We start from the raw sequence: 72089 nt of genomic DNA on the forward strand, positions 1-72089 counted from the left end.
TTTATATCAGCACAATGAAAGGTATCAATAATAAAATAAATATTCTATGTAAAGCTGCTGCTTTCAAACTCTATTATTGTCATCCAGAGCTTTCTTAAGGAAAAACAATGACTTCCTCCTTGCTAAAGGAAATCGCAGCATTCAGAGGAACAATCCGAGAAAACACTATATCTCAAAGAATAAGAGGTCTCATCGCGAGCCGGCTTATCATGATCATAGATATTATAACTTGCTGACTTTTCCAATACTGTCTACCAAAACAGGGCAACGACTCAAGATTGTTGCAATCAAAAGACAAGGGGTCTCATCACGAGCCAGCTTGTTCAACAAAAGTGTAAATCAAGTGAATGACTGTGTCATAATTTGGCCACCAAACCAAGACATTGTTCTTTAGAGAATAAAAAGGAAAAAGTGTCAAAAAAGGGTTTTCCTCTGAAAAGTTGTAAATAACCTCAAGCAGGATAAAGGATCATTGCTGGGTAACAGGTAATGCTGTCGAGGCTATGGACGCTTGCGGGCAGCAGAGGTTCTACCTATGACAAATGAGCATATTTTAAAAGCCAGCACGCAGAGAAGACCTTATTTTATCTTTAAAAGACCAAGTAATGTCTGGTGTGAATACAAGAACTAAGCCTGAGAAAACAAACAATTGGAATATGAAAAGGTTGAGACGAAGTATCATTGATAGGATAAGGCGTAATATACTCTATCTGTCCATAACAAAATTTAGACATATGAAAATTTTCTCTGCTTCAGAAGTTAAAATCCAATAGAAAAACAGAGATAACTGGTTCTTCACAGTGAATCGCCATTTTTGTGGTCACCAACAACCCCCCTCTTTGATTGGTATTAGCAATAACACCAAGCAAATGGGGACCCTTAACAAAAAATCCATAAAAAGCATTTGATCAAAAATTTTGTATTTTAACTCCCTAAAGCTGTATGGCATCGCGAGAAGAGAGTGAGAGGTTTTCCTATGCTTATAATAAGCTGCAAAGAAGTGACACAGAATTCATCGCATCGCTTATATTGTGAAGCGCTCTTAAATGAAAAACTTAAGGAATCGCCGACGACCGATATGCGACGTCGCATATCGCAACATTGCATAAGCAGCACACAATGATTAGATGATTAAGTGCGATCTGCGATATTGCGATCTGCGATGAATGCGATCATCAATTCCTGCGATGACACATCTTGATGACACAATCCTCGATACTGCGATGCGAGTCACAGAAATCACTCATCGCAAAATTTCCTCGACACAGTGTTCAAGGAAAGTTGTCTGTAGACCAAAATTGGGTGCGCACCTTAAAAGAAATTAATGATTGTACGCCGAAGTATCCAAGAAGGATTGTGTTGTGTTTTTCGAAGAGTCAGTTCATTATGAGTGTCATGATTATGCATTCATCAAAGCTTAAAGCTTTCATGTCAATCTTTTCGTCATTACTCTTTTCCTTTGCGTAAACTGTAAGACAGCAACTAACATAAAGCAATGTGTAGGAAACATCTAAGGAAAAGGGGAAAGCATCAATACTCGGAGAACAGAGAAGAGATGCCTTCGCAAACTGATGCCGCATGCAGCAGGACCGCGGATTCCAGAGTATCACTCAACAGATACTGATGGCAATAGACTATCCAAGGCTCAGAGTCAAAGGCGCACAAAAGCAGCGTGTTTACAAAATATCCTGAAGCTTAGACTGGGTAAAGCAAAAAAAAAACGCTAAAGAGGGAAAACGCACCAGAAAAGCCTGGAACAAAGAATGGAAGCAGTTTTCAATACAGAAAATTGTTCAGAGAGAAAAGTCCCTAACTTATTCAGTCATTCGCAAGGCCGGAAACCGAAATAGCAACAACACAATCAGTTTGAGAGAAATTTGGGTTATTACCAAGTATACACACAGTGAATACACCAAGCCAGAGGAAGATTTTCGAAAATATCTTCTAGTTTGTCAGAAAGCGGTGCCAGCTCTTGTTATTTCTATTTTCGTAGCTCAAATGAAAGGAGAAGACAACCAGCCGACTCTTCCCAGGCGAATGTTGCATTGCTTACAACACTCAGGAGAAAATACAGAAACGGTTAGAAATTAGATTCAATTTTTAGAAATAAATTTGCTTTAGTAGAAGGGTGGTCATTTGAAACCGTGTCCTAAATTTATGTAATTAAGATTAATTAGTTAGCAGTATTTAAACCCTTCTCAGGCATTTGGAAAAGGGTCTGGAAATTTGTCAAAAAACTTGTCCTCAGAACATGCACTTTTGCACCCTCGAAGGGGGTTTTTGATGAATGGATGGATCGAGATTTATCAATGTTTGCATTTAATGTCTGCTACTGATGTTGCACTTTTGTACTCTTAGTAGATGTTAGAACAAGTAGAGATAAATCGTTATTTCTTGAAGCTTATGAGTGGAACCAGTCATAAATGGTACTTTTATCTCTTGACCAATTTCTGCTTATATTCTTAAAGTGATATGCAGTTTTCAGTTGTTTATATGTTAATGCATGAATGTGTGGGTTACCATTTGGCACTTCTGTACGGTGGAGTCATTTATTTGTGTTTGATATATGAATAACTTATTATGCGATATGTTGTTCACAACTGTTTTGCTTAACTTTTTTATGCAGAGTGGTTTATCTTAATTAATTTCTATGCTAATGATAGCTGAATGATCTTTATTACCAGTTATTGTTCGAAATCTCTTTATATCGCATAATAAAAGAAATACACCCTGAGTTAGCGTAGATTAGATGTGTTGTTTCTCATTAGATTACAATAGCATAGAGTTAGTTTAGAAGTTTGAATTAAATTAGCTTTAAAATACTCCTAGATCAGCATTATCCAACTCTACACACACACACACCCCTTAGATTGGGAAACTGGTCCCATTATCCCCAGTCGGACCCGTATACCAAACGGATAAGGAGCTGCCAACCAAGGTCCGGACCGGGTGGGTATCCCCCTTGTTGTCGACCTGATTTTCGGGGCTTCAACACCCCTACATGATGATTACTATAAAGCTACAAGGGTTCGTGTCTCTGGCAAGTTGATTCCTAGAAATTTAATTTGATTGGTGTCTCTTCTAGGTTTGTTCTTACAAAGAATAATTAATTAAAAGACGTTTGTGGTTTTCACCCTAACGAGTTTCCGCATATATCTTGTCTCTTATGTTTCCTCTTTATAGTTTTATGTTTAATTATTTTTTAATGTTTATAAATAAATAAAAAATGTATATATTCAGTCACCTCTCTAAATATAAGTGTGAATGTAACAATTGGTATTAGAGAAGGTACACATAGAAGCAACTTAGGAACTGAAAGGTGGATATTGAAGGGACAAAATGGTTAATTAGGATGGATCTTTCTCAAAGGGATCCCAACTCTTTAATGGAACAAATTATGGATTCTATAAGATAAGAATGAGGATCTATCTGATGTCTCTTGGTGTTGACATTTAGCTATCTATTGTGAATGAGTACAAAGTTTGAGCAACACCTCATCTTGATGAATGCTATTTTATATGGCCCATCAAAATAAAAAATTGTTAAAGTAATGCAATACAATTCCACTAATTATATTTGGAGCGAGATTCAAAGCACCTACAAAGCGATTAAAATGTAATGATGGTAAAGCTTCAAACTCATCGGATCAATTTGAGAGTTTAAAGATGAAGAAAAAAATTTACAAGCTTCCTCCTTTGTGTAGATGAGTTTGTAACCACTATTAGAGGACCTGATGGAAAGATGGATGAAAAAATAATAGTTCAAAATGTGTTATGGACACTACACTTGGGATTTAAAGCAAAGGTTTTAGATATTGAAGAAGTGAAAGATCCCAAATATTTGAACATGGATGAGGTACATGGAATTCTTACTACATATGAAATGACAAGAGGAAGACTTCAAAGCGTCAGAGAAAGGAAAAAGACAATGTATTTCACCTCCATAGAATATTCTAGAGTATTCTTAGTACTAGTCCCAAATCAAAGGTCAAGATTTATCTCATTTTTGTCATTTTTCCTTTTTAATTAAATTGACTTATGAAAAAATGCTATATGAAGAAGTGTCACATGAAATAAGTTATGTTTTTTTAGCATTTGACATTGATAAGTGATGTATTATAAGTGGGGTGAATCTTCATGATTAAGAATTTTGAATTTTGTTATATATTTTTTCAAATACATATATATTTAGCTCATATATAAATTAATTCAATAATAATAATAATAATAATAAATAAAATTATAATTAACTAACGTTTATGATTTTTAAAATTTTTAACAAAATAAAATGTTACAAGTTTTAATCTATATATATATATATCACCTATTTATTTAAATATCTTTAAATAATAATCTTCAAAAATACACTTTACCGTAAATACAAGGCTATACCGCCTATTTATTTAAACATTTTTAAAAAATAAAATTTAAAACCACACTTTACCATATATTAATAAATATCAAACTTTACCACCCATTGCTTTATGGAGTTGTCTATAATGCGACTTTTTGGAGATTCCGGTGACGGAATCCGGTGGAAGAAATTGAGGTTAAATCTTGATTTGTTGCAGTTAAAATGGTTTTTTAAGTGCATATTTGGATTCAGCACCCTGGAAAACCCTGGGACGCTTTCATTGTGCAGAAACTAGCTATCAAACTTGCGATTCCAATAAATTCCTGCCCGATTTCGACCAGAAAAACCCGCCGGAAAGACTTTCAAAAAGTCGCCTTATAGACAACTGCTTTATTTAAATATTTTTAAATTATAATCTTCAAAACCACACTTTATCATATTAATAAATACCAAGCTTTACCACCCATTTATTTAAGTATTTTTAAATAATAATCTTCAAAATCACATACACAAATTTTTATAGCCCTTACTTCTATTTCTATGAAATTTATTTTACAGAAATTTTATTAATTTACACGAATATTAATTATACATATTAGAAACGTACCTATTTTATTAATTTACACAAATACTAAAAAAACATTACGCTACTCCGATTTTAACGCCTCTATTGTGGGGCTGGCAGCGAATAGCTGCCCAGTATGAGATGTTGGACTTTCTCGTACTCGCTTTTTCAAGTCACAATGCATTGTAGTCGTTCCAGAAAGCGCAGACCCTTATATCTACTCCTTTGGTATTTAAATCATTTGGAGTGTGGGAAAGTTAAAATTTTAGGGACGCCATTTTCTATATATTCGATTAAAATATCATCCCTAAAGGAGGCAATGGGTTGGCTAGAATTTGACACACCTGTTTAGTACTGTCATGTAAGGTTGCGATTGTAAAGCTTTTTTCAGTTACTAGAAATCAGAATCAGTATAGTTTAGTAAGGTTACGATACCGTCGGTTACTGGGAATGGTAAACATATAATTTTTTGTTTGCAGAAATGATTTTTTTTTTCCGGTAGGGATTTGACTTTCTAAGTTTAGAAAAATTATTCTAGGTATTTGACTACTAAGTCCAGAAAAATATATTCTAGGGATTTGTCTATTAAATCCAGAAAAAGATATTCTAGGGATTTGTCTATTAAATCTAGAAAAAGATACTCTAGGGATTTAATAAGATTTGTTTATTAAATCTAGAAAAAAATACATACTCTACATTTTTTGTTTTGACCATAAGATCTCTTACCAAAAAACACATATTGTTAGCCACTAAACCCAGTTAAACAATATATTAAATCTACTCGAACTATATTAACAGTCATGATTATTCCTACTAAATTGGTTAAGACTCATATTAACAGCTGGTTAAATTGATGGGACTGTATTTTCAAATCCTGGTGACGACCTACTCTACAAGCTTTACAGAATCAAATAAATTGATTCTGTCAGGCTGTTGCCATTGTGTATTTTGTCTGAACAGGCTTTGCGGTAATTGAATTATTGCCCCCGAAGAGTGAGATGCACTAGTAGGGGTGGCCACGAATGGTGGGCGGCCCAAATTTATCAAACACAAACCCTAGATTCTTCCGTCGCTCCATTATCTTGTTCTTGTTCTGACTAGATGAAAGTAGCTCAATGATCAACACACGGAACAATAAATCATTGACGCCAATTTACCTGGAGCTAGAAAATCCTGCAATAGTGGACATGCATTCACAGGTACGGGAATATTGTAAGGGACATGTTTAGTGATGACATTTGCTAGCCATTTTTTCGTCTGAATCTGCTAATTTCTTTCCAATTTTTTTTTTTAAATAGTGGGAAATAGATTTAGCACATTTTCAGACTAAGCCTAAGCCTATTGCAGGGCCAGCAAGAGCTAGCCGAGGCTGAAATATGCAACCTGGACTTCAAAGCTGTCGTTAAGAAAGTGTCTTGTTGGATTTCACGTCGCGATGAACGAAAACTGGGCAGTAACAATGGTCAAGATAACTTTATTTGGTACGGTAATGGTGATGCCTGCTTTTGTTTCCATGAAGCAAATCGCCACGGATTCCGTGCGGCAGGTACTCATTCACCAGAACATCAATGTTGTGAACCAAATGGCAGCGATCTTACTACGTGGCAATAGCCGATACGGCACAGTGTCTGGATTTCTGCAGGGAACCCATGATCATTTAGAGTGCCAATACCAATGAGTTTATTTACTGCAACTTTTTGCCCATTGGGCAGGACGTCCTCTCTACACAATTCCCGTTGCCACTTTGCGAATGATCGCCTCTTCTTTTTCTGTACTCCAAGACGTTGTGGCCTGAGAGTTAAGGTTTCTCGGAGGCCCTCATCTTCAGTGACCCGACATCATGTAGTTTCTCAAGGGCTGTAGCCTTAACGACGGGCGCAACCCTGCGATAAAGCAAGCATTCAACGAAAGAGAAACCTGGTCTTTGATGTGGACTTGTATGGGCGACCTAATTGAGCAAGGTCCCGGTCCCAGGTGTGGTCCACAAGTCTGGATTCGCTGCCAAAGAGCTTGCATTGGAAACGAAAACAGACCCACATCTGGAACATGGCCTAACAGTATATCGTTGGAAAAATCCACGGAAGACAAGCCCTGCATGTTCGCTGATTTTCTGGGGTTCACCGGGAATGAAAATAGAGATTTATTAGAAATATCGTAAAGCGAGCAAAGGGATAAAATATCATACAAGTATTTGTGGTAAGGTAAGAAGACCAGATGTATTGGGATTAATGTGGCCTCGATATAAATTAAATGAAAGAGTTACTAAAGGTTGATGGACATTATTAATGAGAAACGTAATTAAATTATATTATCAAGAATTATAAAAAATAATTAAATTACAATTTTTTTTAAATAATTGGTATTAATATTAATTATAAAAAATTTAATTTTGGTTTTAGGGGGTAATTCAATTGGTGATCTAAGTAATGTTAGTCCACAAAAAACTAAGAGATCCAAGGTTCAATTTCTTCCAGTTATGATGTGGTTTGCTAGCCACATGTGAGGTGAGCTGCTCATTGCTTTGGGATAAAAAAAACTAATATGTAACAAACATTTTAATTATGAATATTCACTCTCATTTTATCTTAAATATTCTTAATTTTATTGAAGAGAGTTTGGGAAAATCACATCGAAATTCATTTGTCCACGTGCTTCTAACCAGCAAGTGTGGTTCATCATCAGGACAAGATGAATAACCAGATCGTGGCTACATGTTAAACACAGAGAGAAGAACAAACAACAGCTAGAAAAAACAACTATTATTGACCAAGAAATTGGTTACAATAAAAACGGCAACAACTATAATTGACTTTTACCAAGAGATAGGGAGAGGAAATTTAATAGTTAATAAATTAATTAGTTGTTAGGTCTATTTAATTAAAACTACAATTTAATATACCCTATATTATATAAACTATAGGAATTATTATAAATGATTATTAATTAGATAGCTTAGTTAGTAATATAGTTGACTAATAAGTTTAATATTAAACTATATATTTTATTAAATATGGAGAATTTTCTTCCAACTAAAAGATAAATAAAAATAAATGAAATTATGTTAATTATATTAGATGTAGCTATTTATAATAAATATAGATAATTCGATTATGAAATTTATATGTTTTTTAATCTAATAGGATAAATAGGAATTAAAGCTAACGTATATTAATTAGTCAATTAATTATTTTATACATTTATAATTTATTTTAGTTAAGTTTATGTATAAAATATTATTTAAAAGAAGAAGAAAAATAATAATATAGTAATAAAAATGAAGAAATAAATCTTAATATAAGACTAAATAAAAAAATAAAGGTTTGAAAGATTTCCTTAAAGATAGGAGAAGTCCCAAGATTAAGAAAGACCCTAAAGATCAAATCTTAGGTGTTCATCTCCCTTTCATGCAAGGGACCACTAACAAGATTGCTAGGATCTTTAAGAGGCATAATGTTCCCCTATCCTTTAGATCCCTTAACACCAATTGTAGCTCCCTTAGATCTGCAAAAGACTCGGTTGACCCCAAGGACATGAAAAATGTTTATGTTATTCCATGTTCATGTGGGAACCCCTATCTTGCAGAAACTAGGTGTTCTATTAACCAAAGGATTCATGAGCACTCAACTGACATCAAACATGGAAGGACCCAGTATTCAGCCCTGCTAAGCATGCAGAGAAGACTAAGCACCATATTTGTCCTAAGGAGGCCTCGGTAATTGCCAAAATTGCACATTTTCATCCCTGAATGTTTAGGGAGGCCATAGAAATTGAAAGAAGGCCGAGTAATCTCAAGAATGATGATAGATAGAAGATCAATAACTATTGGATCCCTGCACTTTCCGCGTAGCTCACCCCCTACTTCTCTCTGGTTTTGATTTCTTCGTTGGATTTTTCCCTCATCTTTTAGTTTATTGTTTCCCTTTTTTCTTCTTTTGTTTTAGATATATAATCATTATTTATATAAAATATTTATTTTTATTTATTTAGTTATTTTATTCAATAATTTGATAATATTATTAATATTTTATTCCACATTTGGTTATCCTATATTAACAGTATTTTCAAATTAATTATCTCATATTTTAATGAAAATAAGATGCTTTTGTTATTAGGTTATTAGTCTTATATTAAAATTTATTTATTTTTATTTTTTTAAATAATATTTTATACATAAATTTAACTAAAATAAATTATAAATGTATAAAATAATTAATTAACTGATTAATATTCGTTAGCTTTAATTCCTATTTATCCCATTATTAGATTAAAAAAAATATAAATTTCATAATCGAACTATCTATTTATTATAAATAACTACATATAATAGAATTAACATAATTTCATTTATTTTTATTTATCTTTTAGTTAGAAGAAAATTCTCCATATTTAGTTAAATATTAAACTTATTAGTCACTATTTAACTAACTAAGTTATATAATTAATAATCATTTATAATAATTCCTATAGTTTATATAATATAGAGTATATTAATTTGTAGTTTTAATTAAATAGACCTAACAACTAACTAATTTATTAAGTGATTTATTAATTAATTTATTAACCATTAAATTTCTTGTCCCTATCTCTTGGTCAAAGTGAATTATAGCTATTGTCTGGTCCATTGTAACCAATTCCTTGGTCAATAGTAGTTGTTTTCTCTAGCCGTTATTTGTTCTACTCTCCTTGTTTAACATGTAGCCATGATTCGGTTATTCATCTTGTCCTGACAATGAACCACACTTGTTGGTTCGAAATGCATTGACAAATGAATTTCGATGTGATTTTCCACAAAAACTCTCTTCAATAAACTTGATATGGATCGCAGAAGCCTAAATTCATATTCTTAATTTATAAACAAGCATTGTTACAATAGCATGGGTTTATCAATACCGCATGCTCAAAAACCATCCCTAGTTTTTTATAACACTTGTTCATATGACATTTTTTTTACATTAATCAATTTAATTAGAAGGATAGAAAAGGGAGCCTTGAGGGGAGCAACTTGTTCACTATCGAACGTATTTCTAAGGCATTCATGCTATTGTGCAAGTCACAGGTTCAAGCATTGTCTTACCCATGTGTTGTGCTTGGGAGTGGTGTGATTGCAACTGGAGGTTATAATAGTAGTCGTGAGGGATCGACCCTCTATCATGCGAGTATGAGAGCTGACACGTTACTAATTCCACCAGTCAAAACAAAAAGGACAGAAAAGGGAATGACTATTTTTTAGATCAATCTCAACTTTTGATTTGTGACTACTATTAAGAATATTCGAAACTATTCTATGGATGTTAAATCTCAATCACCATAACCATATGGTAATAAAAGTATGCTACAACTGATTTAATTTATGATAGGAATTTAACAATTATTAGTTGAGGAATATCACTTTTCTAGGGATCTTAGAGAGAGATAAGATATCTTGAGCTGCAAAGTGCAAATCTTTAGGAAGTGTTTGCACTTGTAGATATTTCCGTACTACACGAAGGGCACTTTTAAGACAAAAGAAATATTTTGTCTTAAAAAGTCGCTTTTTATTTTAGTTGTTTTACATTTTAACTGAAAATCAATTAAATTGTCTTAAAATAAAAGATTTAAGATAAAAAAAAATTGAGTCTAAAATAATTTCAACAAAACATTATATTTAAGACAATACTTTAAATTTAAGACTAAAATACTTTCAGAAAAAAATATTTTAAGACAAAGCTTTATATTTAAGGCAATGGCCACTTAAGACAATGACAATTAAGACAAAACTTATTTAAGACAATTAACAATTAAGATAAAACCATATCAATTTAAGACAATATTATCTAACAAATGTTGGCATTATGATACGGGTGTTCTCCTTCATGACAACTCACATAGATGACAGTTCACAGTGCAACAAGTTAACATCAAAGGATTACAGATCAAACTTCAAAGATTGAAGAAAGATAGTGGTTTAAGAAGTATACATTGGTTCACTTTATCCAGGCAGTGTATACACGCGTGTTAACATAACAAAAGGAGTGTATACGTATACACAGACTTTCCCAGAAGAAAAAGTGCAAATGGGATGGAAAATCAAGGTTTTGGTCGAAGGTATTGGTCCAAGGTATTTTGTCCAAGGTATTGGTCCAAGGTATTGGTCCTAAGGGGTGTTGGTTCGAGGTATTGAGGAAGGCATAAAACTATATAAGGAGGAGAAGAACATTAGGCCAAAGTATGCAAGTATTGAATATCTTATGAAGTGTTAGATCAAATAAGAAGGTTATGGGTTTCTGATGCTTTGCTTGATCTGAACTAAGGATGCACGTATGTGGTTGATGATGGATGATGGATCAGGATCATAAGATCTGAAATGAATTATCATTATGTGGTTTGATCATGGATAGTCTAGATATGAATACTGACGCATGTTTTATTATGCAAATTTTATGGTCTGGGTATGGCTCAAGTCTGGAATAGCTATGAAGTTTTTATGTTAGTATTTGTAGTTCTATACTTGTTCACTTTGATAAAATCACGTATACATTCCTGTTCAACACATCGGTGTAGCGTATACATTATGAGTTATGATACTTTAAGTTGCAATTATCTTTGGTTATTGTTGCAAAGTCATGGGTTCTGCTCTATGCTCTCGTGACTGTATTCTAGTGACATTGTTTTGAATGTTCAGATTGATTGATTGTGATTTTCTTCTGTGATGACGGGTTTTCAGTGATTGATTGATTAAGTTGTGGTTGATTCAAATATTGATGACTGAGTTTCCATGATTGGTTGATGCACATGTATTTGATGATTCTATTGTAGTGGTGATTTATTTTGAGCTTCAATGTTGTTGATGGGCCTAATATGAAAATTTGATGAAACGTGGCCTTCAGATTGTGGTGTTGTGTTCTATGAATATCCAATCTAAAAATTTATGAAATGTGGTCCGTGGAGGAGGAAGTGAAGGTCGTAGCCTTCTGTACGCCACTGCCTATGTACTGGTAAACTTATCAGCCAGTATAAGAGCTAGGGTGTTGGAGCTCCCTTCGAGTAGTAGTTGGAAAATGAGTATAGGTTGGAGCCTTCTGTAGGCCGACACCTACGTACTAGTAAATGGATCATCTAGTACAAGAGCAAGGGGGTTGGAGCTCCCTTTCAGTACCAACTGGAAAACGAGTGAAGGTTGAAGCCTTCTGTAGGCCTATGCCTACGTACTAGTAAACAAATTGGCTAGTACAAGAGCTAGCAGGTTGTAGCTCCCTTCCAGTAGAAGCTGGAGAATGAGAGAAGATTGTAGCCTTCTACAAGTGGGTGCCTACATACTGGTATGAGTCTGCACTAGTACAAGATTGTAAACATGTTTTTCTTATATTAAAAGAAGACAACAATAGTTGGTGTTTGTCCCGGATTGGGTTTCCGCCTTAAATCTTGGTGTTCATGTGTGTTGCTTATGTGTGATGGTTGATTCTATTATTACTTCATATTGTTACTATTTATATGGTTAATGAAGTACTTATGCACTGATGAAAGATCAACATATGATAAATTAACTGAATCATAAGTTTGTTGGATATACGTTGGTTGCTTTAGAGATAGTTGCGTGTACACGCGGATTACCTTCATTGAAGTAGCATGTATAAATTTGAGTATGAAAAGAAAAATTTATTGATTTGATAAATACTTAGTCATCCCCGCTCTCAATATTATTTCCAACAATTGGTATCATAGCGGGTCCTTTGGAAGAAGCTTGATCGCTTGAAGGAGATCCGTAGAAACAATGGGAAAGAAGCTAAAGAAGAAAGCGCCTAAGAAGTAGAAGACATGTCAAAGGAACAGTGACAATAAGAGAGACAATCGACCATTAGGCAGAAGCAAGTATTAAGATTCAGAACAACCAAAAGAAGTATCAGGTACAAATTGTTTTTCTTGTAGTGATACTTTTTTATGTTCAAGCAATGTTGATGATATTCGAAGTGATCATGAAAGAAACATACAGGGAGAAGTTAAAAGACTCGCATATAAAATTAGAGATCAACAAGCTCTATTTAACAAAAGGGAGTGTGCCTTCAGAGAATAAGTTACCAGATTAAAAGCTCAGTTGGAGGAAGGAAACAAGGTAAGGAAGTAATACAAGGGAAACAATGGTCAATGTCGAAAGTTGTAGGATGAAGTGACATCATTAAGAAATAAAGTAAATGAAAAGAGTACAACAATCAAGAGACTTAAAGATAGATCCAGTTACTATGAAAGTCTTGAAGCTAAGATCCTCTTTATGAAAGAAGATCTTGAAAAATCAAATAAGAAAAATGAAGAATTACCTCAAGGAGATGAAGAATAAGAAAATGAGATTCTCAAATTGAGGCAACAAGTGGAAGAAGGAAGAAAAGCTAAAGAAATCATGAAGAAGAAATATCCTGAAAAGGAAGAATAATATCAGGTTTACGATTTCAGGATAATACTAAGATTTTGGATAATATTCTTAGTAGTCAAAGGTCTCATACCATCAAAACTGGTCTTAGTTTTTATAAATCTGTTGAAGGTGAATCTAGCTCACAAGATGAGCCAAGGAACTCCAATGAAAAATATAAAATGCTCAACAAGGAAATGAGATGTAAACCCCATCAACAACCAAGGAAAGGAAGTCTTCAAAGAAAATCTTTTACTCCTAGCACTACGGAAGTGATAGTCAGTTATTTTCTCTGATGAATAATGTTGAATGTTTTATATGTCATAATTTTGGACACGTTGCAATGAGATGCAGAAGTAGAATGGTTCAAGACCATCACATCGAAAGATCATCAACTTCCAGGTACTTTAAGGGATATTTTCTTTCTTGCAATATGTTTGGTCACAAAGCCATTGATGGCTATAGAAGGAATATGAAACATGTAAGATGTTATGCATGTAAAAAATTTGGACATATAGGAAAGGAATGTAGGAGAAAATTTCGGGCACCATACTAAAAGGAGAAAACATCATCACACTCGAAGATATGGAAGAAGAAGTAAGTATAGTCACAAAGATGTGGCATAGAGTAGTGTACAGACATAGCAGACTTAGGGGGAGCTGAAAGTGTGAAACTTATGTGTTCTAAATCGCGTACGCAATTTTCATGAAGACAAGTCATGTATATACGCGAGTTCGAAGTTGCACAATTGCGTATATATTGGTTTGAGGAAAAAGCAGTGGGATAGACTTAGAAAAAGGGGTCTGATATGGTTAAGTCAATTATCAAATATCTGCTCTTTTCTGATTGATGATGATTATAGTCTGTTGATAATATGTAGAAGTTCTCTTGGCCCCCATAAGTTGTTGATGACTTGACATATATCTTATTGATGATGCCTTGATGATTCTTAATGATATTTGAAATGATCATATCTGGTAATGAATGGGCGGCACAGGTTTAGGGGGAGCATGTGCTTCTAATAACACATTGTTGGCATTATGGTACATGAAGATAATTATATTTCTGAATCCACATAATTGTTTGATTCAGGGGACTCACTTGATGATGGACATATACAGGTTGTTGATCTTCATGTTGCTGACAAATGCTGATGGTTCAGATCATTTATGGTGTATGATAGTTGCTGATAAATATCATGGTCTTGTTTAGATTGCTGGTCCTTGTTATAAATTTCATGTAAAGGTCATGAAAATACCTAATTTGTAACCCCACTATGCACGGGAAGGATCATGTAATAATTTCTATTTCAGTCATGTATAAACATTTGGTATATCCCCACTTGGTTTTGTGGATGAGTAAAGATTGTTGTATCCCCACTTGGTTGGGAGATTGATGTACGTATGAGTCATTGGTGATAGGAAGGTCATACTCATATAGTTGAGCTATAGAGACATGCTATTCTTTTGGAAAACATTTTTGCAGAATCTACATGTGCTCAGGGGGAGCATGGATAGTTTAGTGCATATCAGCGTGAAAAAAGGGGGAGCTTAATCAAAGAATTCAACATGTAATGAAGGGGAGCATGGATAGCTTAACGTATATCAAAAATGGAAGAATATCATTGATCCGCTCTTTGCCCTTGATGTCAAAGGGGGAGAGAGTCTTGGTTTTGTTGTTTCCAGCAAGTCCAAAGGTAGGGATTGTTGGCATTATGATACAGGTGTTGTCCTTGATGGAAACTCACAGAGATGACAGTTCACAGTGCAAGAGGTTAACAACAAAGGATTACCGATCAGACTTCAGAGATTGAAGAAAGAGAGTGGTTTAAGAAGTATATACTGCTTCACTTTGTCCAAGTAGCATATACAAGTGGGTTAACAGAACAAAAGGAGTGTATACATATAAACACACTTTCACAAAAGGAAAAGCATGTATGGGATGGAAAATCAAGTTTTTGGTGCAAGGTATTGGTCCAAGGTATTTGGTCCGAGGTATTGGTCTAAGGTATTGGTCCTAAGTGGTTTTCATCCAAGGTATTGAGAAAGGCCTAAAACTATATAAGGAGGAGAAGATCATTAGGCCAAAGTGTGCAAGTATTGAATATCTTATGAAGTCTTAGATCAAATATGCAGGGTACGGTTTTATGATGATTTGCTTGATTTGAACTAAGGACACACCTATGTGGTTGATGATGGATGATGGATCATGATCATAAGGCCTAAAATGAATTATGATTATGTGGTTTGATCATGGATAGTCTAGATCTGAATACTAACACATGTTTTACCCTGCAAATGTTACGATCTGGGTACGACTGAAATCTGGAATAGCTGTGAAGTTTCTAAGTTAGTATTTGCATATCAGTATGCTGGTTCGCTTTGATAAAATCATGTATATGCACTGGGTCGACACATCGAAGTAGTGTATACATTATGAAATATGATATTTGAAGTTGCAGTTGGTTTTGGTTGTTTTTGCAGAGTTCTGGGTTTTTCTTTGTGTTTTGGTGACTGTATTCTGGTGACAATGTTCTGAATGTTCTAATTGATTGATTGTGATTTGCATTAGTGATGATGGGTTTTCAGTGACTGATTGATTCAGTTGTGGTTGATTCAGACATTGATGATTGATTTTCAGTAATTGGTTGATGCATATGTATTTGATGGTTGTATTGTAGTGGTCATTGATTTTGAGATTCAATGTTGTTGATGGGCCCAGTATGAAAATTTGATGAAACGTGGCCTTCAGATTATGGTGTTGTGTTCCAGGAGTATCGAGTATGAAAATTTATGAAACGTGGTCCTTGGAGGAAGAAGTGAAGGTCGTAGCCTTCTCTAGGTTGGCGCCTACGTACTGGTAAATGTATCAACCAGTAGAAGAACCAGCGGGCTAGAGCTCCCTTCCAGTAGCAACTGGAAAATGAGTGAAGGTTGGAGCTTTCTGTAGGCTAGGGATGATGTACTAATAAATGGATTATTTGGTACAATATCCAAGAATTTGGAGCTCCCTCTCAGTAGCAACTGGAAAACAAGTGAAGGTTGGAGCCTTCTGTAGGCTGGCACCTAGGTACTAGTAAACAGATCGGCTAGTACAAGAGCTAGGGGGTCGTAGCTCCCTTCCAGTAGAAGCTGGAGAATGAGAGAAGGTTGTAGCCTTCAACGGTGGGTCCATCTGTACATGGGTGGTGGAGGGAAATTACAAAATATCCATTAGAAGACCATATGCCTACTTCAAAGTCTCTACGGTAACTTTTGCGAGAAGGAGACATCAAGGATAAAAGATTGGATTGTATAAGCATTAGTCATAAAATCCACAAGCATAGTAATTTTGGTTTTATGTGTGGAGGTACATGAATTAAATGAAGCCTTCACTGGTGCAGTTGCTGGTGTTGTTGTGTTCAATACGTCTAAGCATAATTATCTGAGCTAGATTAAGTTTTTATCCTGATTTTAGATGATATTAGGGATCTCTACTGGTTTTTTGTTTCAAGGTACACTCATAACAATTTGTTTTCCACTGTAGTGGGTTTTCTACTGTGTGATCTATTTGAGACGCATTGGTTGCTCTTTTACGTGGTCTTTCTTCTAAACCTTTGCTCCTATGGATCTTCCTAGTCCTCCTCTGGTTTGGGATTGGTTGATCATGTTGCTTTTTAGGATCTTATTTGCTGGCTGTTGGCCTTCTCTATGATCTATCTAAGACACACTAGAAGGTTGTTTTACATGGTCTTTCTTCTAAACCTTTTCTCTTGTGGATATTCCTACTCTTTGGTTTGGGATTGGTTAATCGAGGGATTTCCGAGGATCTTTACTGCTATGTAAGTGCATTCATTTTGGTTGGTGGAGTTGGTAACAAATTTAAATTTTGAATTCTATCAGGAGTCTCCTAGGGTCATTAATTGGTATAGGGGAATATTTATTTTTCAATTTTCCCATTAGTTATATGAGGGTGAATCCATTAATGGTTTGCGTTGTCATTGAAGATCTTTGTCGATTGAGTGCTTGATGAGATTTTCTGAAGGACATTGGTCAACGGTGATTGGTCAGCTGATTGTATATGAAGGGGTGTCGTAGTGGATTGAGTTGGTGATGACCTACATCAAGTGGGGTCTATAATTGATAAGTGAAATTAATTTACCATGTCTACATATTTTATCAAGGTTTTTCCAGACACTACTTCATCAAGTATTTTTTGGTGATTTTCTCTACTTTGGTCCACATATAGGTGGGATTGCAAAATCATGGGGGTGTCAGCTACACAACTCGCCTTTACAACTACCAGTAGGATGTCACTTAAAACTAAAGGAAACTGGGGAGATTCCATGCCATTACTCAATGCGTTGGTACATGCGACTATTGAGGGAGAGAATCATCGCTACTAGAAGTTGGGAGTCCAACCCGCTAGGACATCTAATGTATATGCAACTATACACGTGGATTCAAATTTTTTGGTATGCCCACTGGCTATTGAACCCAAATGTGGTAATCCATAGAATGGCTTTTTCCATCTTTCATGGAAAAAGAAGGTAGTTAAGGTTGATCCGAATTATCAGAAACTCATTTTTGGTTCTAATGTTTTTTGGGACAGGGTGGTAGGATTACAACAATGGGCTTTGGTGGGTAAGTGGTCTTATCTACGAATGGATGGTTCCCAAATGGAATCCCGGGTTAAATAGAACTCGTACCCTATTCTTAAGTGCTCTTCTCTTTTCAACATTTTATATAATCAATCGTTCTGCTTCCACTTTATTAATGATGATGATGCTGTGAAGATTTTGGGATCATATTTGGTTTATGGCCATGGTTTCCTCTCTTTACATTAGTGGAATGTAGGATTTGATCCATACCTAGAATTTCCACAAAACAAATTGGCTTTGGCTAAACTCCCCAGTTTACCCCTCATATTCTAGTCACCCGAATCATTGTTGATGATCGAAAATTCCATTGGTAAATTTTATTTCTCGAAGGAAGGAACCATTTTACAAAGTGATAAATGTATCACGTGGATTTTGGTGGAGGTGGAATTCATTTTTGGCCTTAATGCTAAGGTGGAACTCAATTGGGGTGGCTTCTCTACTAGGAAACAAATTGATTATTGGCCAATTCCTTTTTGTTTCCTAGGTTGTCATAATGTTGGACATCTTATTGTCAAGTGCCCAAATATATTTGGAGATCACCGACATGGAATGTGAAAGGCTTTCAGCAATGGTGTTCATCCATTGTAAACTATACACTCTTCAGCAACTCAGAAGTTTTCTCAACACTCTCTCTCAGGTAAGCTTAAAATCACACCACCTATGACATGTCCTGAGCAACATATTCATAATGATTTGGTATCGAGTGTTGTTTCTCTTAGTAATTCTACATTCCATCCTTTATGTATTGTTTCTCCACATATTCAACTACCACATTCTGATTGTATTGAACATTCTTCATTGTTATCTATATCAGAAATTGCTCCATGTTAAGACAATTTGGAATCTACCCAAACTCTATCTTTTGATGTGAATGGGACAACCTCCACTATTGATGACTCATTGACTATTAGCCTTGACCCTACTCACATTCAATTTGGGACTTTTTCTAGAGACGTTTCTCCTACTAATTTGGTGGGGAGAGTTATCGAGTTTCTCTGCCTTCACCCTAATATCCATCTGGAGACCCTGCTAATTCATTCATCCTCCTCTCCTAAGATCTCTATCAGTCCCAATTCTCATCATAATGTGACCATTAGGAAGGAATGGTGTTTGAATGGGGCTCATAGTGATCTTCACAATATTTATGCAACATTGTATCCTGGTCCATCATCTTCTCGTACATCATCTTATGTTTCTTCTTTCTCTCCTATTTAGGCCCTTAGAGATTATTTACGAGATTATGAGGGATTACCATGATAATCATGTCCTTAAACATCAGGGGCTTTGGGAGTGTCTAAAAAATCCTCATACTCTGGCACTTGATTGGGGTTAATCACCCCTCTATTATCCTTTTACAAGAGAAGATGATGATTGGAGACAAAATTTGTCCCATTCTCCTCTGCATTTGTCCTAGGTGGTGGGTATGTGTTGTGGATTCTTTGAGTTTATCTAGTGATCTTGTGGATTTTTGGGGTGTTAAGGTTGTGAATTTTCTTACTTATAAATCCTGTGCAGACACCCTTCAATCTAGTTTCAATGCACGCTTGAAGGACAAATTTAATATTCTTAATACATATGCTCCATATTCTTCCAGAAGATACTTCTGGGATAAATTGGAATCATGCGACCTGTTAAAGATGGGATCCCTTATTTTGGCGGGGATTTGAACCTCACCATTGAATATAATGACATCTTGGGGGATCATTGTAGACTGGACCCATTGGTAGAGTACTTCAACAATCATTTTGGTAGAAATTGGATGTGTTAGGGAGTGCCAGGGAAACACAAGGGAGCACTAGGTCAAATTAGTGCATGCAAATGAACAAATAAGAGTTTGTGATAAGAAGTTTTAATCAGATACATGTGTGCTGAGGGAGTAAGAATGTATGGTAGGCAATTCCAGGGCATGCTAGAGGCCAAGTCAACATACCATGTTTTGCCAGGTGCCACGGTGTGCCAATGCATGTCAGGAGTGGTATGGAGTGCCAAGGAAACAAAATAGATTGCTAGTTTCAAATACATCGAAATGAATGAATAAGAGTGTGTGGCATCGAGTATTAGTGAGTTCTAGGTGTGGTAAGGAGGGAATGACAAGATATGTTAGGTAGTGCCAAGGAATGCTAGAGTGCCAAGGAAACATACCAAGATGTGTCATTTTCCAGGGTGTGTTAATGCATGCCAGCAAATGTTAGGGAGTGCCACAAAAACATGAGGGATACTAGTTCAAAATACATGGAAATGAAGAGATAAGAGTGTGTGAGAGGGAGTGTCAATGAGTTCCAAGTGTTCTAAGGAGGGAGTGACAAGGTTATATGTTAGGCAGAGCTAAGGCATGCTAGAATTGTCGGGCATGTCATAGAGTGCTAGGGTGTGCTAGGGAGTGCAAAGCATGCCCAGAAATGTAAGGGATGCTAACACACTACATAAGGCTAAGGGATTGTTAGACGTGTGATGTGCTATGGCATGTGAAGATGTAAAATGTGTTTCTTAGTTGTTTTATGGCCATGGTTGGATGCGAGTCCTAAATTGGTAACTTTTTAAGTGGGATGAGTTGAGATTCGACATGAGAAGCCTAAGATGTGCTATAGGTAATTCTTAGGTGAACAAGGCATAGTCTAGATGTAGTAACTATAACTTGGTTAAGTTGTTGTAGATGGGGAAGGACTTGGTTGGGTTCTGGCCAAGTTTAAAAAGTAAGGGTAGTTGTGAGGGCATGATAGCTAAGGAGTGTGAGGGCATGCCAAGGAATGAAAAGGCATGCTAACACATGGCAAAAAATGTCAATGGATGGTGAGGACTCTTAGGGAGAGTCAAGGGAACACAAGGGATAACTATGTCAAAATTCTTGGAAATGAACTAGTTCAAAATGCTTTGGAAAGATACTGAGGTTTGAGCCCTATAATTGCAATGAAATCACGTCCTCCCATGTGTCATGAAATGATTTGAAAATGTCAATTTTTAAGGGTTTTTCAAAGAGTGCAGGAAGTAGGTTACCATGAGCATCTCATAGGTATATTTTCCCTCACCTTGAAGGAAGACAAGATCACCATTGCGGGGATTGATTTCATGTTTTCAGTGGATGCGATCTCTCAAACTACATGCATATCGAAACATGGTGAAAAGTGGTTCAAAGGCATGAACCTAGAACTAGAAGAGTACAAACCCTTCTTGAAATCACAATACAAAGGAACTCACTCACATGTTTTCCCATTCGGATACTTGTTGGAGAGATATGAACCATTGATGAAGGCTGTCACGAAGTTCTTCACATGTAAGGGTAGATTTTCTAGGCTATATCACTACCACATAAGATTGTTCATGCACTTTACAACTGCCAAGTCTCTAAATTTGTCCATCTCCTTGTATAAGAGTCTAACCAAAATGTCTGAAAGGGTGAAATTGAAAGGAAAAGTACATTATCCCAGCCTCCTTCACCATAGCCTGATAAAGTTTATAGTACACCATTAGTTGAAAGAGAAGAACATGACGTGGGACACCTTGATTGATGCAACCATGAAAATGCATATAACCACTTCAGCAAGCCAGTAGTAGACCATGTCAATACAACCCATGGTGGTGGGGTCATCAAGAAAACATGATGAGGTTTCCAAGGTACCTAGGTCTGAGGTGTCCAAGACATATCAGAGAGGAAAAAGCCTCTTGTTTTCTCCTGAAATTGAGGAAGGGTCCAAGCCTACTATGTCAACATAACAAGGATCACCATCACATCATGAGGCTTTTTTGCATGATGAGGAGCCCATTGAGCATGACTTTAACCTAGTTGACTTAGAGGCACATGATGAAAATAAAACCCTATAACAATTCATCAAAGAGAAGGATTCTCGGATCATGGAGCTCAAGGAAAATTTGGAAAGGGCCAAATTCATCATTTCATTCCTTGAGCAAGAATATAGTCAACTTAAGGAAAACCAACTAGTCATGGAGAAAGAGCAATTCAAACCCAAGAAAAAAGAGATGAAAGGCAAGGAAGTGGTGGACAATGAGGACACTGAGCATCATGAAGGACATCTGGTAAGGAAGAGACCAAGGACAATGGGTCTAAGGAAGGCACTTTAGATGGAAAGAGAACAAAATCCACCAATCGAAGAATTGACCTTTGAAGAGAGGATTGCCATGGAAATAAATGAAGACAATGAATTTTGGCTTAACAAAATCAATTTCCACCTTGAGAAGCTCCTTGAAAAGACAAATAGGGATAACAAGTTGCAAAATAAAATGGCCATCCATTATTACACAAGGAATCAGTTTGCCAAGGTCAAAATGAAGCAGTTGAAGGAAAAACTCAAGGAAACCCTAATCAGCCAAGAGGATAAGGGTAGGTTATATTTTCTTGTTGATGCATCCGTGATTTCATAACATACCTCATCAGGCATCTTTGGACAAATTTTTGGAGGATTTGGAGAAAATTTTGTGTTTTGGTGCAAACTTGCAAAATTTTGGCAATTTTCTGCTTAGGAGTGCAGCGAGTTCATGCTATGTTTCTTCCATAGGGCTCCAAATGATGGAAAATCAGCATTTTTAGAAAGCTTATGACCCCCTCTCAAAACCATTTTCCAACATTCCTAGTATGGGGCTCATTTTTTGAGAAATTTGCAAAAAAGAGGCCAAAAATCACCTTTCTGCCCCTCTTTTTCCATTTCATTGCGCACTTGGTGACACCTTCGGTGAATGGCCATATCGCAACTAAAAATGGGTCATTTTGTGTTCACAAATACTTTAAAGACATCTACACTCTCCCAAACATTGAGAAAATGCTTTCGATATGGATTTGGACTTCAGAAAGGCACTAAAAAATGGCCCCCAACAGCTTGCTGCACACTTGGAAAATTCTAAGATTTTTGTAAAATTTTCACTGTGTATTTTTTTGTAATTACTAGTTTGACAGTGGTAAAAGTCAAAAGGGTGAAGTAGATTAATGTGATGGGTAAAACTAAATGTATATAATGGGTGGTTAGTCTTCATAAGCTATTTTGATGTAAATTTGACCTCATTTATGAGAGAGGTTGGAGTCAAAGTTAAGTGTAGAAGTTGTTTCTAACTTCCCTAGACATTAGGGTTTGGTTAGAACACCTCATTGAACAGTTGCTAGAGTCATGGATGCGACCCCCAAGAGTGGGGATATGTTTCTTTGGTATTTATGTATCAATTTCTCAGTGATAGAACGAGTTGGATTTCAAAGGAGAGAACTATTGTAGCTTGTACATGGACATTTTCTAGAAATCAAAGGATAATTTGCAACTATTATCTAGGAATTCATGTGTAGTAATTTTGTGATATTATTTTTCTCTTTTATATATTTATATGAAGGATATTCATCTTATCTTTCCATTCATCAATTCTTCAATGGTTTTACTTACAGTTTATAAACAAAATTATTCGCAGAAAGCTCTATTTTGATGGAAAAATCATCATGTGTTACTTTCCTTCTTACTTAATGAATTCATGTTTCATGCCCATTAAGACCTTTTTCTTCTTCTAAACGCTACACTACACCGAAAAACCCTAAGATTTGTTCTACCTTAAGAAACCAATTTCCTGGCTATAGAGAAATTGAGCTTAATACATTAATAACTGTCACTTATTTGTCACTTAGATATATGTTGTGTTCTCAAATGAATGACCTTGAGACTTGGTTTTTAACCATAAATACATGTATGACTAGAACATCTCAGAATGCCATTTGTTGCTAGATATAAATGATGAATGAAGAAATCTTGAAGGAAAAGTTAAAGATAGTATGCTGATGTTTCACAGAAACTATTATCCATCACTTAAAAGACTTATGGAAATGAGAACTGAATCACAGACAATATGTTGCTTAACATATAAACTACTATCTATGACATAGAGAGAAGTTAAAGATAATATGCTACTCTTTCACAGAAACTATTATCTATAACCTAGCAAAGAAGGCAGGAAATTCAAGTTAGGAGCACTCTTTCAAGGGATTTTAACTTTATCTGCATAAGAAAATAAAGACCTGTAGCTTCATTACTATACTTAAAAGAAGAAAACATAACATGACACATAAAAGAGAAAGTTACAAAATTATACCCAAAAACTCATGGAAACTTCTGATTCTTTCATTAATCAACGATGATATCAGGAATACAATGACCTATTCTAAGGGTTCTCCAAAATTCCAACCACCAACCCTTTCTCTATAAATTTTCCTCTTCTTATACATTGTGAAACAGTTGTTGATCTCTAAAACTATCAAACTACTAAAATTGTTTCTCTAACTATCTAAATTAAAAGCTATTACAGGATTTTACAGAGGGTAAAAGCAAAGAACTTGAAATAACAGGAACATAACTGAATTTGGATGAAGATGATAACTGCTGGCTTGCTCTGTTAATCCACTTCTGAGTTCCTCTATAAATGTTTTAATAATAATTAATCCAATTTTAACATAATGAATTGTGTTTTATTTGTATAAACCCGGGCTTACGCATATATCAGATGCATTTTAATTGGCCAAAACACCAGGAAACCCAACCAATTGCCCATTTTTTAAAATTTGGCTTTAACACAGATTTTTCCACTTACACAGTGAAAGCAACACAAAACACGCCAAGTGGAACTGATAGGAATTAACTCTGTTTAATAAATCAATTAGATCTACATTTTCAGTAGCCTTTTGACTTCCCATCGCAAAACATAATCAACACTTTAAGTAGTGTATTAACCCAATCCTAACAATCTACGATATGGTGGACCCGACGATAGTATAAAACATGGCATATAAACCATATTGGGTCTTGCCATCGCATATCACAATCGGCGGAACCCATACATACATACATACATACATACATACATACATACATACATACATACATACATACATACATACATACATACATACATACATACATACATATATATATATATATATATATATATATATATATAATGTTATGCGATATCGCGGACCTGCCGAGGCTTTCTAATACAATATATATATGCTTCGGGTCTGGCCCATAGGCCCATCACATATCACAATTGGCGCTATTAATGCAACTGATCATATGTATCATTTTGGACCCACCGAAACTTTAAAACATAATATATATGTGTTTCACGTCCAGCCTATTTAATGCTTTATTTCTATTATAATCCTTTATAATAGAAATACATATAAAATGTGTAGCCATACCTTTTTCCACCTTTTCCAAAGCCTTTGCACAGTTTTCAAGATACGCCTTTATCGCAATCGGCGATCGTCGATTCCTGTGGTAATAATTCATATAACTACCCGCTATGTTTTGTGATTGCGATTTAATCGCATCGCTAAGAGTTATCTATATATATATATATATATATATATATATATATATATATATATATATATATATATATTGATTATGGCTTCATATAATTATTTATATTGCGATTTAACTTTATCGCATGGGCCAATTCTTTTTGTGTTTTGATTCCGATATGTAATTTATTACATTTCCCTCTTGCCTTATCCTTTTTTAAAGATATTTTCAAGTGATTCTTGAATGAAACATGAATATTAAAGGTAACTGAAAATGCATGCTACAACATCTGGCTCCACCTGGGGATAGTTCTTTTGCCACAGAAGCACTAAGAGTCGTAGATTAGTGCCTTATTCATTGGGCATGGAGTCATATATTACTTCACCAAACTTAGCTGTGTGAAAATTTTGTATAGTGAACCCACGACGATCTCTGCAGTGACAGGATGCTTCTACACTGATAGAAAAAAATTGAGAATTGTAGATCAGTAGCCTTAATTGGGCATGGAGTCCAAAACTATGAAATCCCTGAAATTTGACAAACTGGAAAATAACAATCTTGAATTCTCAAGCTTCTGCAAACTAGTTTCCAACTGGGAAAGTCACCCTTATTCAACAACTAATAATTAAGCTAAAGACCTGCAACTACAAACCAAATACACAACACATGAGCTTATTTATGTACAAGTTCATACATATGTACATGATTGATCTCCATTAGCTGAAGTAAATCTTCCAATGGTACCAGGTTAGCATTTCAGTGCTTAATATAGAACCATTCTGCCAGTGAGTCTTAAAAATGCAATTCATCTGGAACAAAAATAAATTATGCATAAAGGCAGCTCACAAAAAAGGTTAGGAATATATCCACAAGGTAGGATGTGTAGACTGCTGATAAATTCCTCCGTGTAATCTACCACAAGATCTTCAAAAGTATAAGAAAAAATATGTTCTTGATCAGCTCCAAAAAAAAATTCTCTATGTATGAGGGTTCCTACTCAATTAGATCTTCCGTTTGGATAATATGTTCAACAAAACAATCAAAAACATCTTTAATAAAATGATCTATGTCACTTTCATGTCTCCACTTTTCATCTCTAAGCTTTGATTGAAAATAATTTGTAATTCTAGCCTCAGGAAGAAAAATATATTCTTTCACATTACTATATGATATATGACCGACTTCACATAGATTATTTACCTCTGATCCATGGGCATCATTGTGGTCTTCAATGCAATGGTATACAACCTCTTTATCAACTTCCTTTTTACATTATATAGACTCTTTTGCTATGATAGATGGCTCAATATATTGTTGTCCAACATATTCCACTTGCCGATTTCTTCTTGTAGGTTCAACACCCAACTAATGCACTTGAAGAGCTTCATCATGTTCCCCATTTAAAATAATTTTGTTATATATAGGAGGATCACCAAATTTAAAAAAATAGAAACTCTGGGGATTTAATTTGTAGCTCAATCATTTATTCCTCTTCTTGACTGCTGAGCAGAGGCTCTTGATGCATGTTTGAACTTTCCTCCATCTAAATACTCTCTTGATTTGCTTGGAACATAGTTAACCAATTATCTTCTTGGGAGATCATTGGAGAGAAATTTTTTATAAACTTTTCCACATGATTTTGAGAAAATGATGCTCGATCTGCTTGGACCATAGTCAACCAATTCTCTGCCTGGGAGAGTATTGAAGAAGAATGCTTTATAAACTTTTCTGCATCATTTTGAGAAAATGATAGTTCCTCATTTTCAGAGACTTGCTCATATTTAATCTTGCTATAATCTCTCTGAATGCCTGATATGTTATCAGCAAGATCATCAGTTTATTCAATAGTATTATCATGAGCTTTTAAAGTTTCTTTACAATCATAATATTCACAACAACCTTCAAAAAGAAACTTGTGTGGATAATAAATTCTACAAGAAGAATTGAATACTGAATGGAAATATTTCAAAGATGAAATGCTTGAACAAGGCAGAGACCTGGACCAATCCCTACCTTCTAGGTCCAAAGAAAACATAAACAACTTCATCTTAACATCTTCATGAATGATGCCCTACTACTCCATGCATTCATGAAACTCTTGGAGATGCTAAGCTGGATCTTCATATTCCATTCTACTGAATTTTGGAAGATACTCATCCCGAACATAATATGCAGGCATATCATGAGGATAACTAGTGATCCTAGTTAAATCAAATGGATCAAATTTATGGACTAAAAATGTAGGGAGAGCCGTTAAAACCTAGAAAAGAAAACGTTAAAGTACAGTGGAGTCACCAATCAATATTGTAAGTGAAAATCATAGGTGTGAATGTACAACCAACTGCTGAAACTTGTCACTCTCAAGAATCAGCTTCAAACTTAATGAATCTAAGAGAAAGTGTTCTTATTCTATTGTTTTGTAGATTGTTGTCTTTTTTACAGTGGAGTCACCTTTTATTTCTTTTATTCAAAATAGCCAAGTATTTCATCCTCACTGAACAACCAAAGGAAATCTTAAATACCCAGGGAAAATTATTCTTGTCTTCTCTCCCTGGCAATGACCCCAATTAATGTTGTACCTTAAAAAACCAATTTCCTGGATGTAGAGAAATTGTCACTTATTTTTCACTTAGATATATGTTGTGTTCTCGAATGAAGGACCTAGAGACTTGGTTTTTAACCCTTAATACATGTATGACCATAACATATCAAAATTCCATTTGCTGCTAGATACAAATGATGAATGAAGAAAGCTTGAAGGAAAAGTTAAAGATACTATCCATCACTTAGACGAATTATGGAAATGAGAACTGAATCATAGACAGTATGATGCTTAACATAGAAACTACTATCTGTGACTCTAGGAGAATTTAAAGATAATATGCTGCTCTTTCACAGAAACTATTATCTATAACTTAGGAAAGAAGGTGGGAACTTCAAGTATAGGAGCGCTCTTTCAAGGAATTTTAACTTTATCTACATAACAAAATAAAGACCTGCAACTTCATTACTATACTTAAAAGAAGAAAACATAACATGACACATTAAAAAGAAGGTTACAAAATTATACCAAAAAACTCATGGAAACTTTTGATTCTTTCATTAATCAATGATGATATCAGGGATACAGTGGCCTAGTCTCCAGGTTCTCCAAAATTCCAACCACCAACCCTTTCTCTATAAATTTTCCTCTTCTTATACATTGTGAAACAGTTGTTGTTCTCTGAAACTGTCAAACTACTAAAATTGTTTCTCTAATTATTTGAATTAAAAAATATTACAGGATTTTAGAAAGGGTAAAAGAAAAGAACATGAAATAATAGGAACATAACTGAATTTGGAAGAGGATGATAACTGCTGGCTTGCTCCGCTAATCTGCTTCTGAGTTCCTCTGTAAACGTTTTAATAATAATTAATCTGATTTTACCATAATGAACTATGTTTGATTTCTATAAACCTAGGCTTACACATATATCGGACGCATTTTAATTTTCCAAAACACCAAGAAACCCAACCAATTACCCTTTTCTTAAATTCACTTTAACGCTGATTTTTCTGCTTACACAGTGAAAGCAACACAAAATATGCCAAGTGGAACTGAAAGGAATTAACTCTGTTTAATAAATCAATCAGATTTGCCTTTTCAACAGCCTTCTGACTTCCCATCACAAAATGCAATCAGCCCATTTCAAATGATATATCAATAAAAACCTTTACAACCCGCGATAAGACAGACGCGCTGAATTATAAAATATAGCATATAAACTATCGGGTCTAGAATCCCCATCACTCATCACAATCGGCGCTTTCAGTGGTGTATTAACCCAATCCTAACAATCTGCGATATGGCGGACCCGACGATAGTATAAAACATGGCATATATATATATATATATATATATATATATATATATATATATATATATATATATATATATATATATATATATATATATATATATATATCATGTAATGCAATATTGTGGACCCGTCGGGGCTTTATAATACAATATATATATGCTTCGGGTCCGGCCCATCGGCCCATGGCATATCACAATTGGCGCTATCGGCAGAACCAATCATACATATCATTGCGGACCCGCTGAAACTTTAAAACATAATATATATGTGTTTCAGGTCCAGCCTGTTTAACGATTTATTTCTATTATAATCCTTTATAATAGAAATACATATAAAATGTGTAACCATACCTTTTTCTGCCTTTTCCAAAGCCTTTGCACAATTTTCAAGATACGCCTTTATCGCAATTGGCGATTGGCAATTCCTGTGGTAATAATTCATATAACTGCCCACTATGTTTTGCAATTGCGATTTAATCACATCGCTAACACTTATATATATATATATATATATATATATATATATATATATATATATATATATATATTATTGCTTCATATAATTATTTATATTGCAATTTAGCTTTACCGCATGGGCCAATTCCTTTTGTGTTTTGATTCCGATATGTAATTTATTACATTTCCCTCTTTCCTTATACTTTTGTAAAGATATTTTCAAGTGATTCCTGAATGAAACATGAATATTAAAGTTAACAAAAAATGCATGCCACAACAAGATCCATCACAAAAGTAATGCTACCTTTCTCCTTTATATCTTTGCTGTTGTAACCTTTTGATCCTCTGACCTAGCTACCTACTTTTTCTCCATTATGCAACAACAAAACCCTAAATTTTTCAATGCCCACTTGAGCCTAGTTATCTAGCCTAAAGTCATTTACATTCTAGTCATCTCTTGGCTATGATTTCATAGAGAGAGCCCTCTCTAGTTTTGTAGAGCTAGCTACCAAAGTAAAAGCTTGGTCTGTGGTTACCTCTCTCGATCTCCTCATCAGCCTGGGACATTGTGGAGGATAACAGACGGCATGACAACTACGGAGTGCCAAGGTGTTCAATTGAAGGTAAGGTTCCCAAGTGATGGAAAAATTTAATGCTAGTTGTGAGGTCATGATTGCAAAGGTGTGTTACAGAATGCTATGCCATGCTAACATGTGACAGATAGTACAAAGACATGTCAAACAAGCTAAGATGTGCCAAGTGCTAAGGCATGTCAAGATGTGCAAGGGTGTGTAAATGCATGTGAGGGACTGTGAAGGGGACAAAATGGAGGAACAAGTTAAACTACAAGGAAATGAGCACATAATAGGGTTAATAAGTCATCAATTTACCTTTTCTATAAGGGGCATGCTAGGCACACCAACAGTAGGTGCCAATAGGTGCCAAGTTCCAAGTGTCAATGCATTCTAAGTGCCAAATCTTCCTCTGTTTCTTCTCATCTAGTTTCCAATAATTGATCTCAAATAACTTTAATATTAAACCATGCCAAAGCATACCAAGTCATCTCAATGCATGCCAAACATGCTAAGACTTGCCAAGTGCCAACACGTGCCAAGTGCCAATGTGCATTAGGGAGTGCGATGCATGATGTGACGTGGTAGAGCATACTGAAGAGTGATAAGGTGTGCTTGAGAGTGCCAATGCATGCTGAGGAGTGTTAGGGAGTACTAGTACAGCATAAGGGAGCACTAAGTCAAAATTCATGGAAGTGAATGAATATGATGGTGTGTCAAGGAGTGTCAATGAGTGCTAGTTGTCATGCCAAGGAGGGAGTGACAAGGTATGCTAAGAATGGTTAAGCAATTCTAGGGAATATCAGAGAACGTGAAGAAGTGCTAGAGTGTGTTACGTAGTTCCAGGGTGTGCTAACATGTGCCAAATAGTGCCAAGGCATGCCTGGTGCTAAGACATGCTATGATGTACAGGGTGCCAAAGTATGCGAATATGCATCAAGGAGTTTTAAGGAAATGAATGGAATAACCAAGATAAAATCCAAGGAAATGAGCACATAAGACGGTTAATAAGTTGAGACTTTATGTTTTTCAAAAGGGGCATGCTAGGCACACTAATAATATGTTCCAACACATGCAAAGTGCCAATGTGTGCCAATGCTAATGTTTGGCAATGCAATATTATGACAAGGTGTTCCAGGGCATGCTAGGGACTACAGGGCATGCCAACAAATGATAGGGGAGTGCTATTCTATGCTAGGTCATGCAAACATGTGCTTGGGTATCATACAAATGGAAATATCTTCTAGGTACAAATATGTTCTAGGTACAAAGAGGTTCCAAGACATGCGAGGTGCCAAGGAATGTTAGTGTACTGTTCCGAAGCATGTTAAGGTGTGCCATGAGTGTTGAGGAGTGCTAGGTCTATATCATTAATAGAATTGATAGAGCTTCATTATGTATTAAATAATATAGTTCCTACACGCACTAGTGGAAATTTATTTAAAGGAAATTTATTAGATAATAAAACTAATAGGAAAACTATATTCTTATGACTTGAGGGAAATGGTACACACTAATTACTTCTTAACAAATTGACTGAATATTATAACCACTATGTCCTTGCACACATAATGAAAAATAATCCACAACAATGGTCTTAAATCATTATCTTTTGACAAAAATATAGTAACAGGTACATAGCATCATCAAAAACTCATTGGAATGATCAATGATGATGGACATTTTCTCACCATTTCCAAAAGTAGCCAAAAAGAGCATTCATGAGGGTCAATAAAAGATCGTCACTAAACGTGTCGCCAAAGAGAGAATTAGTGATGGGACTTTAACGACACTCACCAAAAGTGTCACCAAAGATAGAATTAGTGACAGGAATTTAATGACTCTCACTAAAAGTGCCATTCAAAATGGCTTTGGTGACAAACCTTAAAGGACCATCACTATGTAGAATTACAACAATGATTTTTTAAAGACCGTCACCATATGCAACATTGATGATAGACCTTAAAGGTCTGTCATAGGCATGAAGCATCATCAAAAACTCATTGGAATGATCAATGATGATGAACATTTATTGACAGTCACCAAAAGTAACCAAAAATATCATTGGTGACGGTCAATAAAAGGTTGTCACTGGAAGTGTCACCAAAGAGAGAATTAGTGATGGCATTTAATGACCCTCACCAAAAGTGTCACCAAAGAGAGAATTATTAACGGGCCTTTAATGACGCTCACCAAAAGTGTCATTGAAAATGGCTATGGTGACAAACCTTAAAGGACCATCATTATATCCACTTACAACAATGCTTTTTTAAAGTTGTCACCATATGCGACAATGGTGACAAACCTTAAAGGTCTGTCACAACCATGACCCTCACCGATGACCTTTTTTCTTGTAGTGAAATCATCACTTTTATGATTCCATAGTGGACTACATGGAATGTTTTTTCATCTTGAATTTGCATCCATTATTTCACTATGGAGACAAATTATATCATGAGTTTCCCTTTCCACTATACTATCCAATTTTGATTTTGTTGAAGAATAGTAAAAGTTCCATAATATTTGAGCAGCTACTAGATTGGTTGCATTGGCATTTCTATATTATTTGATTTATCAATTATTTCAACAGTTTAGTGTAGATTGAGTGTGCAATAAGCTTGTTGGCCAAGCATTTATTTTCAACCTACATTTTTCAGCTTGGACTATAGCTTGGTTTTTCATTTCAGAATAAGTGCAACTTGCTAATTGTAGTTGTTGAGTTGGGATCATCCGAATGGATCATGCTTCTATTCTATGGGGTTCTTGCTACCATTTATGATCAACAACTTATCCATGGAGCTAGTTGTTATCACAATTTTAGTTAATAATTTTAAAGTGCTAATAGTTTCAATGTCAATGTCAATCTATAAATAAAAAAAATTAAAGCCCTGATAATGACAATGTCAATGTTGATTTGTAATAAACAGGGTTAAAGTGATGAAAACTACAGTAGCAGTGCATTTTTCTAAACATGGTTAGTTAAAACTCTATTTTTTCTGTGAAAGGTATTAAATTCGGGTGTTGTTTCTAAACGGTTGGAAACAAATTTTCTGAATCTGAAAGAGGATTTTGTCCAAAACATAGCGATTAATAAAATAATTTCTCAGTTTTTACACAATTGTCATGGTATGGATTATTCAAGCGGATATTTGAAGCCTATTTTTGAAGATTTTGCAATCATGTTTTTCTCATTGTTTTAATAATAAGTTTCCAAACAATTGAGGATGAATTTTTAAAATCCCAATGAGGTGTTTCTCTATAATGGAACCATTAACAACGAAATCTCTCTGATTTTTCAAAACTATCATGGTTTGAGAGATTTGAATTGATCTTTGAATCATATTTTTCCAGAATTCGTCAAAATTCTTTTCTATTTTAAAAAAATGCCTTCTCAACTTTGACTTCGATCTCACCTCATCAAATTCATCTTCGATCTCACCTCATCAAATTTGAATTCGGGATCCTTAGCTTCAGCCATCAATCCAACAAAAACATGATATTAAAATACATAATATTATTTAGTTTGTTCTATGATGGAATGAATGTAATCTATTTAGTTTGGATTAGATATACAATCTTTTATATTTAACAATTTGTAGTTAACTATGAACAAGAAACTTGCTTTAGTTTGTAATTTTTTCTATAAAGACAAGCTCTGTAGAATGAAGAAGGGTTCACATTGAGAACCCTTTGGAGAACATTGTATCATATTTTGTTTGAGATTAATAAAGCTTAGCAAGACAAAGCATGTAGTTTTTTGATATCATAGATTCAAGTGATGTATTTTTCAAGTTGTGCTTTTCCTTATGTAATTGTTTTCTACTTAGTTATACCATTTGAATGTATGGACTTCTAATATTTGGATAGGATTAAATGTTATAGGATTCACCGTTATTTTTGGTGATTTGTTTCATTTATCTAAATATTTTCACCTGTGTCCTCTAAAGCTGCACTTGGATTCATCCTTCATGCCCAATTATAGTGGATTGTTTTCTCCCTTCAATTATCAACTACAACGAAAATTGACTAAGGAAAATATATCAACCTTTCCTCTGAAATTTTCTTACTTCCCCACCAGTTTCCTGTCGGTTTTCATTAACTCTCAACTTATTTGACTCTGTTTCCCAATTTTTTTCTTCTCATACTTCAACCAATTTTATATGATCCAAATAGATCTACCTATTGTTCTAAGTACATAACCACTCAAATTTTACTGAGTTATAGAAGGGACCCCCCTTCAAATTGAAAGGGCTAGATTTCAATTCAAAAGATTGGTTAGAGGTACATTAGAGTTTGTCCCTTACAACTAGGGTTTTCTCTAAGAGAGAAAATTGTGGCTCCAATTTCGGGGACGAAAAAGCTTCAAGAAAATATCCTGGCAGAATGATAATACTAAAATTTAACTTTTGATGGTGAACAGAGGTCAAGCACAAACCGGTTGTGCCCCATTCACCTTGCGACTTGATTGCCAAAAAATCTGGAGTTCAAAATTTTCATGGCAATTCCATTGTCTGAAGAATTCAGAGCTTGAACTACAGATATATTTTTCTAGTCAATCGAGATGACAAGGTATGTTAAAAATCATGTTTCTATTTTAGGTTTTAAGGTATATTGGGAGAATTTTGATGATGATCAGTTTAAGGTAGCTTTTTCAATGTTTTTACTTACGTATTTACATTCATGCAAATGTTATTTTGAGAATAATATCTCTTGTTTAGAAACATTTGTTGGAGAAATTGAGAAGGTTATTGAGGTATTAGAGGTTCAAATAGAGTCCCATAATTTCCAAGATTGAACCAATCCTTTTATATCCTTACACATTTGAAAGAAAAGGAGGTGATGCTAACCTTTAATACCAATATTGAGGAATGTTTTGTTTTGTGGAATGAGTTTGACAATTCATAGTCGAAGTCATGGTTTAACATTGTGAATAGATATGAGAAATTAAACCATGATTATCCAATCATTCAATATCATGAGGTTCATTACATAGATCATCGTTTTATGATCCCATAGTTCACTACATGGAGGTTTTTTTCAGTTTGAATTTTCATGCATTATTTCCCTATGGAGGCAAATTACATCATGAGTTTCTTTTGCCACTATATTTTCCAGTTTTGATTTCGTTGAAGTAGTGTAAAAAAGCCATAGTTTTTTAGCAACTACTAGATTGGTTGCATTGGCATTTTTGTATTATTTGATTGATCAATTATTTCAACAGTTTAGTGTAGGATGAATGTGCAATAAGCATATTGGGCAACCATTTATTTTCAGCCTACCTTTTTTAATTTTAGTTTACAGTGTATTATATAGTTTAGTTTGGATTACAGTTTGGTTTTTAGTTGCAAAATAAGTGCATGTTATAAGTTGGAGCTTTTGAGTTGGGATCAACCCAATGGATCATGCTTCTGGTCTATGGGGTTCTTGCTTCCATCTATGATCGACAACATCCACATGGAGCCAAGTGTTATCACAATTTTAGTGAGTAATTTTAAAGCAGTAATAGTTTCAGTGTCAATGTTGATCTGTAAATAATAGAAATTTTGAAGTGTTGATGTGAGGAGTGTCAATGCATATTTGTAATCAACAGGATTAATGTGCTAGCAACTAGAGTAGTATCACTTTCTTTAAAAATGATCCGTTGAAACTCTATTTTTTCCTATAAAAGGCAATAAATTCGGGCATGGTTTTTGAATAGTTGGATCCAAACTTTTGAAATATAAAAGAGCCTTTTGTCAAAAATGAAGCCATTAAGAAAAACCTATCTCCATTTTTACAGAAGTTTCACGGTCAAAATGATGGAATAATTGAAGCATATTTTTGAGGATTTTGTAATCCTGTTTTGGTGACTATTTTAAAAATATATTTCCGAACAACCAAGGATGAGTTTTTGAAAGCCCAAGTAGGTTTTTCTATAAAAATTCCCATTAACAAATAACTCTCTATCTTATTTTGCAAAACTTTCACAGTTTTAGAATTTTGAATTGATATTTGAATCCTATTTTTCAAGAATTCTATAGAATTAATCTTTTCTATTTTAAAAAAATGCCTTATCAACTTTGACTTGGATGCCACCTCATCAAATTCGACTTAGGGATCCTTATCTTCAGCCACGACCCTCACAACAATATCATATTTAGATACAAAATATTATTTCTTTTGTTTATGATGGAATGCATGTAATGTATTTAGTTTTGATTAGATATACACTTTTATATTTAGAAATTTGTAATTAAGTATGAACAAGAAACTTTCTTTAGTTTGTAATTTTTTCTGTAAAGACAAGCTCTTTAGAATGAATAAGGGTTCAAACTTGAGAACACTTTGGACCATATTGTATTATATTTTTTTTAGATTAATAAAGCTTGACAAGATAGAGCATGGAGCTTTGCCATATCAGGAATTCATGTGATGTACTTTTCCATTTTCTCCTTTTCCTTATGTAATTTCTTTCTTCTTAGTTACACCATTTGAATGTATGGCTTTCTAATATTTGGATAGGATTAAATGTTACAAGATTCACCCTTGTTTTTGGGTCTCTATTTCATAGATCTAAATATTTGCACCCTTGTCCTCTAATGTTGGTCTTGGATTCATCCTTCATGCCCAACTGCAGTGGACTATTTTCTACCTTCAACTACCAGTTACAACAAAAACTATGTAATGAAAATGTGTCAACCTTACCTCTAAAGTATGCTTACTTCCTATTGAGTTTCCTGTCAGTTTTCATTAACTTTCATCTTATTTGACCCCATTGCCCAATGTTTTCTTCTCGTATTGCAACTTGTTTTATATGATCTAATCAGATCTAACGATTATTCTAAGTACATAACAAGGCTGACTTGACTGACCTATTGAAGGGCCCCCCCTTCGAATTGAAAACGATAATGTTTAATTCAAAAGATTGGTTGCAGGATACCTTAGTGTTTTATCTTTATAGTTGTGGTTTCTCTAACAAATAACACTTGGTATCGTGAGAGGTTAAAGTGTTGGTAAATGTCTTATGATTCTAGGGATTATTCTTTCATTGAGTTGCTGAAATATTTGACTATGATGTGGCCTTTATATCTCTCCAACCATGGTGCTTTCTCTTCCATGTCTAGTTATAGAAAGCACCTATGGAAGAGTGACATACATTTTAAATGTGCCCAGGCTATTAGAAAATTATACACTTGAAGGAAATATTTTCATATTACAATGGCTCGATATATTCCTTGCATTCATACTATAGGATGATTTTTTTTGGTAACCTTTTTCCAAGATCCACTTCCACACAAATGCAGGCGAAATTTACAAAACCCTGAGTTAATACCTCACTATCAACTTTGATGAAGTTACCTATAGAGTCTCCAATATCCTCTAGTATCCTTGGTCGATTCCAGTGAAGAGGTAGGTTAGGGAGCCTAACGTAAAGAAGAACCGGTAAGGATTTCATGGTATGAAGATTAAATTGTAGAAACCATTGCTGAATCGAATGACCAACTGGCCCCAAAACCAAGGCACTTGATCAAAAACCTTCTTCCAATCTTCCACGTATTCAAAGAAAACCATGAAGTATATGTTTGAAAAATATAACAAATCAATATTCTGGGACTAGTTTTGATATGCCCAATCTCAGAGAGAAAATTTCAGAGGCTAAAATCCACTAAAACAACATATAATCACCCAAAATTCAAAATTATTTTTTCTCTTCTTATTAATTCCCCCATTCATCTTGACTGTTGGGAATTTTGAGGACTGTTCCACCACAAAAGCCTTACCTATAACCTCCTTCAGAATCTAGGGACTAAAACCGAACTTGAGGGCTTCCTTAAAATAAATGGGCATCTATAAGTATTTGTTCATTCCATTCCCTTTGTTGTTATAAGTTGTTGAAATTGCTCTTTTATTGTGAAACTGATTTTATGGCTATAAGAGATAGAAAGAACTTTATTTTGTAATTATAAATCTTGGATTAGTTTTTCCTAAGCCTTTAATTGTTGAATAACAACATTCTCCTTCATTAATTGTTGTCTTCTTCACCTTAGGTTTGCATGACAATTGTTTTACTAGCTTGCTAGACTCTTTCTATAGCAAAATAGGGAATCATGTAGTAGTCTACAAGCAATCCATTTCCCTCACCCAATTTAACCATAAATGTTTAGTTCATTCTTTTTGATGCATTAAAACATATTTGGGATGTCGATGGTGGAACTTAGAAGCAAAGAGACCTTACAAATTTTTTTGTAGATGCTTTTACCAAATGTTTTCTGAGTGGTTCCTTTTGTAACTTAGGTTTCAAGTTTTCAAATACTTTGTTTCCATGCAATTGTTCCTTTCATTTGTTACAAATAGAATATGTGTGTGGAATTTCATTTCTACACATCTACTTTCTTAAAACATAGTTATAAGTTTGATAATGTAACTTAGTTTTTATTCATCTAGCCTTCACTCCAACAACTCTTACCTACATTGGTCCGAATCGGATCCATAAATGAATGTCATAGAACCGTGAATAAATCAAGTCGAGCAAATCCTTGAAGAATCCAAAACAGCAATCGAAAACACCCTGAACTAGTGGCCATGGTAGCCGGCGTGGAACAACGAGGACCTTGGTCAAAGCGTGCTGACTGAGGCCCATGGAGACTGCGTAGGAGGTCAAAATAGCCCCTGGGAGCCCCGGATCGGGAAAAGGAGCTGACTTTCAATGTGCATTAACGGTTAGTGCTAACATGCATCGTTGGGCAAACAGGGCTGAAATGGTAGGGCTTAAGCACTCGGTCACGTTGGGAGCCAGAGGACTGTGGGTAGAAAAAGGAAAAGCCCCATCGTACGAAGGTGGGACTCACACCTTGGAAACCTGCGGTATGATCGGGGCGCCCTTGAATGGTAAGCGGTTTTGGAGAGAACAGAGTGAGCACCCTCAGCGATCAACGCGTGGCAGTGGAGGAGAGAGAAAAACTGTTGTGATTGCAGGTTATCAGTTGAGCAAGTCAACCACCCTCAACGTGCAAATGATGTTGGATCTGGAGGAGCCCAGATCGGATGGCTGAGATTACGCCTGATTGACAGAGCGGAATTGACAGGGGATTAAGCCGCGATTTAAGAGGATTTGGAATCCGTTGACCGCCACGGTGGAGAAAGCAATGAATCGATGAGTGGGCTAGCACAATTTCGATGAGGACATGTGGGTACTTCTCGAGCGTTCATGCTAACGCCGAATAGGTAATTCCAAGCACGTAGGCAACAAGCGAATCGATGCAGGTGGGAGAGGAAACGAACAGGCATGGAGGTCGAATGGCTAAAGCCATGAACAGAGACAGTGAATAGGGAAAAGAAGATAGATTCAGATCGAAGAGTCCAAGTGACCAAGAGAGACAGTGAACAGTAAATCCTGAGAGGAGGGCTGAGCACAGAGAGCAGTAAAGCCAAGCAGAGGAGACAGAGGGCCGAGCTAACCATAGGTAGCATCGAGCACCAAAGAGCTTGAAGAATCAAGCCTTCCCATAGAGGAATCTGTCCAGATTGAGTAGCACAATTGGCTCTTTCCACTGTAGAGCAAGGGTCACAGAGCTGGTAGGAAGAACAAGAGTCTGTGTACTCCAAGTGGCTTGGGGAATCCAAGAACTACCCTGCCAAGAAAAATTTGCTTTAGGAGAACTCATATTGAGTCCCTGTATTATAATTTCTCCGCACAAAGACATAATAAAACAAGGCCACCATTGAAGCTTGACCGAAGACGTAGCCCTGGAGAATAGGGTAAACTCCTTATTAAAAATAGATCTTTTCTTTGTGTTGCTTACTGTATTTCTCTGATGTCTTTCCATTCATTTTCTATGTATTGGAAATATGATCGATCCGTTGTTTCAATAACACAGAACACACACCAGCACATGGGTCTGTAATACCTTTTGTTTAATAAATCTTAACTGAGGTCACTCATAAGGTGATTATCAGATCAAGTGGTATTAGAGCTCTAGGCTGTAAGGTTAGACAAGCTTTTGTTGGTTTAGTTGTGAATGATCACTAGATCAAAGCTCAAATTAGGAGAAGGAGAATTGGTGGAAACTAATCCTGAAATTGGAAGAGTCTATTCTTGAAAGACAATGTCAGAAGAAGGTTCTATAGGGCCAGACTCCCAATTCCTAGAAAGTTTCCTAGCTATAAAGTCCATGGTGGAAGAAATGTATAGGGACTTTAGAAAGCATAAGGGTGAAGATTCATCAGGCTCTAAGCAAGATAAAGAAGAAGACGAATCTCATGCCCATGACCACTCCAAAGGAAAGGGGAAAGAAAAAAGCTTCCCTACACCTCCTAGTAGCCCTGTGCATAATAAGAAAGCATCTTTGATTAAGTTAGATGTTAAATTTGATTTTCCTATATATGATGGAGAGTTGCATGCTGAAAAGTTGGACAATTGGATAAGACAAATTGATGTGTATTGTAGACTACAAAATATAGACTCAGACAAGAGCAAGATTTAGCTGGCAAGCCTTCGCCTAGGGGGCACTGCCTCGGTTTGGTGGGAAGGAAGAACCCAAGCTGATATGAAGAAGCATGGTAAGACTATCTCTATTTGGAGTGACTTTTTTTCTGCCATCAGAAAGCAGTTCTATCCATTGGCCTACATGCAACAAGCCCTGATGAGTTGGCAAACTCTTCGGCAGTTGAAAGGGAAAAGTGTACAAGGGTATACTCAAGAGTTCTGAAAGAAAGCATTGATGTTACGTATTTCATTAGACTCACCAGAAACACTTTTGAAGTACATTGGTGGTCTACACAGCTACATGAGGTACACTATCCTCATGTTTAATCCCAATAGTATAGATGAGGTATCTATCCAAGCTACTCATATAGAAGCTAGAGGAAAGAATGGAAATCCAGAAGTTGGGGGACCATCCCAACCCACTGTAAGCAAGAGCAAGGAGAAAAGAAAGCAGAAGTGGAAAGCAAGGAAGGCTAACACTACACAGAAAGGCAAAGCCTCATGCACTCGCTATAAAAAGGAGGGGCATGATGATGAGCACTATTGGATTCTGCATCCAGAGCTGAGACCGAAGAAGTCTAAGGGCAAGAAGAAGACAACCGCTGCAGCTATTCAGAAGGATTTGGGGTTAGACTCGAGAGATGAAACAATCATTGTAACCACAGGTATAAAAGGTAAGAATTCTGAAGCATCTACTAGTAATTCTGCTCAATCTGTTATTGATGAAGAACATGAGAGAAAAAGGCGTGAGCTTTCCCATATTCGAGTTGTTTCCAAATATCAAAAGATTGATACTTTGTTTGATAGTGGTTCACAAGTAAATCTGATTTCTGAAGCAATTGTAAAGAAATTGGAATTAGAAACTACACCTCATAAGAAACCATACCCATTGGGATGGTTGAATGATAAAGAACAACTACAAGTGACTAGACAGTGCAAACTCAAGTTCTATTTTGGGTCAGCATTTGTAGATGAGGTTGAGTTACATGTAATTCCTTTGGATATATGTGGAATTGTTTTAGGAAATCCTTACTTGTATGATAGAAAGGTTATTTTCTATAGAGCTGAGAACACGTATCTACTTGTTAAAGATGGAATTGAATACTTTGTAAGAGCTCATAAGCTCAAGAATAATTATACGCTCATAAACTCAAGACAGATGAAAATAATGATAAATTCATGCAAACAGTTCTTACTAATGGTTGTAAAGGAAAAGAAAACTGATAAAACCAATGTATTTGAGGGTTGTAATTCTGATCAGCAAGCTGATATAGAAAAGATTGTTTTAGAGTATGATGTCTTGTTTCAAGAACCTCAAGGTCTGCCACCCAAAAAGGGAATAGAACATGATATTATTTTGTAGCAAGATGTTCCTTTGCCTAACAATGGGATGTACATGTTATCTGCTTTAGAGAATGCTGAAATCAAGAAGCAGGTGCAGGAGTTGCTCGAGAAAGGGTTCATCAGGCCTAGTACATCACCATGTGGGTCACCAATCATTTTGGTGAGAAAGAAAGATGGCTCGTGGAAAATGTGCATTGATTATCGATCACTGAATAAAATAACGATAAAAAATAATTATCCCCTTCCTCGCATAGATGATCTTTTAAATCAATTGAAGGAAGCTGTTTATTTCACCATGTTGGATTTGCATAGTGGATACCATCAGGTCAGAGTTGCAGAGAAAGATACATGGAAGACTGCTTTCAAAACAAAGCAGGGATTGTATGAATGGCTGGTTATGCCTTTTGGCTTGACCAATGCCCCTGCTACTTTCATGAGATTAATGAATGATGTACTCAGACCTTTTCTTGATGATTTTGTTATTGTGTATCTCGATGACATTCTGATTTTTAGTAAAATGTGGGAAGATTTAAAGCATGTTAAGCAACATTAGATGTTTTGAAAAGAGAAAAACTTTATGTTAAACTCTCCAAATGTGAATTTGTAAAAACCTTTCTAAATTATTTGGGTCACAAGTAGGGGGAGGTGAATTGAAAATAGATCCCTCTAAAGTGGCAGTCATTGTAAACTGGCCTAAACCCAAGTTTGCTACAGAAGTGAGAAGCTTCTAAGGAGCAGCACAGTATTGGAGGCAGTTCATTTCAAATTTGTCCTCAATTGCAGCTCCCTTACATGCTTTGACAGGATTGAACAAGGTGTTTCAGTTGGGAGGAAAATAGCAGAATGCCTTTGAGACCTTGAAAGAAAAAATTAGTACAACACCCATACTAGCACTGCCAGATCTACAAAGACCATTTGAGATCCAAACTGATGGCAGTGACTATGTCATGGGAGCAATGTTAACACAGCACGGTAAACCCATATGTTATCATTCTGAGACTTTTAATCCTGCATTAGTTAACTATCCTACCTATGATAAAGAATTGTATGCATTAGTTCAGAGTGTGAAAAAGTGGAAACATTCCTTAATGGGCAAAGAAACAGTAATAGATACTGATCATCAGCCACTTCGATATCTACACTCCCAAACTAAGTTGCAACAGTCAAGATATTATAGATGGATGGGTTTTCTATAATAGTTTCATTTAGTCATCAGATATAAAAAGGGCATACATAACAAGGTTGCAGACATGTTATCTAGACCCATTATAAATGCATCTACCATACTTAAGCATAATTTTGTGCTACATGAAAGCTACATAGAACAATATGCTCAGGATATGGACTTTAAAGATGTATATGCAACTTTGAGTCAAGGCAAAAGAGTAGAAGAATTGGACTATCATGTGAAGGACCGACTCTTATATCATTGTGGGAAACTCTGCATTCCACAAACTCAAAGAGCAAAGATAATTAGGGAAGCACACACTTCTCTGATATCAGGTCACTTTGGGGTAAGTAAAACAGTTGCACAGCTGCAAACATTATGTTATTGGCCAAAAATGAGTGAGATAGTTTATAGATATGTAAAGGGTTGTGCTATGTGTGCTAAAAGCAAGCCTAGCAATAGAAAACTAGGCTTGTACACTCCATTGCCAGTTCCTTCTCACCCTTGGGAGAGCATTTCCATACATTTTGTTGGAGGACTGCCCAAATATAGGAAAGGTCATGATTATCTATATGTCGTTGTGGATAGGTTCAACAAAATGTGTATTTTGATACCGTGTAGTAAACAGATTATAGCTGAACAAACTGCAAAATTATTCTTTGAACATGTATGGGTTCATTTTGGTTTACCCACTTCTATTATATCATATCGAGACACCCGATTTGTGGGGAAGTTGTGGTCCAGTCTATGGGAACTAATAGACACCAAATTAAAGAAAAGCACAACTTTTCATCCACAAACAGATGACCAGACATAAGTATTTAACATGATAGTGATCCAATTACTGAGAGGATATTGCATCAAACATCCTAAGCTTTGGGATGAGCACTTGTGCTATGTGCAGCATGCTTACAATAGAGCCAAAAACTCTTCTACACAGAGATCTTCTTTTTAGACCTGCTTTGGTTTCATACCAAGGTCTCCCTTGGATTTTGTCTCTGGTAAAGATACCATGGTTGATGGACATAGTGATGTGGACAAAGCAACTAGGTTCATTGAACAGATCTAGGAGATCCACTAGGCAGTACAAGAATAGCTGGAAAAGAGCTAGACCAAGTACAAGGCTAGGCATGATACGCATCGGATGGAGCATAGTTTTCTAGTTGGAGACCAAGTTTGGCTGTATATCAACAAGGACAGGATGCAAGGTGAAGGTAAGAAGCTAAAACCTATCAGGTATGGACCCATCAGGATACTGGAGAAGATTGGTGAGAATGCTTTTCGCCTTGATCTACCAGCTTACATGCACATCTACTTAGTCGTGAACACAGATTGCTTGAGGTTGTTTGAACCTTCAATGATTGAGGACCCTGAAGAGCAGAGTCAATTGCGTTCTGTTGATGACCTGCTACCTGAATATCTTAATGAGTTGTAGGAAGATACAGTGCTGGACAGGAAAGTATGGACAACGCGCAATGGATAGGTGGAATACCTCAGAATTAGGCTTAAAGGTTCAAAGCCTAGCAGTGCGAAGTGGATTGAGATTGGACAAGTGATACAACAGTTTCCTCACTTAGTCGATGCTTGAAGAAAAACCAACTTTTGGTGGTCCAAAAGCTTTTCAGTTAGGAGGTCGTGATCTGAATCGGATCCATAAACGATTGTCATACAACCGTGACTAAATCAAGTCAAACAAGTCCTTGAAGAATCCAAAACAGCAATCTAAAACACCATGAACTAGTGGCCATGGCAACCGATGTGGAATGACGAGGACCTCGGTCAATGTGCGCTGACCGAGGATCATGGAGATTGCGCAAGAGGTCAAAATAGCCCCTGGAAGCCTCGAATTGGGAAAAGGAGCTGATTTTCAATGTAACGCACATCGTTGGGCAAACAGGGCTGAAATGTAAGGGCTTAAGCACTCGGTCACATTGGGAGCCTGAGGACCATGGGCAGAAAAAGGTAAAGCACCATTGTACGAAGGTGGGACCCACACCCTAGAAACCAACGGTTTGATCGGGGCGCCATTGAAATGTAAGCGGTCTTGGAGAAAACAGAGTGAGCACCCTCAACGATCTACACGTGGCAGTGGAGGAGAGGGAAAAATCGCCACGATCGCGCGTTATCGGTCAAGCAATTCAACCATGCTCGACATGCAAATGACGTTGGATCTGGAGGAGCCCAGATCAGACGGCTGAGATTGCGCTCGATAGGCAAAGCGGAATTGACAGGGGATTAAGCCTCGATTTAAGAGGATTTGGAATCCGTTGACCGCCATGGTGGAGAAAGCAACGAATTGATGAGCGGGCTGGCGCAGTTCTGATGAGGACACGTGGCTACTTCTCGAGCGTTCATGCTGATGCCGAAAAGGGAATTCCAAGCACGCAGGCGACAGGAAAATCGACGCAGGCGGGAGAGGAAACGAACAAACATGGAGGTCGAATGGCTAAAGCCGTGAACCGAGATAGTGAACAGGGATCAGAAGAGAGATGCAGATCGAAGTGTCCAGGCGACCAAGAGAGACAGTGAACAGTGAACCCTGAGAGGAGGACTGAGCACAGAGAGCAGTAAAGCTAAGCAGAGGAGACAGAGGGCCGAGCTGACCACAGGCAGCATCGAGCGCCAAAGAGCTTGAAGAATCAAGCCTTCCCATAAAGGAATCTATTCGGATTGAGCAGCACAGTTGGCTCTTTCTACTGTAGACCAAGGGTCACAGAACTGGTAGGAAGAACAAGAGTATGTGTACTCCAACTGGCATGGGGAATCCAAGAACCACCCTGTCAAGCAAAATCTGCTTCACGAGAACTCATATTGAGTCCCTGTATTGTAATTTCTCTGCTCAAAGACATAATAAAACAAGGCCACTACTGAAGCTGGATCGGAGACGTAGCCCTGGAGAATAGGGTGAACTCCTTATTAAAAATAGCTTGTGTCTTTGTGTTCCTTACTGTACTTCTCTGTTGTTTTTCCATTCATTTTCTGTGTATTGTCAATCTGATCGATCTGTTGTTTCAATAACACAGAACACACACCAGCACATGGGTCTGTAATACCTTTTGTTTAATAAATCTTAACTAAGGTCACTCATAGGGTGATTATCAGATCATACATAAGAATTAAAAGAGAAGGAATATAGTGGTTACTACACATATAGTTTGTACCCCTCTTAAGTTTGTGCAAACCTCAGGTTGATAACTAAAGCTGAGACCCTTGGAGTTACAACATTATTATTATAATATTGATGGTCATCTCTCAGGTCTAAGGTCAAGGGCTTAGAGATTTGGCATATTGGCACCTTGGAAGTTTTGTGGTGTAAACGTGTAGGATGTTTTTGATATCCATCAACTGATAGGCATGATAGAAAATAAAATCACTAATAGGTGGAAGAAGGTTTTTTCATCATCGGGGTCCTAGAGGTCATGTTCTACACGGATTTTTAGTGCTAATGAATTTTGAGTTTTTTGAGAGTTTTCAACACAAAATCTAAAATTTGGTGTTCCATCAACTACCACAGAGTAAAGCTGAAATATTATGTTGAATAATTTTGGTAGTTTGGTGTTTCGAGGTCCCAATATGATACAGGACTTGAGCACACTAATTAGTGATAAATATGAATGTGCGCCAGGATTTGAAAATGAAAAATTAAAGGGAGTAGAAAATTTCAAGATTTTGGGAAGGAAACATCATTATAAATTTAAGGTATGCTATTAAAGAAATTTGTTTTTGGTACATTGAGAAGAGGAAAAAATCACCATAAAGATGAATTATGTCATTAAAGAATAGATGTAAGAAATGAGTGAATGAAGCACCTAGTTAATGAAAGGTGTGTTGAAGATGTTATAAATGTAACCTATAACAGTCATAAAATAGAATGTGCAACTCAAGAAGTTGAGTGAATATTTAAAAATCAAAGATTAGGGAGCTTTGAGACATCTATAAATAATTGCAAAGAAACTAAGTGTATTGCAAGATATTAAGGATTAGAGACGTTTGAAATGTCTTCACAGACTTGTAAATAATTTGTCTAATAAAGGAGATTAAAGGTCAGATACGTTTGAGATGATTGTAAAGAATTGCAGAAGAATAGATTGGATCATATAAGAAAAGTTTGCTGATGAGAGAGTTGTGGGGATTGGTGTCTCTAGCAGGTTGGTGCATTTAATTATGAGGAGATTGGTATCCCCTAGATGTTGAGTCCTATAAATCTACAAGGATTCGTGTCTATGGTAGGTTGATTCGTAGAAATTTAATGTGAATGGTGTCTCTTCTAGGCTTGTTCTTACAAAGAACAATTAATTAAAAGAAGTTTTGTGGTTTTCACCCTAATGAGTTTCCACATATATCTTGTGTCTTATTTTTCCCCTTTATAAGTTTTATGTTTAATTATGTTGGAATGTTTATAAATAAGTAAAAAATGTATATATTGATTCACCTCTCATCTGAATTTAATTGTGAATCCAACAATTGGTATTAGAGAAGGTTCACTTAGAAGCAACTTAACAACTGGAAGGTGGATATTAAAGGTACAAAATGGTTAATTATGATGGATTTTTCTCAAAGGGATCCCCACTCTTTAATGGAACAAATTATGCATTCTATAGGACAAGAATGAGGATCTACTAATGTCTCTTGGTGTTGACATTTAGCTATCTATTGTGAATGGGTACAAAGTTCTAGCTACACCACATCTTGATGAATGCTATTTTATATGGCCCATCGAAATAAAAAATTGTTAAAGTAATGCAATGCAATTATGCTAAGGATATTTGAAGCGAGATCCAAAGCACCTACAAAGCGATTAAAATGTAATGATGGGAAAGCTTCAAACTCACCATATAAATTTGAGAGTTTAAAGATGAATAAAAAGATATTACAAGCTTCTTCATTTGTGTAGATGAGTTTGTGACCACTATTAGAGGACCTAATGGAAAGATGGATGAATCAATAATAGTTCAAAAAGTGTTGTGTACACTGCCTTTGGGATTTAATGCAAAGGTTTTAGCCATTGAAGAAATGAAAGAGGCCAACTATTTCAAGACGGATGAAGTACATGGAATTCTTACTGCATATGAAATGCGAAGAAGCAGACTTGAAAGCTTCACTGAAAGGAAAAATACAACCTATTTCACCTCCATGGAATATCCTAGAATATTCTTAGTAGTAGTGCCAAATCAAATGTCAAGATTTATCTCATTTTCGTCATTTTTCTTTTTTAATTAAATTGACTCATGAAAATAATGTTATATGAAGAAGTGCCATATGAAATGAGTTATGTTTTTTTAGCATGTGACATTGATAAGCGATGTATTGTAAGAGGGGTAAATCTTCATTAAGAATTTTGAATTTTGTTATATATTTTTTCAAATACCTATATATTTAACTGATATATTGATTAGTTCAATAATAATAATTTAAAATAAAATTATAATTTACCTAATATTTATAATTTTTAAAACTTTTAAAAAAATAAAATTATAATTTTTAAAACTTTTAATAAAATAAAATGTTATGAGTTTTGATTTTTACTATATATTAATACATATTAGCCTTTACCAATCATTTATTTAAATATTTGTAAATAATAATCTTGAGAACCACACTTTACCATAGATACAAGGCTTTACCAGCCATTTATTTAAATAATTTTAAATAATAATATTCAAAACCACACTTTACCATATATTTAATAGATATCAGACTTTACCACCAATTTATTTAAATATTTTTAAATAATAATCTTCAAAACCACACTTTTGCATAGATACCAAGCTTTACCACCCATTTATTTAAGTATTTTAAAATAATAATATTCAAAATCACATATACAAATTTTTATAGCCCTTATTTCTATTTCTATCAAATTTATTTTACAGAAATCTTATTAATTTACAGGAATATTAAAAAAATATACATATTAAAAACATACCTATTTTATTAATTTACACAAATACTAAAAAGAAAAACATCAACATAGTATTAGTTTACACAAATATTAGAAAACGATTACGCTACTCGGATTTTAGCGCCTCTATTGTGGGCCGGGAATAGCTGCCCAGTATAAGATATTGGACTTTCTGATACTCGCTTTTTCAAGTCCCAATGCATTATTAGTCGATCGAAAAAGCACAGACCCTTATATCTAACCTTTGGCATTTAAATCATTTGGAGTGTGGGAAAGTTAAAATTTTAGGGACGCCATGTTCTATATATTGGATTAAAATATCATCTCTAAAGGAGGCAATGGGCTGGCTAGAATTTGACGCACCTGTTTAGTACTGTCGGGTAAGGTTGAGATTGTAAAGCTTTTTCAGTTACTAGAAATCGGTTATTACAATATTTATTTTAGGAATTGCCGATATATAAAAAAAATTATTATTATTATTTAAATTTTAGGTTATTGATAAGAGAAATTAAATTGGTGTATGTTTTTTATGTGTTTGTAAGATAAGGGATTTATTTCTCAGTACTAATTTAACTCTTAAATTTAAAATGACATACATATTCTACCTCTTCTATTTTGAAGATGTAATTTCTTATAAAAAAACCATACTCTTAATCATTAAACCTATTTAAACTATATATTAAACCCAATCACACTATAGTAACCACCATGATTATTCATACTAATCTAATTTTGTTGGGACTCATTCTGAGGGCCGGTGGAATTGATGGAACTATATTTTCAAATCCTAGTGGTGACCTACTCTGCAAGCTTTACAGAACATGCAGAATACACTATTGCGACTAAGAAATAAATTGATTATGCCAGGCTGTGTAGGCCATTGTTTATTTTGTCTGAACAGGCTTTGCGGTAATTAAAATATTGCCCCCGATGAGTGAGATGCCATGGTGGGGTCACGCGTAGGACTTTTTCATTTAGGGGTCGCGCCTATATCTTGTTTTTCATATGATGGGGCCACCAATGGGTGGGCGGCCCAAATTAATCAAACACAAACCCTAGATTCTTCCGTCGCTCCATTATCTTGTTCTTGTTCTTACTAGATTAAAGTAGCTCAATATCGACACACGAAATGTTAAATCATTGACGGCAATTTACCTGGACCTAGAAAATCCTGCAATAGTGCACAGGTACGGGAATATTGTAAGGGACTTGTTTAGTGATGACATTTGCTAGCCATTTTTTCGTCTGAATCTGCTGATTTTTTTCCAACATTTTTTTAAATAGCGGAAATAGATTTAGCACATTTTCAGACTAAGCCCAGGCCTATTGCAAGGCAAGCAAGATTTTGCCGAGGCCGAATCTGCAACCTGGACTTCAAAGCTCCAGTTGAGAAAGTATGTTGTTGGATTTCACGTCGCGATGAACGAAAACCGGGCACTAACAATGGTGAAGATAACTTTATTTGGTACGCTAATGGTGATGACTGCTTTTGTTTCCATGAAGCAGATCGCCCCGGATTCCGTTCGGCAGCTACTCATTCACCAGAAGACCAATGTCGTGAACCGACAGCAATCTTACTACGTGGCAATAGCCGATACGGCAATGTCTGGATTTCTGCAGGGACCCCATCATCATTTAGAGTGCCAATACCAATGAGTTTACTTACTGCAACCTTTGGCCCATTGAGCACGACGCCTCTCTACACGATTCCCGTTGCCACTTTGCCAATGATCGTGTCTTCTTTTTATGTACTCCAAGACGTTGTCGCCTGGGAGTTAAGGTTTCCGGAAGGCCCTCATCTTCAGGGACCCGTCATCATGTAGTTTTTCGGGGCTGTATCATGTAGTTTTTCGGGGCTGTAGCCTTAACCAGGCTTGGAATTTCAAATCTTTTTTGTTTGTCAAATGGAAATGGAAATGGAAATTTGTTGTTGTTTTTGTATTTTTTATGTTTTTTATTTTACGTTTTATTCAACCTCGTTTTATCTCTAAATTCTCCTTCAACCACTTTTGCATCTTAATTTTCATTAATCTTCCTCTAAAAATGTCTTGTTTTTCCTAAGTTAACATAAACATGTTAATTGTTGCAATTTTATTACCCACTAATATCTTTTGTTTAATTCTCTCTTTTTAATCATATAATCTTTTATTTTCAAATTAAAAGAATAAGTTATTTCATTCTCAAATTTATTTTATGTTATAAAATATTTGACATCAAAAATTATTTCAATTTGTAAAGTGGATGTAAGGATATAGATGTTATTATTCATATGATAACTTTCTATTTATATAATGAAAAATAATTAGACCTTAATTCCATTAATTTTTATATCTTTAAATTTTATATGATTTTAATTTAGTATATATATGTGTGTATGTGAGAGAGAGAATTGATAAAGAAAAAAACTACTAAGACTCATACTTAATGCTTTTGACTAAAAGATTTATAATAATGGAATATCCATAATTTATTTTTATTCTTACTCATACAAAGCATTATAAATTCTTCAAACTTTTGAAAATATAAGCAAAACAATTAATCCTTACTTCTTATTTAAGAATTATGTGTTATAATTATATTAAATTGAATTTCAATTTCATTTAATCATTAAAACAATTAATTTATAAAACAACCCAAAATATATTATAACTAATCAAATCAACATTAAACCTAAAAAAAACAACCAAATTATTTTTAAAAGTCCACTAAAAAATACAATTAAAATATTTTAAAAAATACACAATAGCATTTTGATTTTCATTTTTTTTAAAACAAGAAAAGCCTCCAACCTCAAGTGCATACCACTCGTTGAAACAACTAAATTTTTATTAACCTCAAACCATGTACATACATAAAACTCATAAAACTAGCCGCTTCAACCAGTAAGTCCTACCATTTCTTTAACAAGTCAAAAACACCTCAAAATACTTTAGTGCTTTACTGCACTGATAGCAATGATGTAAACTATAGACATTTTAAACCCTGGTTGGGCATGCGAGTGGGATGAGGATGGCCTCTCAACTCTTGAGGAAGTGTGAAGTGCATAGATACGCTTATGTCAATAAATTTAAAGTTTTGGGTGCATTCAGTACTATTAGCATGAATGCTATCTCAATCCATTTAAATTTGAATATGTGAAGTTTCAAAATGCATATGACAAGTTCACACAAATAAATAACATATCAAATTTGGAATTTGATATATGCAATCAATCATATTATTATATAATAATCATTTTAAAAACTTATAATCATATGGTGTCTTCTTAAAAGATTATTCTAGAAAGTTTTTAGTTGAGAAAACAATTTGGTTATTAGGATTGTACAAAGTTTGAACCCTTAACCAATTTAGTTATAAACACACAAATTCTAACTAGAAATAATTATGGGTGTTATATGACATTACATTATACAACAAATTGACGTGAATCCTATAGATAAAAGTCAATTGCATTCGGTTTCCAAAAATAAAAATATTTTACCAAAAAATTTATGAGTAATCTCAGTTATAGAGCTTGAGAGTGCAGAACAGTTGTTGGAAACCTGAATTCCCAGTTATAAATATTCAATGCAATTATGCTTTATGACGGAGTTGTAGATTTAATATGGGCATGCCTGAGAGATTGAGAGTGCAAGAAATTACTTGTATTTAAACTTATGCTAAGTAGAAAATCCCTTAAATAGTTTTCTATTATAATTTTGGACGGTTTAAATTTGAAATTAGACGTCGAGTTGCAGATATAAAAGAGAAATCATATCTGACGAGTTAAACTTTTAACTTGCCGTCAAATATGTCTTGGAACCCAAAATACATCTTAAAGGACGGCAAATTCCAGTCCTGGCCTTAACGACGGCCGCGATCGTGAAGACCAGCGAGCAGGAGAGGACCCTGCGATAAAGCAAACGTTCAGCGAAAGCGAAACCCGGTCTTTGATGTGGACTTGTATGAGCGACCTAATTGAGCAAGGTCCCGGTCCCAAGTGTGGTCCACATAAGTCTGGATTCGCTGCCAAAGAGCTTGCATTGGAAACGAAGACAGCCCCACATCTGCAACATGGCCTACGAATATATCGTTGGAAAAATCCACAGACGACAAGCCCTGCATGTTCGCAGATTCTCTGGGGTTCACCGGGAATGAAAGTAGAGATTTTATTAGAAATATCGTAAAGCGAGCAAAGGGATAAAATAACATACAAAGTATTTGTGATAAGGTAAGAAGACGAGATGTATTGGGATTAATGTTGCTCGCATATAAATTAAATGAAAGAGTTACTCAAGGCTGATGGACTTTATTAATGAAAAACGTTTCAGAAGATATTTTATAAGACTAAAAACTATAAAAAATAATTAAATTATAATTTTTTAAATAATTATTATTAATCTTAATTATAAAAAATGTAATTTTGGTTTTAGGGGTAATTCAATTGGTGATTTAAGTAATGTTAGTCTACATAAAACTAAGAGATCCAAGGTTCAATTTCTTCCTATTATGACTTGGTTTGCGTTAGACCTGAGAGATTTGGTAGCCACATGTCAGGGGCCTTCCTTTGGAATAAAAAAAGTAATATGTAACAAACATTTTAATCATGAATATTAACTATCATTTTGTCTTAAATATTCTTAATTTGTAAATAAGCTTTCTTTGAATAGCATGGGTTTATCAATACCACATGCTCAAAAACCATAACTAGTTTTTAATCACACTTGTTCCTATGACATTTTTTTTAACATTAATCAATTTAAGTAGAAGGACAAAAAAGGGAGCCCCAAGTGGAGCAACTTGTTCGCCATTGAATGTACTATTAAGGCATTCATGCTGCTGTGTAGGTCACAGGTTCAAGCATCGTCTTACCCGTGCGTTGTGCTTTGGAGTGGTGCAATTGCAATTGGAGGTTACAGTAGTAGCAGTCGGGGATGGATGCTTTGTCACACGAGTAAGAGAGCCGACGCATTACTAATTCCACCTGTCAAAATAAAAAAGACAAAAAAGGGAATAACTAATTTTTAGATGAATCTCCACTTTTGATTTGTAACTACTATTAAGAATATTCAAAAATATTCTATGGGTGTTAAATCTCTATCACTAGAACATTGTGGTGATAAAAGTATGCTACCAGTGATTTAGTTTATGATAGGAATTTAACAATTACTAGTTGAGAAATATCACTTTACAAGGGATCTTAGAGAGAGATCAAATATCCTGAGCTGCAAAGTCCAAATCTTTAGGAAGTGTTTGCACTTGTATACATTTGGCTACTACACAAAGAGCACTTTTAAGACATTTTTCTAAGACAATATTTTTTTCGTCTTAAAAAGTCACCTTTTATTGTACTTGTTTTACAATAAAAACTTTATATTTAAGACAAATACAATTTGAGACAAAACTTTATATTTAGGACAAAAACAGTTTAAGACAAAAACAGTGTGAGACAAAAATATTTTAAGAAAAAACTTTATATTTAAGACAATGGCCACTTAAGAAAACGACAATTAAGATGAAACTTATTTAAAACAATTAACAATTAAGAGAACCATATCAATTAAAGACAATATTATCTAACAACTACAAAATTGACTGTAACAGTGCACCATAAGTTCGCCAACTTGCAGGCTACTACTATCTCACTGTTACACCGAGACTACTATTTCACTAGTATTCAGGTTATCTTATATAAATAAAATAATTTTTTGGGTTCTTTGTTTTGTCGGGGTAGCCGACTATAAAGAACGCGACAACTTTTCCTCACAAGATTTTTTGAACATTAATTCCTCTTTTGTCCCTTCAATCTCTGCTGATACGATTACAGAGAAATTGTTTGTCGTTGCATTCAACAATATTACAGAGAGGGGGATTTTAACAAAAAAATTTAAGACAAAAGAAATCATTTGTCTTAAAATTTAATTTCGTCTTCAAATTTTCAATACGAGGCACTCATAAAAAAGGTAAAGCTGAAGTATTAGGCGTATGTCTTTACACTATTGATGGGCTCTTCAAGAAGCAGAGCAATGGAGGCCGACAAAAAATATTGGCATTTAAGGAGATAGAGGCCGCAACAAAGGTGTGCTTAGTGAGAGGAAAGATGGAGGCACTTTCGTTGAACGTTGAGAAGCAGTAACATAGTTGGAATACTTTTTGGGATCTCCATTGCTAGTATTTTAATTTTTGTTCTTTTACTGTTTCATTTATTTTGAATGCTACTTCTATCCATTGGTTGTTGTTAACATCACAAGTTGTGTTGCAACTCCTCACTGCCATTGACAACATGGATTAGATTCAGCTAAAGGATTGTTGAATAACGCATCATGAAATTCTTAATTTTATTTTACATTGATTAAATCGAGAAAATTTGAATTTCCACTTCAACAGACAAATTGGATGCAGTTAACTTGTGTGACATGGCTTATGTCACCTAGTTTACTCAATAAATTGAAGTTGGAGGAGTTAGATTTCAGTTAAGCATATGTGATTGCTAATTTATAGCAATCAAATTTGGTTATCTCAAGTTGTTTTCAGTTAAACTAGTTCCCACTTTTGGAGGAACTAGTGGAAGGTCAATTGTGTAGTTGGTGAGACTTTAGTCAAACTCAATGATCAGTTAGTTAACTGATCAGTCAACCCAAAATAACTAGTGCATGCATAGAATTTGAGTTCCCTAATTGTGGTGGAGATTCCAAGGTAGTGTAACATCATTTATAGAGTACTATTGACTGTACAGGTCTTGCATGCAACCGTATGATCAACCTTGGGAACTACAAATCCATTTTGGAAAAATTCCTAAATAATAGGGGCTTATTTATCAAGAAATTACACAAGGAAATAGGGGCTCAAGTATAGCCATAAATTGACTAAGTCTTGGTTAGAGCTTCTCACTGAGTAGAGAGATATGTTATTCGCTTGTAGGTTGTGTTCAATTGAGAAAAAAAATTGTATTATATCTTTATTCATCAGATTAATGCAAGCATGCATTAGGGTTTTTACCATATTTCTTTCCCCTGGAAAAATATTGTTTGCATGTGTGTTATTTCTTATTGCATATCTGAAACTTGTGTTCAAAATACTTAATTAACTTCCATAGAGTAGTAGAGTAGGTTTTTGTCTTGTGATTAACTTCACGAGTAGTTGGAAATCTACACCATAATTTCTACATGGATGGTAGAGGAAAGTTAAAGAATATTAATTGGCAGAGAATATCGCTACTTCAAAATCTCTACAATAACTTTTGCGAGAAGGAGACGTCAAGGATAAAAGATTGGATTGTGGAAGCATTAGTCATAAAATTCACAAGGGTGGTAATTTTGGCTCTAGGTGTGGATGTAGATGGATTAAATGTAGCCTTCATTGGTGCAGTTGCTGGTGTTGTTGGGTGCAATACGTCTAAGCATAATTATCTGAGCTAGATTTAGTTTTTATCATGATTCTAGATGATATCAGGGATCTCTACTGGTTTTTTTGTTTCAAGGTACACTAATAACAATTTGTTTTCCACTCTAGTTGTTGGTCTACTATGTGGTCTATTTGAGACACACTAGTTGGTTGTTTACGTGGTCTTTCTTCTAAACCTTTTCTCCTGTGGATCTTCCTTCTCCTTCTCTGGTTTGGGATTGGTCGATCATGGGATTTTTTAGGATCTTAGTTGCTACCTATTGGTCTTCTCTGTGGTCTATCTTAGACACACTAGCTAGTTGTTTTATGTGGTCTTTCTTCTAAACCTTTTCTCTTGTGGATCTTCCTACTCCTCTTTGGTTTGGGATTGGTTGATCAGGGGATTTCTGAGGATCTTTACTACTACATAAGTGCATTCATTTTGGTTGGTGGAGTTGGTAACATATTTGAATTTTGAATTCTATCAAGAAGGAGTCTCTTGGGGTCATTAATTGGTATAGGGGAATATTTATTTTCCAAGTTGGCCATTAATTATATGAGGGACAATCCATTAATGGTACATGTCGTCATTGAAGATCTATGTTGATTGTGTGCTTAATGAGATTTTGTGAAGGACATTGGTCGACGATGATTGGTCAATTGATTGTATATGAAGGGGTGTCCTAGTGGATTGAGTTGGTGATGACCTACATCGAGTGGGGTCTATAATTGATAAGTGACATTAATTTACCTTCTCTACATATTTTAACGAGGTCTTTTAGAAATTACTACATAAGGCATTTTTTGGTAATTCTCTCTACTTTGTTGCATCTGTTGGTAGGATGTCACTTAAAATTAAAGGCAACTTGGGAGATGACATGCCATTACTCAATGCGTTGCTACATGCAACTATTGAAGCGAAGAGTTATGACTTGATCATGTGCTCAAAAATTTTCTCAAAATTCAAATTTGTCAGATCAGTGTGGAGCCTATATGACTACGTAGTTCTCATCATCCTGAATCTGGTCCAACTCGTTCCATACAAAATGGAATTTGTATGCTCCCAAAAACATGTTCTGTTCATTTTCCTAAACAGGTGAATTTTTAAAACAAATATGAAGGTAACTGAGTCAGCAGTTTGTACTACTGACATGGTGCTGACTTGGCATACCTACATGGCAGGGTGACTGTGCATGTGAGTATTTCCTTTGGCAAATTGGATGGTTCCAAGTGGCACAATTTTATTGGTGTTGATTTGGTTGAGTTTGGATGGTTGGTTGGTGGCCCACCATAGGATGCCACGTGGCCCAACCAAAGTCCACCATGTAGCAGCTTGAGGGCCACCAAAACTTAGCTTAAGGTCCGTGAAGTAGATGGCGGGGGTCGAATGCACGACCTCCAAGTGTCAAGTCCAAGCCATTCCCAATGCGCCATACATCTATTTCTTATTATATATGGTATGCAACACATATTTAAATGTTAAGCCTCCACCATTCAAAGGAAGGGGAAAACCCACTGGGCCAACCCTTAGCCATATGGCCACCTATAGGACTGTGATGGAGTGGGAAGGGTCCAACCCAACATGACCACCAGCGGAGCAGAGTAAGAGTCCCACTCATGGGGGCGGGTTGTTAGCCTTAGCCCCGGGCATGAATACCCCCATGGACCCAAAAATTCATAATTAAGGGCTTACTGGACGAATTAATGTTCCTAGAAAGTCACCTAGAATCCCGCAAATTTGGCGCCCAGTTAGCACAATTCGAGGTGGATTTGTAGGATCATTGCCAAATTTGGGGGAATTTTTAGAGAAAATAGTGAAAGAGCTAGGGAAGCTCATAACTTCCTCATTTTTTTACCAAATCAGGAGTAGAGAGAGGCTAGACAGGCATCTTTAAGCATTCTGGAGCTATTGGAATAAGTTTGAGAGCTGTTTGAGCATTATAAACTAATGTATTAACACTTATGAGCATAATAGAGAGGGCCAAGCCATTGGAAGCTAGACCAAGAAATTGTAGCCTTGGTGGGGTTAGCTCCTTCAGCGTGTGTTGTTCTGATACTATTTTGGTGATGACTATGTATGTTAAATGTTGTTGTTTAGTCATTTGTTTATGTTAAGTTTACATGAAATTTACATAAAAAACATTCAAAAAATCATGTTAAAACTTCCAATTAACCTCATGAATCCTTAACCACTTTCACATATTCTGAAGAGGAATTTAGCACAGTAAAACTAATTTTCCCATTCAGATCAAGTTTTCTATCAGAGCTCTTGGTTTTCTTTGTGGAAGTTGGATTTAGTTGTTTGCACGTGAATGTAATGCTTACAAGCTTGAAGCTCAAGAGAGGAGATGTAAGGTTGGTTGAAGTTCCTAAAGTTGGGTCAAGGAGAAGGAGTGCAAGATTGCCACGATCTCCACCACTAGTTCTACATCAAATTGGAGTTGAAGCTTCAGTAAGCATGTCACATGAAGGAGAGCCTGCAAATATGGCAAAGGGTGAGAAGGTTTTTAGGAAGGATTTATTTGACATGATAATGATGGTAAAATTCATCTATAAAGAGAAGAATACAACACTCCAAGGTGAAATATCCAAGCCTCCAAAAGGAGAAGGTTCTTGAGGAGGAGGAGGTAATGGAAATGGACGTAAACCTCCACCATCCCCACCATCATCTTCCTCTTCAACTTTATAGGATTATTCATCCTCTTCCACGAAGACAACCCTTACTCATACTCATCAACATGCCTCAAAAGGAATTGGTAAAACACCCCTGTTAAAACATGATGTTAAATTTGAACTACCCATGTATAATGGTGAAGTGAATGCATAGAAGCTTGACAATTGGGTTCATCGGTTAGAGGTATATTTAAGAATTCGAAACCTTCAATATTATGACATAATGATTCAACTAGCTTCCTTGAGGTCGAAGGGTGAAGCACTACTATGGTGGGAAGCGAAGACACAAGAAGAGGTTAAAAAAAATGGTAAGATCTCAATTTCTTGGTCTAATTTCATTGTTGAAATTAAAACAAAAATTTACCCTCTAGCATATATGTAGAAAGCCAACATGAATTGGCAGAACTTTAGATAACCTAAAGGTCAAAACGTGAAAGATCACACCCAAGAATTTAGAAGAAGATCTCTAATGTTAGGTGTAGATTTGTATAACAAGACATGGTTCAGAAGTATGTAGATGGTTTACACATCTACCTCAGGCATGTTATCCTTATGTTTAATCCCAATAATCTAGATGAGGTCTGTGTGAAAGCCACTCACCTTGAGGCAAGAGGGAAAAATACTCCAGAAGAGGGTAGTAAATAGCCACTTAAGGGTAAAGGAAAAGAAAAGGGTTTAAAAGAGAAAGAAAAGAAATATGCATCCATTAAGAAGGAAGGAGAGAAACTAACATGCAAGCTCATTGTTGGTGGCTTCATCCTTATATGAAACCAAAGAAATTAAACAACAAGGGAAAACAAAATACAGTTGTAACCGCTCAATAGGATTTTGGATCCGATTCGGGTGATGAAACTAAAATTACAACCATGGGTATGAAAGGAAAATAATACATTGCTATCACTAGTACTTCAAATTTACCCAGTGAAACAACAAATGAAAATAAGAGGATAGAAAATTTTCACGTAAGGGTAATCTCAAAACATAGCAAAATTGATACTCTTTTTATAGTGTCTCTCAAGCCAATCTCATCTCTGAAAACTTTGTCAAAAGTTTAAACTTGGAATCCACTCCACATCATAAACCATATCCATTAGGATGGGTGTGTGACAATTCAAAATTTCATGTAACTGAAAAGTGTAGACTCAAATTTTCCATTACTGCAACTTTCATAGATAAGTGGAACATGATGTTCTGCCATTAGACATACGTGGCATAGTTTTTGGCAGCCTGTATCTCTATGAAAAAAAAGTTTTCTTCCATATACATGAAAACAAATACAATTTGTTCAAAGATGGAGTATAATACATTGTAAGAGCCCATAATAAGAAACTAAACCTTTCACTTCTAAATGTGGGGCAGATGAAAACACTAATAAATTCTAGCAAGAATTTTGTGCTTCTAATGATCAAACCCAAGAAAGATATTGATAATGAAGCCTTACAAGGTTGTGACTTAAGATTGAAATCTAAATTGGTTGATGGTTTTAACCAATATGATGAGATGTTTCACGAACCTAAAGGATTTACTCCCAAGAGAGGAATCCAACATGAAATACAGCTGCAACAAGATTGTCCTCTTCCTAACATTGGCATGTACATGATGTCAATGATGAAAAACGCAAAATTAAAAAGCAAATTCAAGAGTTGTTCGATAAAGGTATCATCAGGCCAAGTTCTTCGCCATGTGGGTCACCTATTATTTTGGTTCCAAAGAAGGATAGAACATTGCGTATGTGTGTGGACTTCTATGCATTGAACAAGATTACAGTAAAGAACTATTAATCATTGCCTAGAACAGATGATTTACTTGATCAATTGAAAGATGCAAAGTATTTTACTAAGTTGGAATTAAGGAGTGGCAAGCATCAAATTACAATTGTTGAAGGAGACATTTGGAAGACAACATTCAAGACAAAACAAGGTTTGTTTGAATGGCTAGTTATTCCTTTTGGTTTATGTAATGCTCCTACTACCCTCATGCGTGTGATGAATGATGTGTTGAGGCCATTCCTTGATGAGTTTGTTATAGTCTACTTGGATGACATATTAATTTTAGGTAAATATCGGGATTAACATGTCATGCATGAGATAAAAGTTCTTGATGTCTTAAAGAAAGAACCATTGTATTTGAAGACATCAAAGTGTGAGTTTGGAAAACTTCTTTAGTTTACTTGGGTCATATTGTTGGAGGAGGTGAGTTGAAAATAGATCCCTCCAACGTTGATGTCATTTTGAATTGGCCAATGCCCAAGACAATTAATGAGGTAAGATGGTTTTTGGTAGAAACCCAATATTGGAGGAAATTCATTGATAATTTTTCTTCTATAGCAGCTCCTTTGCATGCATTGACTAGTGTGGAAAAGGTTTTCCAACGGGGAGGAAAATAACAAAAGGTCTTTGATGCATTGAAGGAAAAGATCAGTTCAGCCCCAGTACTTGCACTTCCAGACTTGATACAATCATTTGATATCCAGACTGATGCTAGTGACTACGTCATGGGTGCAGTCCTCATGCAACATGGTAATCCTATCTATTTTCATTCGGAAACTTTCAATGGTGCAATGATTAATTATCCTACTTACGACAAGGAATTGTATGCATTGGTGCAAAGTGTGAAAAAGTGGAAACATTACTTATGGGTAAGGAAACAATCATTCAAACTGATCATCAGCCATTGCAACACTTGCAATCTCAATCTAAGTTGGAGCAATCACGTCACTTCCAATGGATGGGTTTTATTCAACAATTTCACTTGGTGATAAGGTATAAGAAAGGTATCTAGAATAAAGTGGTTGATATGCTTTCTAGGCCTATTATTAGTGTAGCGACTTTAATGAAGCATGATTTTCTTTTAGATGAAAGTTATATTTAGCAATATGCATTAGACAATGAATTTCAGGATGTTTATGCAAGCTTGAGTGAAGGTAACCAAGTAGAGGAATTGGATTATCATTTGCATGATAACTTATTTTACCATCTTGGTAATCTTTGTATTCCACAGGTAGAAAGAGTCAACATCATAAGAGAGGCACATACTCCTCTTATTGTTGTTCATTTCGATGTAAGTGAGACAGTGGCACCTCTACAGAGGTATTGTTATTGGCCTTGTATGCTTGAAAGTGTGTCACATTTTATGAAAGGATGTTCATTATGTGCAATCAATAGGCCTAGCAATAGGAAGTTAGCATTGTACACAACACTTTTGGTACCTTCATGATGATGGGAGAGTGTTTCTATGGATTTTGTAGGAGGTCTTCCATTATCAAAAAGAGGTCATGATTATTTGTATGTAGTTGTGGATAGGTTCAGCAAAATGTGTATTTTGATGCCATTTAAGAAGAAAATTACAATTGAACAAACTTCTCAGTTATTATTTCAGAATGTTGGGTGCATTTTGGATTGCCCACATCCATTGTTAGTGATTGAGATTCTCTCTTTTCTGGGAATGTTTGGTCATAATTGTGGGGATTCATGGAAACAAAATTGAAAAAGAGTACAACATTTTGATCTGTAAACAATGGTTAGACAAAGGTGGTGAAGAGGAACGTGATACATATTCTTCGTGGGTATTGTAGCAAGCATCCTAAGTTGTGGGATCAACATTTTCACTACATTCAACATGCTTACAACTAGGCCAAGCATAGTTCAACTCAAACATCGCCATTTGAAGCATGTTTGGGATACTTGCCTAAGTCTCGTTTGGATTTAATTTTTGGAAAGGATGTTGCTATTGATGGTCATGGTGACATAGAAAAAGCAAGAAGGTTCATTCAAAAAATCCAATTGGTACACCAAAGCATTCAAGAACAGCTGGAAAAGAGCCAAGGCAAGTTCAAAGAAAGGCACGACAAGCATCAGGGCGATCACAAGTTCCAAGTTGGTGATGAAGTTTTGCTTCACATTACCAAAGAGAGGCTCCAAGGAGAAAGTAAAAAGCTAAAACCAATTAGATATGGTCCATTCAAAATTCTAAAAAGATTGGTGACAATGCCTTCAAGTTGGATTTTCCTTCATATATGAAAATTTATGCTCTTATTAATGTAGAAAAATTAAGGTTGTATGAGCCTCCTTTGATTGAAGATCAAGGAGAGGATGTTCAAATTTTGTCCATTGAATACTTCTGTCCTGAATAATTTGATGAACTATAGCAAGTCACCATTCTTGACAGAAGAACGAGGTCTTCAAAATGAGGGAGTTTTGACTACCTTCGAGTGGGGCTCAAAGGAGCAAATCCTTCCAAATCCAAATGGATCGAGATTGGAAAGGTGAGGGAACTATACTCTCACCTGCTGAACAACTGAAAGTGATATTTTGGGGCCCAAAATCTTCTAGTGGGGAGGAATGATCAGGTGCTCCAAAATTTGTTGAAAATTGAAAGTTGTTGGATCGTTGTGTAGCTTGAATGACCACATAGTTCTCATCATCCTGAATCTGTCACATCTCATTTCACACGAAAGATAATCCATATACTCCTAGAATCATGTTTTGTTCATTTTCTTAAACAACCGAATTTAAAAAAAATATGTAGGCAACTGAGTTAGCAATATATATTGTTGATGTGGCACTGACTAGGCATGCTTACGTGGCAAGGTGACTATGCATGTGACTATTTCCTCCTATGAATTGGATGGTGCCAAATGGCATGATGTTATAGGTGTTGATTTGGTTGATTTTTTTTGGTTGGTTGGTGGCCAACCACAAGTTGTCACGTGGCCCAGTCATGGGCCACCAAAATTCAGGTTAATGTCCAAGCTGCAGCGAGCATGGGTTGAACCCATGACCTCCAAGCGACAAGTCCAATCCACTGCTAATAGGCCATACATTTATTTCTTATTATATATGGTATGAGGCACATGTTTAAACAATAATTATGTGTCATTCAGAGGAAAGGGCCAACGCATGGCTACATGGACACCCACAGGATTGCGGCGAAGAGGGAAGGGGCTGACCCACATGGGGGCCAGCCTTGGTGCGTGCCACCCAATATGACCACCGGTGGACCGAAGTAGGGGCCTGACCAGTGGGGTCAGGCTGTTTGCCTTAGTGCTAGGCATATGGCCCAAAAATTTGGAAATAAGGGCTTACTGGATGAATTAATGCACCTACAAATTTGCCTTGAATCCCACAAATTTGGCACCCATTTAGCACAATTTGGGAAAATTTGTAGGATTAGTGTAGTATTTGGGGGAATTTGTAGCACAAATAGTGAAAGAGCTAGGGAAGCTCATAACTTCTTCAATTTCTGAACAACTAGCGGTAGAAAGAGGCTAAACAGGCATTTTTGGGCATTCTGGAGCCATTGGAATAGGTTTTAGAGTTGTTTGAGCATTATAAAGTGATGAATTCACACTTTTGAGAATAATAGAGAGGGCCAAGCCATTGTAAGCTGGACCAAGGAGATGTAACCTAGGCAAAGTGAACTCCTTCATCATGTACTATTGTGATATTATTTTGGTGATGTTCATGCCTATTATATGTTATTGTTCAATCACTATTATGTTAATTGTACATGAAATTTACATAAAAACATTCAAAAGCTCATGTTAAAACTTGTAACTAACCTCATGAATCCTTAAGCACTTTTACATAATCGGAAGAGGAATTTAGCACAACAAAACTAATTTTCCCATGAAAATCAAGGCTACACCATGTTGGGAGTCCAACCCGCTGGGACATGTCATGTACCTACAACTATACACGTGGATTTAAATGTTTCGATATCCCCACTGGTTATTGAACCCTAATGTGGTAATCCATGGAAATTTGTTTTCCATCTTTCATAGAAAAAGTGGTTAAGGTTGATCTGAATTATCAGAAACTCATTTTTGGTTCTGATGTTTTTTGGGACCTGGTGGTAGGATTACAACAACGAGATTTGGTGGGTAAATGGTCTTATCTATGAATGGATAGCTCACATATGCAGTCCTGGGTTAAAGATCATTGGTACCCTATTCTTAAGTACTCTCCTCTTTTCAAAATTTTATACAATCAATGGTTTTTCTTCCACTTTATTAATGATGACGATGTTGCAAATATTTTTGGATCGTATTGGGTTGATGGCCATGGTTTCCTCTCTTTACATCACTGGAATGTGGGATTTGATCCATACCTAGAATTTCCACGAAATAAATTGGTTTGGTATAAACTCCCTAGTTTACCCCTCGTATTCTAGTCACGTGAATCACTGATGATGATCAACAATTCCATTGGTAAATTTTCTTTCCCAGAGGAAGCAAGCATGTTACAAAGAGATAAATGTATCACATGGATTTTCGTGGAGGTGGACTTCATTTTTGACCTTAATGCTAAGGTGGAGCTCAATTGTGGTGGCTTCTCTACTAGGCAACGAATTGACTATTGGCCAATTCCTTTTTGTTACCTAGGTTGTCATAATGTTGGACATCTTATTGTTGAGTGCCCACGTAGATTTGGAAATCAGCGACATGGAATATCAAAGATTGTCTGTAATGAGGGTCATCCATTGACATATGTACACTCTTCTGTGACTGAAAATATTGGTCAACACTCTCTCTCTCGGGTAAGCTTAAATTCACACCACCTATGAAATTTCCTGAGCAACCAATTCGTAATGATTTGGCATTGAGTGTTATTTCTCTTAGTAATTATATGTTCCATCTTTTACGTATTTTTTCTCTCTATATTAAGCTACCTCATTTTGATTGTATTGAGCATTCTTAATTGTTATCTATACCATAAATTTCTCCATTTTTGGATAATTTGGAATGTACCCACACTCTATCTTTTGATGTGAATGGGACAACCTCCACTATTGATGACTCATTGACTGTTAGCCCTAACCCTACTCACATTCAATTTGGGACGTTTTCTGGAGACCTTTCTCCTACTAATTCAGTGGGAAGTGATATCAATTTTCTCTGCCTTCACCCTGATATCCATCTAGAGACCATGTTGATTCATTCATCCTCCTCTCCTAAGATCTCTATCAATCCCAATTTTCATCGTAATGTGACCATTAGTAAGGAACAATGTTTGAAACCTTCGAATTATTTGAATGTCACTGATAGTGACCTTCACAATATTACTGCAATATTGTATCTTGGTCCATCATCTTCTGTTTCTACTTTCTCTCCTATATAGAACCTTAGAGATTATTTACCATATTATGAGGGCTTACCATCATAATCATGTCCTTAAACATTAGGGGCTTGTGGAGTGTCTGAAAAATCCTCATACTCCGACACTTGATTGGGGTTAATCACCCCTCTATTATCCTTTTACAAGAGATGATGATGATTGGAGACAAAATTTGGCCCATTCTCCTACGCATTTGTCCTAGGTGGTGGGCATGTGTTATGGATGCTTTGAGTTTATCTGGTGGTCTTGTGGATTTTTGGGATCTTAAGGTCGTGAATTTTCTTGCCTATAAATCCTTTGCAGGTATCCTTCTATCTATTTTTGGCAAGAGATTGAAGGATACATTTAATATTTTTAATACATATGCTCCATATTCTTCTAGAAGATACTTCTTGGATAAATTGGAATCACATGACTTGTTAAAGATGGGATCCCTTATTTTGTGGGGTATTTGAACCTCACCATTGAATATAATGAGGTATGGGGGGATCACTGCAGACTGGACCCATTGGCGAGATACTTCAACAATATTTTTGGTAGGAATTAGTTGGTGGATATTTTGTTGACTCCCTTTATTATAACCTAGAGAAATGGTTTGGTTGGGTCTACTGGAATCTCTAAGAGACTTGATCATTTCATGCTTCACGAAATTTTTTTGGAGTCCCTACATGCGGGCTTCAATCAATGAACCTATGACATAGCACGTGCGTTCATGGTATACTAAACAATACCCTTAATTTTACTACATAATGGAAAATAACTCTAAAAATCACATTATTTAACTCCCTACCAATATGAACCCAATACACCTTTCCAATTTAAAAAACCCCTACTTTCACTAGATATTGTAGGTATCCATTTTTTCATTAACATTTTTTATACCTTTTTATATTTTTTCATTAACTTTGAGATCTATTTTTTATACATACCAATATAAAAACCCTTTACCCCATATTATATGCTCAATATATTATGTCGTTGTTTCCTCAATATATATCCCCCAATATGAACGCACGTGGTATGGTATTTCTCCCCAAATGAAGCCCCCGTGAGTGCATAGGATCTGTGAAATCTTGGGTTATTCCATCCCAAATTTTGGAGGATTTTCCTATCATACTCTAGTGGTAGAAAAATGGGGATTGCAGTTGTATCCCATTCAAATTTATTCACCACTGGTTAGAATTTCCAAAATTTAATGCATTAGAGCACAACTTTTGGGCACTAGGATCAGATCCCTTGATCACATATTCTTTGGAAATTATTGGGATTAAGTTGAGGGCTCTTAAAAAAGTTTGTCAGTAACTGGATTCAGACTAAAAATAGGAAGCGTATTGATGACATTTTGGTTATTGATAAAAAAGTGGTATATTGGTTGATCCTTCACATGTTGATTGTTTCTCAGTGACACATCAATTATGAGCTATGGATTTAGAAAAGAGGAAGAATGAGATTTTGCAATTATAGGAGGAGGAGTGGAGACTGAAAATTCATGCTCTCTAGGTATCGGGAGGAGACAAGAATACAAAATTGTTTTATAATTATTCAACAAAGCGCCACAAGGAGAAGTCCATTTGGGATTTAGTGAAATCCATTTTCACATAATGCAAGGAGATAAACTAGTAGAGAAGCTAGGGCGGTACTCTGACTAGGTTACCTTGGGTCAATATTGATCTTACTTTTTCTTTCTCGACCTTATTCCTTCTCAAAAAAGAACAAGGGATGACTTTCATCGATATGTACGTTCCATGATCCCTTATCAAAATAAGTGAGAAAATATTTGTATTATCTGGTTAGTAACAATCTTTGATTTCTGTTCGAACAAATCCTTATAATTTCTGAGAGGTTGAATTGTTGTAGAGAGTGATTTATATTAACCTTTCTATACTTGCAGAGCCTAGGAAATGTTTTTGATCTTGCTAGTGATGTACTTAGGGTGGGTCTTATTGAAAATGGAAACAACAAAATCCTAATTTAATTATGTCCTTTAATTAAGTTAGGAAATAAATTCTAATTTTAATTCTCATAGAAACTTGTAAAAGTTAACTAAGTTAATTTGACTTAGTTGGCTTGGTAAATTCGAGTTGGAAGTCTATCTAGAATCATGTAGAGTGGTTCCTAAATTTTATGGGCCCAGGTTCAGTTCTTTTTTGTAATTATTTAATTCAGCTAAACTAGGACCAACTGATGGTGGAATTAGTGGGATATCCATTAGTGGGGTGTAGCCTGCAGTAGTAGGGTGTAGCCAACGTTGGTCGACCAATAAATTGAATATTCACTCATAATGAGTTCATGCATGTCAAATCAGAGAAAGACCGAGTTGATATTTGAGTTCAGGGACAGTGTACTATCAGTTGTCTAATCAAATGAATTGTATAGATGGTGCATGAAACCAGAGGAAGGCCTATGATGGATTACGTAGTTATGGATGAGGAATTTCCCAATTAAATATGGGCTAACTCCCTACGAAACTGTGCAAGGGAATAAAAGTTCGGCAGACAACATATTTAGCTAAGTATTGGCTGGAGGTTGTTTCTAAAGCAGTGAGATATATTTTGATAGTGCAGAGTTTGCTTGGGCTTGAGTAAAGCATTGTAATAATCTCAAATTTTTTGATTAATTAAATATAGAGATGACAAGGGTTTTTAGTTGTGGCTTTCCCTAGAAAATTATTGTGTTATGTGTGATTGAATTCGTCCTTTTTCTGCTTCATGATTTTATCGATCAATTATTGTTTTCGATGATGAGTAGAGTAGATTCAAGTCAATTGTTTTAGCATATTACAATTTGTAGTTTGAGTCTACAAGGAATTTTCTACAGGTTTTTCCATTTGAGTTTAGGTTTATCGAGGAGTAGAAAGGAGGGTTTCACCATTTGAGTTTGGGTTTATTGAGGAGCATAAAGGAGGAATATTTTATGTAGATTTAATTGTAGACATTTTCCTTACATTTTCCATTACTATGACCTTCTTTGTACCTTACTTTAAGAGAAGACCATAATTTCTAGTAGACAAACACTAGAGAATTAATAAAAGGATAATTGATTTTGCAGTTTTGAATGCGATGAAGAAAATTAAGAGTGCCTCTTTTCATATGTAAAGTTTTAAATCTGTAATTAATAGAATTCCACTCATTAGAAAAAATTATCTCATCTTCTTCCTTGGATAACACCGGTAATATTTGTAGATGATTCCTATTTGATGTATGCTCAATAGTGCCCTTTGAGGTAGCTAAACGAATGGTCAGAGGAAGGTTTCTCATATAATTCTCTTAGTATGTTGCATTTTGGTATTTAAGGCAAGACAATGCTCTGTTCGCAAGAATAGAGAAGGATATCTGATTCAACTATTTTTATACATGTTGTGAAAAGCTAATTTGCGTAAGTTGACAACAAGAATCATATGTTGATCATTTTAGTTTCGTGGCCTTTCTTTCGAAGGGGTAAACCTCTTTGAGTGGGGTATGAGAAAAATTTACTATTATATTTTGTTTTGCCACCAGCACATTGCAACAACATATGGTTTTGAAGATTGTGTCAAACTCCTACTAGAATATGGAGCATATGTCATTAGCAAGGGTATACTCTATCATCCAATGTACTTGTTGATTTTCCAACCAAACAGTGTATTGTAATATAAACATTTTTTTTTAAACGTTTGTACCAGTCCACTAGTATAGACTACAAAATGGACTAACAATTTGACTTTGGTAACCTCTTTTGTTGTTATTTCCTATTCAATTTGTTCTTACTAGCATCCTAGTCTAGGCTCTTCCATGTATTTTCATGATTTCTCTGCATGTTCTTTAATCCCTAGTGTGCCCATGGGCCATTACAGGTTGTCTCAGTTGATCATCTTCCATTTTTCTCATTGACACTTGTCCCTTGCTAGTAAATGGGACTAATTAACTTGGAGATGCATACTTGGATGTTATGCCTAGTCTCCTTTGTTTCTTGGCATTGTCATGAACCACCTTCTCCAAAATTCTTCTCATATTTGCAATGGGAGAAATTAATTTTATTCCTAGGCATCAAAAACCTAGTTGTTGTTGTTATTGTGGTGTCTTCTAAGGGATGTCTTTTTTATTGGTTGGCGATGAAGCTCTCCAAGTTGTTATGGCCATCAACCTGTCGTTGCTCTCTCATTAGATTGCCTCGAAACTTCCATTGGTTGCTGCTGAAGGGTGGTCCTTCCATAATAAGTTCTAGAGTGAGAGTGGGATGCTCCTCTATCTACTATTGTTTGTACAAAATATAATAGTTGTTAAAATGTTCAAGTTTGGTACTTTCTTTTATGATATTGGAAAAATATTGTGAATGCTTAAACCTCATTTGAAGTATCTACGGAGACTGTGATCCTTCTTCGATGTCTTCCATTTTGGTTTATGCAAGGGATGACAAATGCAGTTGGGGATCCAATCAATGGATCTTGTAAATATTTTCTAAAGGGCCCAAGAAGGAGAAGACAATAGACACAAGAAATCAAATGATACTCATGAGATCCACCCACCTACCAATATTTCTTGTATGCCTTCCTTTTCTTTGTTTTATGTTGAGGTGTAGCAAAGAAATAAGATATTAAGCCACCAATTACTTAATCATTGATTTTTCAATCCTTGACATGGCTAAATCTTTCCTTTTATTCAAGAGAGAGCATTGAAGTGCAACATTAATTTTGTGAAAATCCTTTACCCAAATGGTTTATGTTAATTCTTGTATGTTGCATTATTGTAATATAAAACTTTTCCAATACACGAGAAAGGAAAAAATGTTATCCATCTTGTCAATTCACCATTAAGTTTGATAAAACAAATGAACTTAATTCCATTGCATGGTCATACATTAAAACAAATACAAATATTTTTTAACTTCAAATTTGACTAAAAATTATGTTAAATTCATTGTCAATATTGAGTTTGACAGAAAATCACATCCTAACACTAATTTTTGAACTTGTAAAAAATTATGCATGGTTAATTAAATTGGTAATTTCTTGAGATTTAATGAAAGCCATTTTCTTATTTGTTACATGGTGTCTAAGATTTGGAGAGAGATCAAGTGGTCTTATCTGAATCTCCTGAAAGGATCTTTCCAATTCCATGACCATGTTGTTTTAAAATGAAGGGATGAGTGTGTAATTGTAAGTTATGCACTATATATAGTATTGGATCAACACTCAATCTCTCTCTCTCTTTTTTTTTTTTTTTTTTTTTTTTTTTTTTTTTTTCAGTTGTGTAACATGCTATTTATGTATAGAAAATGTAGCATGCGAGCCTTAATTATGTTGTGAGCCATTCCCTTTGAAAAGAACTCGCTCCCATGCTACATGTGCCATTGTGGATGTTGATTTTGATGTTAGTTGACTGAAATAGCTTCTGCCATTGGATTGAAGATCAATGTTATTAGTTACAATTCGTTACAGTGAGCACTAATGTTATAAGATACCTTTAATCCTTTTGTGAAAGTTGGCCAAGGATTGCCTATATTTTAATCTTGGCAGTCCTTTTATTTGATAGGTGGTGCATAGGGCTTTTCAATTCTATAATTTATATGTTCTTTATAATCCTTACAAAACCAACACTAGTGAAAATTGGAGTTAATATTATAAAACTTAAGAGAACGACATGCTTACTTACGAGTCGAAGTATTTAGCTTTTGTTCTATGTCAAATTTCTTTGTGTTCTAATATACTTCTTATTATGTTCATCCCTTGGAATGTATATTGTAGTAGTTGGTGGTTTATTTCGCTTTTTTTTTAATGATGTATGCCTACTGTTATTGTTTAGGAACTTAGTTTACAAGAATTATGTTTAAATTTCAAAATAGAGACATTTTAATTAATGTTGTGTTTTTTTTAAGGTATTAAATTTAGCAATTTCCAATTTTTATGAAATTTTTGGTATATCTGACATTTTGATTGGTATGTGGAGGTAGCATGAAACAAGGATACTATGGA

This window comes from Pinus tabuliformis, chromosome 3_2, assembly GCF_031772625.1.
Source record: "Pinus tabuliformis cultivar Carrire ecotype Pingquan chromosome 3_2, CPIR1, whole genome shotgun sequence".
NCBI classification, from domain to species: Eukaryota; Viridiplantae; Streptophyta; class Pinopsida; order Pinales; family Pinaceae; genus Pinus; species Pinus tabuliformis.